This window comes from Dromiciops gliroides, chromosome 4 (assembly GCF_019393635.1).
Source record: "Dromiciops gliroides isolate mDroGli1 chromosome 4, mDroGli1.pri, whole genome shotgun sequence".
In the NCBI taxonomy this organism is placed as follows: domain Eukaryota; kingdom Metazoa; phylum Chordata; class Mammalia; order Microbiotheria; family Microbiotheriidae; genus Dromiciops; species Dromiciops gliroides.
The window spans coordinates 335,737,563-335,809,651 of record NC_057864.1 but is presented as its reverse complement, the minus strand read 5'-3'; the positions used below and the strand labels follow the sequence as shown (position 1 = coordinate 335,809,651).

At 40.7% G+C, this 72,089-nt stretch overlaps 2 protein-coding genes across 3 annotated transcripts; one reads left to right on the top strand and one right to left on the bottom strand.

Moving 5' to 3' along the window:
• The first annotated feature begins 28,805 nt into the window (after window positions 1-28,805).
• LOC122752595 (splicing factor 3B subunit 5-like) lies at window positions 28,806-29,146 on the top strand. The gene has a single exon (XM_043999428.1). It carries the CDS (start codon window positions 28,806-28,808, stop codon window positions 29,064-29,066), a length of 261 nt encoding a protein of 86 aa, XP_043855363.1. The 3' UTR covers window positions 29,067-29,146.
• Window positions 29,147-34,531: 5,385 nt separating this feature from the next.
• PRDM1 (PR/SET domain 1) lies at window positions 34,532-57,254 on the bottom strand. Of its 2 annotated transcripts, XM_043963698.1 has the most exons (7): window positions 57,213-57,254; window positions 55,258-55,506; window positions 47,450-47,569; window positions 43,666-43,918; window positions 36,985-38,096; window positions 35,843-35,971; window positions 34,532-35,107 (listed from the first exon to the last, which is right to left on the bottom strand). In XM_043963698.1, exons 1-7 carry the CDS (start codon window positions 57,252-57,254, stop codon window positions 34,532-34,534), a joined length of 2,481 nt encoding a protein of 826 aa, XP_043819633.1. The 2 variants fall into 2 exon arrangements, with proteins under 2 accessions (XP_043819633.1, XP_043819634.1); XM_043963699.1 differs by lacking the exons at window positions 47,450-47,569; window positions 55,258-55,506; window positions 57,213-57,254 and adding an exon at window positions 44,156-44,164.
• Between the last annotated feature and the right edge of the window lie 14,835 nt (window positions 57,255-72,089).

Below are 72,089 nucleotides of genomic sequence, written 5' to 3'. Positions count from 1 at the left end.
ACCTTTGTAATTTTATGTATTTTATTTTATGCACTTAAATATTTTCTTCTTAGAAGGGTTCCATAAGTTTTACCAGACTGGATAAGGAGTCCATGACACAGAAAAAGTTAAGAACCCTTTGTTTAAGTCAAAGAAGACTGGATATCAGGGCAGCTAGGTGGCACAGTGGATAAAGCACCAGCCCTGGATTCAGGAGGACCTGAGTTCAAATCTGGCCTCAGACACTTGACACTTACTATCTGTGTGACCCTGGGCAAGTCACTTAACCCCCATTGCCCCGCAAAAAAAAAAAAAAAAAGAAGAAGAAGACTGGATGTCAGCTAGCCAGATGGTATATACCAAGATTGTCCAATCCACTCTCTACCCTAATATATAGCAGATTATTAATAGGTCTTTGGTTGATGGATGCCCTGACTGATCTCCCTGACTGATAACTACCTTCTTTCTGAGACCCTACAGAGTATTTTGTTCTGTAACCCCCTCCTTCCTGGTGCACTTATTCTTGAATCCTAGTAGCTATCTGTATTTGAGTTTTAACCCTCTACTAGTCTGTAATCTCCTTGAAGGTAGGCATTGTGTTTTATTTAAACTTTGTATCTCCCAGAGTGCTTAAGCACAGTGTTTTGCACTCAGGAGACATGTTGCAGTCAACATATTTACATTTCCCCAAGTTGTTAGGCAGCACCTTGGAAGTCTTCCCCTGGGTGAAACTCACTTGGGATGTCATCACCAAGAATTTTCGGGTCAGGAAGAATTGCTAGGTCAATAACATTTCACTCTTTCCCCCCAGCATGACCCCTGGTAATCTTGTCCTGATGTAGAAAATCACACATAGCCTCTGATCTTGTCTATCTCAAACAGACCCTGGCCTGGCTGTGTTTCAAGGTGCAGCTGCAGCCTGTAATCTCTGCTTTCCGACCTTGTCTGTCTCAGACAGGCTCTGGCCTTGAGGTACCCCAGCTGCAATTCTAAGCCTCTCTTAACCCTCCCTTAATGGTACCACAGCTGCAACGATAAGCCTCCCCTAACCACTAGGCACCACTACGCATCCTTTGTTGGGTGAATAACTGACCTCATCTTCGTTTGATAAACTTGGCACCATACCACGCCTACTCTTTTTGTATATAACCAGGTGGGCTACAATACTCACTGCCCATTGATGGAGGATTGAAACCCTCTTTGGGCCCGCACATAATAAACTCTCTCTCTCTCTACCTCAAGTACCTGGCTGAGTATTTTCTGTGTCAATTGTGCTGTAACATTCCCATGGTCTCTTTGAAGAATCACAATATTGTCACCTAATTTCCACAAAACTGGCCAACAAGAATGTGCTATTGAATAGGGATCAGCAAACTCTGCCTGTGGGACAAATAGGACCAGCCTCCAGTTTTATTATGGCCCTGCTCTTTGAAAGGCTTTTACATTTTTAAATACAATAGAACTTTACCTACAAAACTAAAAACCATTCTTAGCTCTTGGGCAGCACTTAAATAGTCTGGGCTGGAGTCAGCCTGGCTGTATTGTGTAGACAGACCTATTTTAAAGCTGCCCAAGATGTACCTACATACCTATATTGTTGTTGTTTATTCTATTAGTCATGTCTGACTCTTCATGATCCCATTTGGGTTTTGTTTTTTTTTTTTGGCAGAGATACTGGAGTAGTTTGCCATTTCCTTCTCCAGCTCATTTTGCAAATTGAGGAAACTGAGGCAAATAGGGCTAAATGACTTGCCCAGGGTCACACAGCCAGTAAGTATCTGAGGCCAGATTTGAACTCAGGTCCTCTTGACTCCGGTTTACACTCTATGGTGCATTCTATCCACTGCACCACCAGCTGCCCATTTATCTATCTATATACTATATACAAAACAAATCCCAACTTTCTTCATGAATCACGTGCTCAAAACCTGTTCAATCCAATCCACGTTTATTAATCACACGCTGTCAGGCACTATGGTAGGCACTGGAGAGAGACTTAATGATATAGTTCCTGCTCTGCTCTCTAAGGAGCTTACATTCTGCTGCTCTGGAATTCCATGGAAGGATAGGTCAGAATCAAACTAGGATTCTATGTAGGACTTTTGTACTAATGATAGGGGTTATCTAGTACAATCCATTTCAGATGGGGAAACTGAAGTAACTTTCGGTCATGCAGTTAGTAACTGGCAGAGATTTGAACTGAGGTCCTGACTCCGAATCTAGTGCTTTCTCCATTATACCAAAGTTATGGGTTCTATTAGTATCAAGTAGGCACCATGAAGGTAGCAATTATGTCTTACCTGCTTCTGAACCTAACATAGTAGTACTCTGCCTACAAGCGCTCAATTAATGGGTTTGTATTTTTTAATGAATGGAATTCAGCCCAGGAAAATACAAGTAACCCCTAGAAAAAGGGTGTGCACTGCTAAATGGTGCAGTGAATAGAGCACTGGGCTTGGAATTAGGAAGATTCATCCTCGGCGAATTCAAATCTGGCCTTAGATATTTACTAGCTATGTGATCCTGAGAAAGTCACAGAACTCTGTTTGCCTCAATTTCCTCATCTGTAAAATCAGCTGGATGAAGGACAGCTAGGTGGTGCACTGGTGAGCACCAGCCCTAGATTCAGGAGGACCTGAGTTCAAATCTGGCCTCAGACACTTGACACTTACTAGCTGTGTGACCCTGGACAAGTCACTTAACCCTCATTGCCCTGCAAAAAGCAAAACAAAACAAAAACAAAAATGAGCTGGAGAAGAAAATGGCAAACCACTCCAGTATCTTTGCCAAGAAAACCCCCAAATTGGGTCATGAAGTTGGACATGACTAAACAACAAAAGAAGAAGGGTATCATTTCAGACATATTGTGATACGATAGAAAAGGCTTTCCGAGAAGGTCTGGGTTTGACCTTCCTGCCTCTGTCACTGACTATCTGTGTGACTTTAGGCAAGTCAGTTGATTATCCTGGGTCACTGCTTTCTCATCTACATCTCATTGTACTCAATGACCTCTTTGGTCCCTTCCAGTTCTAAATCTATGATTCTAAGATCATAATTTTCCTTAAAATACATCATAATAGAATAATAGGAAAATTGTATAATACTCATGAATTCCCCCAGTGTGGTTGTGGCTCTGTTTGTAATGAAACTAGAAAGGTCAACTAGTTCACTAAATCCTTTACCTTTGCACCTTCCTTTACAGATTCATCTAGAGAATCAATCTCATTTTAAAAGGCCCTCTGAGAAGAAAATTCCACATCCTCTTTCGGTAAGTCAATCTTTTGCAAAATTAGATTAAATTGCCCAGAATTAAGCATATGATATTGACCTAGTTTCATGGAGAAGAGTAAAGGAATTGAAATGTTTTGTCCTCATCAAGTCTGGTCAGAAATCATCTAAAATCAGATATTGAGGCTATCTGTCCCAAAATAGAATATTTAAGTATCACTTATAGACTGTCCCACTGCATTATTCTGGAAGGTAAGTAAACAGCTTCCTCAAGATACATCCATCACTATGGAAGATGAGTTAAGTCCTCTTACCACTAAAAATTGACTTCATAAATGTCATGACCTACCCACAAAGTGGTGTCCCAGTGGCCTAGTAGAATTATGGCTTCTTTCTAAGTGGCAGACAGACAGATAGAAAGAAATTTCTGCAAATTCCACCTCATTCAACACAGTAGAAGGACAGATCCAGTAGAAGCAGATTCCTTGAGGACAAGGATTGTTCAATTTTTGTCCTTATATCCTAGCCTGGTATCCAATTCTGTTGTCTTTGATGAGTAATTTCAGTCCTGACTGACTCTCTTGACCCCATTTGGGATTTTCTTGGTAAAGATACTGGAGTTGTTTGCCATTTTCTTCTCTAGCTCCTTTTACAGATGAGAAAACTGAGGCAAAAAGGCTTAAATAACTTGCCCAGGATCAAACTGCTAGTAAGTGTCTGAGGCTGGATTTGAAATTAAGTCTTCCTAACTCCAGGCCTGAGTTACCTATATGCCCTGTGGTACGTAACAGAACTAAATAAATGCTTGTTGAATTGAATTGAATTGAGTTGTTATAAGGATCAAAAGAAATTACATAAAACCTTTTCTAAGTCTCAAATCACTTTACAAATTGAGATATTATTTATTATTATTATTATTATTATTTATTTTAAGAAGGAAAAGGAAGAAGAGGGAGGAGACAGGGAAGAGGTGGAGAAGCAGCTCTTAAGATGAGTACTGAGAGTAATGTAGTTCTGTAACATCTCAGGGAAAAAAGAGAGACCAAGTTGATGACTTTAATTGTCCCCACACAGCTGTCATCACTGATACATGAAGAGAATGTCCTTTTGTTCATAAACAAGGAGGGTGTTGTTATCATGATGCCTAATGAACACTCATTAGAACCAGGTAGTCTGAAATGCTCTGTCTGATTGGCTGATCTCAAAACAATTATGTCGACATCTGATTGCTTAAAGGTGATCTTGTTGCTTACTTTCGCAACTTAACGCCCCTTAAAAAAAAAAAAAAAGACTAAATTGCCACGCAAATGGGCTTTTCATTCATTTTAATGAAAAAAAAAAATACCGAATCCTATGACAAAAGATAGCAACTTTCCTTTGCCTCTGAATTAGAAATAGCTTGGGTCTGCCATAGGACCATAGATCTTGAACTGAAAGCCTCCTTGAAAGACATCTGATCCGGGGCAGCTAGGTGGCGCAGTGGATAGAGCACCAGCCCTGGATTCAGGAGGACCTGAGTTCAAATCCGGCCTCGGACACTTAACACTTACTAGCTGTGTGACCCTGGGCAAGTCATTTAACCCCAATTGCCTCACCAAAAAAAAAAAAAAAAGGGAAAGAAAGAAAGACATCTGATCCAACCTCCTTTCAGAGTATGAAACTGAGTTTCAAGGAGGTTAAGGGATATGCCCAAGGTCACACAGATACTAAAGGTCAGAGGTGGGATCTGAACCCATTTTCTCCACATCCAGAGGTTGTGGTAGGTATTCTTTCCACTGCAGAACACTGCTTTGAGTCTGTGGAGGATAGGAACAAGAACATGTACAAAGATCTCCCTTCAAGCTTCCTAAATTTCCCTGTATACTCCACCCCCATAACTTTATATCTATTTGATATTATTCAATACTTATATGCATACGTTATCTCCTTCAGTGGAATATAAGCTTCTTGAGGGCAGGTACTGTTTCATTTTCATCTTTGAATCTCTAGCACTTAGCACAGAGCCTAACACATAGTAGGTGGTTTAAGCTTTACTTTCCTGTTCACCAAGAAATCTAGCCCCTTCCCCAAATACCCAGCTTGGAAGGCAAGATATGATTCTAATCTGCCTGCATAGTATTAACTGGGAACAACACTGCAGATAATTGATCCTTGAAATCCAAGAATAGAACTTAATTAGCTCAGATGTAATTTGGCCAGGATCTGGAGGTTGACACCCCTGAGCTTATGAAAAGTGCCCTGGAATGCGTAATAAGTGGTCTACATTTTCAAGTCGTACCTCATCCCAAAGTGATAACACTCTCTACCCTAATAGCGCCACCCTTAGCCTTCCGTGCAACATGCCAAATCACCCTCTGGGGCAGGGTGCTGAATGCTGACTCAACAGTACCACCTCCCAAAGTCCTGACCCAGCCCTTTCAGGCTTTCCCTCCAAGCCTGGACCCCACCTTATTTATCTTTGGAAAGCTGACTTAAGCACCACTTGGAATGATAGGATGCGTATGGGGCCACTATCTCCAGGTAGTAAATAAATGTTCAATTTCTTTTCATGTCAACACATTTTAATAAAATCTATTGTTTCATCATAGAATTTTAGAGATGGATTTTAGAAATCATCTAATCCAGGTGGATGGTCTTGTATTTCCGATAAGGAAACAGAGGTGATATCATAAGCTGTGTCAGAGCTGGGGTGTGGTCTTAGAATGAGAGCTATAGAATTGGGAAGAAACCCTGCTTTTGTTCAGGCAATTTTCAGTCGCGCCCAACTCTTCGTGACCCCATTCAGGAGTTTCTTGGCAAAGATACTGGAATGGCTTGCCATTTCCTTCTCCAGCTCATTTTACAGATGAGAAAACTGAGGCTAATAGTTAAGTGACTTGCCCAGGATCACACAGCTAGTGTCTGAGGCTTGATTTGAACTTAGAAAGAGGGATCTTCCTGACTCTAGGCCTAGCACTTTATTTTATTTTATTTTATTTTTTTAGTGAGGCAATTGGGGTTAAGTGACTTGCCCAGGGTCACACAGCTAGAAAGTGTTAAGTGTCTGAGGCCGGATTTGAACTCAGGTCCTCCTGAATCCAGGGCCGGTGCTCTATCCACTGCGCCACCTAGTTGCCCCGGCCTAGCACTTTATTCACTGTGCCACCTATTAGACTCTCACATTTTATAATTGAGAAAACTGGGGGATGGGGGTTTGCTGACTTTGGCTAAAGTCATATAAATAGTGAGTAGTAAAGCCATAATTTGAACCCCAGTTCTCTGACTTCAAATCTAGCAGCAAATCCTGGTCTCCTGATTTTGAGATGAATCTTTCTTTTAATGTCTTGTTTTGAGTTTCTATATCTCATCCTATAGAATTCTTTTGATTCTAATGAAGAAAAAAAATAGGTCATACAAAACCGATTGACAAAGCAACTGTGTCTGACAGTTTATGCAGCATTCCACACCCATAATCCACCACCTCTCTATCAATGAAAGGGCAGTGTATTTCATCATTAGGCCTCTGGAACCCAGGGAGGCCATTGTACTGAATCTGGGAATTGCTATCTTTTGTTATTATTTTCATTTACCTTATTGTGGTTATTGTTTTGCTTTATTTACTTCATTGCATCAGCTCATGCAAGTCTTCCAATGTTTCTCTAAATTTTTTATAGTCATCAGTTCTTATAGCCCAAGAATATCCTATTTGTAATAATGATAATGGCTTTAAGGTTTGTATAGTGCTGACCTACCTTTTCATTTGATCCTTATAAGAAGTCTGTGAGGTAGATGCTGTTATTCTCATTTTACAGATGAGGGAATTGAGACTCAGAAAGGTGAAATGGATCTCAAAAGGAAGACACTTTCTTGAAGGGGCACATGAAAAGCCCTCTTGCTTAAAGGTAGGATTTGAACCGAGTCTGGAAGCAAGCAAGAATCAGAGAGAAAAGAAGGGAGGACATTCCAAAGACAAGGGACACCCAATATAGAGGCATCAAGTTAGGATGGGGAGAATCTTCAAAATCACAGTAGCTTTTCATTTGTTCAGTCATTCCCTAACTGCTAGGTATCTACTTGTTTACAGTTCTTTGCTACCCCCAAAGAAGTGTTACTGTGAATATTTTGGCCCTTGTAGGACTTTTTTTTCTTTATTGAAGACTATAGAGTTTTGTTCCAATCATAGGACCATTGTGCCTAAGTTTTTGTGTGCTCTTTCCCCCACACTAAATTACCCTCTTCTTTGATTATACAAAATATGTGGTTCATGATAGTTTTTTTTTGCCTCTGTGTTGTTTTCTTTTAAAATATCTGTTGTTGTTTTTCTTTTTTTTTGCAGGGCAATGGGGGTTAAGTGACTTGCCCAGGGTCACACAGCTAGTAAGTGTCAAGTGTCTGAGGTCTGGATTTGAACTCAGGTACTCCTGAATCCAGGGCCGGTGCTTTATCCACTGCGCTACCTAGCCGCCCCTGTTGTTTTTCTTTTAATTTGGAAGTATGATGTGGGTCTTCTTGGGATGGTGATGAGAAAACCAGGACAGTGTGATATACTGTAGTTATGTATACATATTATACATAATCTACAATGTCAAATAATTGGAGATAGGTCCATAGAAAGAAAGATAGATGCAAAACTTCATCTTGACCTAGAGATTCATGCCTTTGTTGTATCAACATAGAAGTTTTAGAGCTGGTCTTTCAAAATCATCTCATCCAATTAGATGATGTTATATTACAGATAAGAAAAGTGAGGTGATATCACAAGCTGTGTCAGAGCCAGGGTCTTAGTATTGCTTAAAATTACTACTTTGGTCTTATGATCATAGTATTAGACCTATAGAATTAGGAAGAGACCCTAGAAAATCTTGTGTGTATGTGTGTGTGTGTGGCAATTGGGGTTAAGTGACTTGCCCAGGGTCACACAGCTAGTAATTGTTAAGTGTCTGAGGCCGGATTTGAACTCAGGTCCTCCTGAATCCAGGGCCGGTGCTCTATCTACACCACCTAGCTGCCCCTGACCCTAGAAAATCTTGACTGAAGATTCATGCTCCAGAAAACCACTATGTATTGCAGGAAATTGTTTTCCAATCTAGATTATAGTTGAGCCTTCATACTTCTAGTTTTAGCCCAAGGAGTCAGAAACTGAGCACCATGAACTCTCTCTCCAGTTCCTGACAAGTAACCATTATTGAGAGGCAAAGCAAGGATAATTGTTGTATGTGTAATGATAATTATATATAAAACAGAGCCAATAACATTAGCACTTTAATATAGCACTTGAAGGTTTGCAAAGCACTTTCTTCACAAAAGCCCAGTCAAGGTGGCAATCAATCATTCTTTTTTTTTTTTTTTTGCAGGGCAATGAGGGTTAAGTGACTTGACCAGGGTCACACAACTAGTAAGTGTCAAGTGTCTGAGGCTAGATTTGAACTCAAGTGCTCCTTATCCACTGTGCCACCTAGCTGCCCCTGCAATCAATCATTCTTATTCCCATTTTACAGATGAGGAAACAGGGTCACATAGCTAGCTAGTTAAATGTCAGAGTCCATCACTAGCCAATGTTGGCAGTAAAGAAGAACAATGACTAAACTGGGTTTGTTATAAAGAGTATTCCTCTTCAGGTATGGGAGTTACAAGATAGTCTCTATGTCCCTTCCAACACTGAATTTCTAATATTCTGTAAATCATTAATTATTGTCTCATTTATTCTTCTTCTTTTTTTTTTTTTTTGCAGGGCAATGGGGGTTAAGTGACTTGCCCAGGGTCACACAGCTAGTAAGTGTCAAGTGTCTGAGGCCTGATTTGAACTCAGGTCCTCCTGAATCCAGGGCCGGTGCTTTATCCACTGCGCCACCTAGCCGCCCCCATTTATTCTTCTTTTAACAAAGAAAACTGCTTGTTAATAAGGGCATGATTCTACTTTAATTGCTACAATAGTAAGGATTGTATTTCCAGGGGAAAAAATTATGTCACATAGAAAGTGGCACAGTGAATAGAGTGCAAGGTCTGGAGTCAGTAAGACTCATCTTCGAAGTTCAAATGTGACCTCTGACACTAGCTGTGTGACCCTGGGCAAGTCACTTCACCCTGTTTGCCTCAGTTCCTCATTTGTAAAATGAGCTGGAGAAGGAAATGGCAAACCACTCCAGGATCTTTGCCAAGAAAACTCTAAATGGGGTCATGAAGAGTCAGACACAACTGAAAAAACAACTGAACAAGAACCGAATCCTTGGGCAAGTTAGTATCCTTCTCTGGGTCTATTCCCTCATCTGTAAAATAAGGGGGTTTCAGTAGGACATGACTGAAAAACAACCCAACAATAAGAGACATTCTACTATCTACTTTCTTACTACACTTGATAGGTCTGTAGATGCTATAGAAATGAGTCAGATATACCCTTTTCCCTACTAACAGATGGTGGAACCCAATGACAGTTGGGAGATGTTACCCTTATTTTGTCAATATTACTGGGTTGAAGATATTGGAGAAAAAGATAAAATCTGCTTGAATGATTAAATCTAACTACTATACAAGCAGCAGGGAAGATGGAGCAATAGTGACAGTATAACTAGTTCAGAGCCATTCACTCTGTGGGCTCTCTATATTTAAGTATTAATTTTTTTTGGAAGATGTGAACACCAAAGCATCTAGGTACAGCAGATAGAACACTGGACTTGGAATCGGAAAGACTGACACTTACTAGCTGTGTGACTCTGGACAAGTTACTTCACCTCTTTGCCTCAGTTTCCTCAACTGTAAAATGGATATAATAATAATAGCGCCTACTTCCAAGGGCTGTTGTGAGAATCAAATGAGACAATATTTCAGAAGTGCTTTGCAAATCCTAAAGTGCTATATAAATGCTAGCTATTACTATTTGTGAAGATGACATCCAGTGAGCTCGTTTTCTTTTGTTACTGGGTTAAAGAAAGCGGTGCACCCCCAAACCCATTATAGCAGAGAGAAATGAGTACATACTCACCAAAGGAATTTCCTGGATTGATGGCTTTCTGGCATCCCAGTTGTGATCTGTATGAGGGTAATGAGGGTATTTTTTTTTCCTTTTTTTAGTGAGGCAATTGGGGTTAAGTGACTTGGCCAAGGTCACACAGCTAGTAAGTGTCAAGTGTCTGAGGCTGAGGCTGGATTTGAACTCGTCTTCCTGAATCCAGGGCCTGTGCTCTATCCACTGTGCCACCTAGCTGCCCCATGAGGGTATTTCTTTCTTTCTTTCTTTCTTTTTTTTTTTTTTTTTGCGGGGCAATGGGGTTTAAGTGACTTGCTCAGGGTCACACATCTAGTAAGTGTCAAGTGTCTGAGACTGGATTTGAACTCAGCTACTCCTGAATCCAGGGCTGGTGCTTTATCCACTATGCCACTGTTAAGGGCTAAAATTCTAGCTAGTCTGTCTAAAATATCTAATGAGTGGTCGCCAATCAATTATAAGCTTTAGCAAGAGTTAGACTTTTAAGCATTTATTAAGGAGAATAAGAATTTGCTAAAGAGAAAAGAAAGGCCTAGATTCCTATCTATTAAAGGGAGAGCACATTTCTAGCTCTGCTCTCCACCAGAGTCCAAAGGAAAGAGCGTGAGACCGAGCGCCAGTCTCTTCCTTCCTCCTCCCACTAGCCCGCGTCACTTCCTGACGCCAAAGAAAAGACTCCTGGTCTTGCCCTCAAAGACCTTCGCTTCATGGGTGGAACTCTTCTACAGTAAGTCTCCAGCAGGTGGCGTCATTCCAATCGTTACACCACCTAGCTGCCCCCCCCCTCCCCCCATGAGGGTATTTCTAATAGAGATTCCTAAGACTTTTCAGGGCAGCTAGGTAGTATTGTGGCTAGAATGGTGGGCCTGGAGTCAGGAAGACCAGAGTTCAAATTTGGCCTCTGACACTTTTTAGCTGTGTAACCCTAGGCAAGTCATTTAATCCTGTTTGCCTCAGTTCTATAAAAGGAGCTGGAGACATGAAATAGCAAACCACTCCAGTATCTTTGCCAAGAAAACCACAAATGGGCTCTTGAAGAATAGAACACAATTGAAATAACTAAAAAACAAGAAGCCATCTCCAGGTATTTATGTTTTGTTTTGTTTTGTTTGTTTTTCAACAAAAAGTAATGAAGTTCTTGCTTCTATGGTTATGTCATGGTGAGCATATGGACAAAATGAACTCACAACATCTTCATCGAGCCCTATACATGTATTACATAATAAAATGGATGTTCCAAAAATTAATTAAAATATGTATCCCCCAATACATTATAACAGTGACCAAAGCCTTAAAAATTAGGTCGGGGGAGAACAGGCTTTTGTAGTTCCTACCAATATAGAAAATCTTTGGATACAGTCCAAGGGAGAGAATTCTGGATTGAAGTTTGAGCAACTTCATTTAAATCCTAGTATTGCTGTGTGATCTTGGACAAGTCCCTATCCTTATTTTTGGTCTCAATCCTTCTTCTGTAAAATAAAGGGATTGAATTAGATGACCTCTAAGGTCTCTTCCGGTTCTAAATCCTCAATGCAAGCTGCTTCTACTCCCTTCCCCTTTTTTCCTTCCCCTCCACCATGACAGATTCTTATTCCTTGTTTCTTTTCTTGACCCCCTTTTCCCTGATCCACCCACCCTCCAAGGTTGGAGTTTGTTTTGCTTATGACCAATTCCTCCCAATATCTCACCTCCCTCTTAGTCTCTCCTCTCCTTTCTCCCAGTTTCCTCCTGTTTCCTCATTGAGATGAATGTATTTCCCTACCAAACTCAATGTGTATTTATGTGTTAGCGTGTGTATGTTTAACCCAGTGATCCTAATGGACTGCATATTAAGCTTCTAAGAACTAGTCTAAGTGTTCAGAGACTTATTTATCATTAAAGGGTTGGCTACCAGGCCATGAATTTTTTTTTCTTTGCCCAAAGCATTTCATGAAGATTATCTATTAAAGCACAGATGGACATATTAATGTCAGTGAAATGAGTCCCCACCTTGATGTCATCATCAATCCTTATGATATTGTAATATACACATAATGTGTTATGCCCCAGTACTCCAATAGACTTGTGCTCTTATAAATGCAAACATTCCTTCCAACAATTAAAATCCTACCCATCCCTGCCTGCCCATCTCCAGTGATTCCTGTATTCATCCTCTCCTGAATCATCCATAAACGGGAGGGGGGAAATCGAGGGTCTACCCAATATGCTGAGGATCTGTATGTATCAAAGTAGGACACAAGACCGCTATCTGATACCTCTCTGTCATGCTATATTATTGGTCTCTCTCTCTGTCCAGTCATATATCTTTATTATGCTACCTTCTATGCTATTTTCATCATTAATCTACTACTGTTTATTCTCTACTGTACCATTTTTTCCCTCCACTGTCCTTTGGATGGTCCATAATTTTGTTTCCTAAGAGACCTATGGTATCCCATGATTTGTAGTCATAAAGCATCACTAGAAAATTATGAATGTTAAAATTATTGTGCATTTCAAGGCAAAAGTCCCCACTTAGGTAATTTTTTTTTTTTACTTTCTATTTGCTCTACTGTAAGAAAGGCTCTTAAACTTAATAGTATAGAGAAAAAATGGACTCATGACTCATGAATCATGTGTTCATTTACTTTCGGTCTTCGTTATCTCATGAAGGAAATAACCCAAGGAAAAGGGGGAAAAATCAAGTCAAAAGTGGAAGGTAGAAGAAAGTTATCTGAATGTGATTTCATTGATGTAGGAGAACCTTAGGTGAGAAAATCATTACCAAAACAGAACAGAAATTTCTCTGTACTGTCTGGTCTAGAGAATAGCTTGGGGACACTTGTCCAGGGTCACAGCCAATATATTATAACCAAGGAAGGATTTGAACCCTGTTCTTCCTCTCTCTTAGGCTAGTCCTTTATTCACTACTCCATAGAGCCTTTCAAGTAGCCATATAGGGGCAGCTAGGTGGCGGAGTGGATAGAGCACTAGCCCTGGAGTCAGGAGGACCTGAGTTCAAACCTGGCCTCAGACACTTGACACTTACTAGCTGTGTGACCCTGGGCAAGTCACTTAACCCTCATTGCCCCACAAAAAAAAAAAAATCAAGTAGCCATATAGTTCAAAAGAAAGTATTGGGGCAGCTAGGTGGCAGTGGTTAAAGCACTGGCCCTGGATTCAGGAGGACCTGAGTTCAAATCCGCCCTCAGATACTTAACTAGCTGTGTGACCCTAGGCAAGTCACTTAACCCCAGTTGCCTCACCAAAAACAAAACAAAACAAAAAAAACCTCCAAAACAAAAGAAAGTGTTATTGGTGCCTTTGGTTTTCAACAATCATTTATGGGATTAGTGCTACCCTTCCCCTCCTCAGCAGTTGTGGGGAGGGAGAGCCAGCATGAAGCCTTCCCTTGTAGCAAAGAACAAGAGTTAAATGGAAACAATCCAAACAATAGCTGGACCTGACAGTTTGCCACCACATCCCCGACCTGTCTTTTGTCTTTTGAGAGTAGGGAGGTATCCCAGTTCACTATCTGTTTGCTGGAACCAAGATGGGTCAATATAATTTCTTAAAGTTTGCCTTGATATTAGTGTGATTTTAAAATATATGCTATTGTAGATATGTATATATTTTCTTCTGATTCTGCCTTAACAAGTCTTTCTAGCTAGCTTTTACAAATTTGTTTTGTCCACAAAGAAGTCAAATGACAGAGAAAAACTGTCGAGGCAGCGTGGCATAGTAGATAGAACGCTGGACCTGGAGTCAGGAGAGCTGAGTTGAAATCTTGTCCCATCATTGATGGACACTTTACTAGTTGACACCCTGAACAAATCATTTCTTTCCTTTAAGTCTCAATTGCCTCATCTTGTAAAATGTATATAATACTAGCACCTACCTCACAGGGTTATTGTGAAGATTCTATAATATATGTTAAATGATTTTTGTACTTTAATGTGCCATACATTCCATATTTACATTTTATTTATTTCAATTAAAATCTATTTTCTGTCTTTCCACCTCTCCCTCCACCATTGGGGGCTAGGGGAAGATCCGGAGAGAAAAACAAGTCCCTTGTAACAAATGAGTTCAGTAAAGCCAATTAAATTCCTTCAGTGGTCATGTCCAAAAAATACATTCTGCTCTGAATCCATCACCTTTCTATCAGGAGGTGAATAGCATGGTTCTGAAAGGCCTTAGCTTAAAAGGCCAAGGTCTCCCACTGCATCCTGGACCATCTCCAGTTGTCCCAATATATATTTTGCCACTGGACACAGATGGCTCTGGATGAGAAAGGGAAGCTGGTGACTTTGCACAGCCCTCCCTCACTTAAATCCAATTCATTCCAAGTCATGACATTACTTCCCTGTTGTCATGATTCTCTTTCAGAACAAAGGAAAGACAACAGCATGGTTCATCACTGGTTTTCTGGAATCATGATGGTCATTGTGTTGATCAGAGTTTTCAGATCTTTCAAAGTTATTTGTTTCTGAGAACTCTGATCAATAAAATGACCAGGGCTCCAGAGGATCAGTGATGAACTATGGTACTTAAAGAAGTGACAGACTCAGGGTACTAAATATTTTTTGGACATAGCCAATGCGGGAATTAATTTTGTTTAACTATCCACATTTGTTACAAGGGTTTTGTTTTCCTTTTCTTTTTCTTTTCAATGGAGAGGGAAGTGGCAAGGGTAAAATAGAGTTTTGTTAATTAGTAAATTTAATTTTTATCAATTTTAGTTTAAAAAAAATTTAAGTCTTTACAATGTTGTTATTGGATAAATTGTTCCTGGTTCTGTGAAAATATTTTAAATTCTCACATGTGTTTTAAAGGGTCTGCGACAAGGCTGACCTGTTCATATATTTGATTTCCCTGCCTCCTGCTGTGAGAGGCCTAGAGAAAGACTGGATCCTAACAGTCTGGAAACTCTGTTCTCACTGGGAGAAAATGGGCCCCACTGAAAAACAAGCCAGCCTCACCTGGGGACTTGAAGAATGCCAATGTCATTTACAGAGTGACACAGTCATGCTATAATTGACCAGACACATTCCAGAGTTCACGGTTGTTGTGTAACAGCAATACATCCAAGGGTGGCTGAAGGCACGAGGCAAAACACACCCTAAGTGTGCGGTTGATGCATAGGGAGCCACACCCCTAGGAATGTCTGATTGCTCAAATGTTCCCGGCCCTCTCTCTCTCTCTTTAGCCTGACAGTGCCGTGCAGGGGAACAGGCCCAACTGGAGGGTTAACTCTATTTTAGGGGATGACAAATTTATTGAGCTGATTGGGTGAGAGTGCTCATCCTTCCTCCTCCCACTGCTCTGTTTTCAAGGATAAACTGCAGGGAGTATTTGCTCAGGATTGATTTGAATGAGGAAGTGCTTACTAAGGACTAAATGAGACTTTGATTGGGGTCTGAGGAAAATCTGCTAACCCAATTGCCCATTTACTCATCATGTTCTTAAAGACATGAGGGAGTCCGAGAGGACATTCCATTGAGAGGGAGGAGGAGACAAGATGGCGACTGTAAATTATATGTCCCATGGCCTAGGAGGCTTGTAAACAGCTCGGGAGTTGAGTGTTATTTTCATTCCTGACTGGTTTGGTGGTGCAAATAACAACTCCATAAACTACTGAAGCCCAGCTGAAATGGTGATGACATAGATTGACCAAGGTGCTCCATGACCAACTTATGAATATTCAGGATTGGATGAATTTGAACTGCTTTCCATCTGGTAGTAGGCAGAGTTTGGTCGGTGCCTGAACTTTGAGCAGTTTAAAGCTGGTATGGAAATCTAATTTTGTAGCCTGAACGAAACAAAAGCCACTCACTCTGAGTGACACAAGGAAGTGACAGTCCAGTAGCCTACCTATTGTAAAACTGCCCAAACCAGACAAGCCATGCTCTTCTCACTGGGTTCCTTTTCCTTTCACTCTGTGGTAGAGTATACATCCTACACAGCTTGGGTATAAGCTAGGTGATTCCCAAACTAAAACAGGTCAGAGGGTCATGCTTCTTAATAAGAGTAAGTAACTCCTGGATATAGTTTAAAGTTCACAAAGTACTTTTTTGTGAAACAGCTCTGTGAGGTAAGGAGTTGAAAGAACTTTAGAAGTGGAGGTAAGAGAAACCAAGGTTCACATCTGGCCTCTTAACCTTGCTGGGGGCACGACCACAGACAAGTCACTCTATTGATCCTCCATTTCCTGATCTTGACTTAGGCACTTGAGATACCATCTAGTCCAAACCCCTTCACCTTGCAGATGAAGTACCTGAGGCCCAGAGAGGTTAAATTGAATTGTTCAAGGTCACATAGGTAAGTAAGTAGCAGAGTGGGGGTGGCAACTCAGGTACCAATTTTCTAACCATTATAACATACAACCATACTATCTCTCTGTAAAATCTGAAGCATGATGCCTGGGATTCTTATGCTATAGGATTGTCAGGAGGCTCAGTAAAAATAATGTATTGAAACATTTTGCATACTTCCACGCACAGAATGCAGTTATGATGTCAATTATGATCATTATGCCCATTTTACAGATGAGGAAACCAAGTGAGACTCAGAGTGGTGAGATGACTTGTCTATCTTTGCACAAAGCCCAGTATTCAAACAAGCGTCTACTATGTTCTAGGTGTTGTGGATGTGAATACAAAATGAGATTTTCCTTTACCCTTAAGTAGTGTATAGTCTATACAACCCAATTTTCTTGCTTCTGAGTCCAGAGTTCTTCCCACCACTTCTGAGACATCATTGGGCATGTTGATGTTATTATTCTTTTGTTTAAGTCCTTACCTAGTCCTCATTCTTAAGAATGACCATGCATGTAGGAAGCTACCATAAAAGCAAGCTTGGTTGATTCGGGGTCATGATGTTTGGCTTTTAAAGCCCTTCAAAGCCTGGTTCCAACCTTATTATATATTAGTCCTCATTCCACATTCTACCATCCAGCCAAACTGGTCTTCTTGATGTCGCTCACACATGACGTGCCATTTTCCATTTTAGTGCCTTTCCACTGGCTATCCTCCATAGCCGGACTGCCCTCCCTCTTCACTTTCACCTCTCAAAATTCCCCTTCAAAATTCTGTTCAAGGCCACAAAACCCTTTGCCCAGATCGTTAAATTTTCAGTGTGAACATTTAAATCTCAGAAATCAGCAAACACTACAAATCAGGGCTTGATTTATTGCTTGATTCATTATCTAGACTTAAGAAAGTGATGGAGAAAATGTCAATCGTGAAGATTAAACTTAAAAGTGGGACATATATACATTTTTAATAACTCGGGGTGGGGGGGAAAGAGGCAATCAGGGTTAAGTGGCTTGTCCAGGGACACACAAGTAGTGAGTGTCTGAGGCCAGATTTGAACTCAGGTCCTCCTGACTCCAGGGCCAGTACTCTATCCAGTGAGCCACCTAGCTGCTCTTGTATATACATTTTTTAGAGAGTTGGTTTTTATTTATTAGCATACCCCTGCCTCCTTCTCCTCTACCCAATTTTACCTTGAACTTATTTTGTATGTATTTTCTTATGTACAGGTCACCTCCATAGAATGTAAGCTTTTCATTTTTGTCTTTGTAACCTTAGCACCTAATATGGTGCCTGGCACATAGTAGGCCCTTAGTAAATGCTTGTGAGTTGATTGATGGATGGTGCTAAAAGACTAGGAAAGTTGGGAGGGGGCCAAGCCAGAGTAACAGTTTTTATAAACTTGCAGGTCACAAGTGTCCATACCCTATAACCTCCCCTCCCTTTATCTCCCAACACCACTCCTGCCCACCCCAACTTCAGGGTGGAAGGGGACTTTCCCTCTGTAACCACCAGGGTCTATGGTGGTGAACAAATATGATGACAAAAAGAGCTGTGTGGTTTTTGCTCTATTAGAAGCACAGGAAAAAAAAACAAAACCTCTCAGGCAGTCTGTAGAAGGAGAAGAAAAGGTCAGCAGGGAAAGAAGAGATCTGCACAGGCCCAATATGGAGGCAGAGTGGTCAATTGGGCCTCTGTTCCCCACCAAGGCCAGCGCACTCCTGAAATCTGGCTTACCTCTTTGGAGAGACCCAAATTGCCAGTGACCCCTGAGTGGAGACCTGAGTCAAGGATCAAAGTCTTTGAAGGGAAGTGGGAGGAGATGAGATGATTCAGTATCTCTCTAAAGAGATAATCCCCCTTTCCTGAAAGCTCCCTTTATAGCAGATCATTTTCAAACTCTCATTTCTCTGCTTTAACCACTAGCCTGAATTTGAAAGCAGCATTTCTAGGCCAATAGCCATTATTTTTCAGCTCTCCAGCTTGGTTTTCTGAGGAGGCCCGGTCTCTGAAGAGCATATAATTCTCCAGGCTACAGATGAACAATAATATATTATGCTATTATGTTAACGTTGGGATTAGGGGTTGAAACAGCTGTAACCGATCTAGGACAGGCCTGAAATGGTGTGCTTTGGGGAATATAATTTTGGGTCTGGAACCCACATGTAGGTCGGAACCAGAGAGGACAAAAACCACCAATTTGAGGCAACCAGACTATAAATCTTCTAGGGTTTCTGTGGGTTGCAAAATCCTTATAACAGGTGGGAATATTGAAAGGCTTCAGATGATCCTTGGGGGTGGGGGGAAGGATCTCATGCCTATTGGGACTGCATGGTTTATAGAGAGAAAAAGGATACAACAGCCTGTAGTTCTTCCAATTCATTCCCTACCTACCAGGTATACAGATGAATAATAGATAGAAAAGCACACCTGCTAAACTTTAGGAGAAACTTAATCTATTTTCTATGCCCTCACGTCAGACCCATGCATCTTTTACATCTCCTTTCTATTCCCCCCGCTTCCCCTATACACACTCCCTTTGCTGGGAATATATACCCTGTGTGATTGAAAGCTAGATGAACTCTAAAGGCTCTAAAGAATCTCCAAAATAGGATCAAGGAGCAATCAGACAGTTTTGCAATTGGCTAGTGTTACAGGTGGTGAGGTAGATAGAGTTGCTGGGCCTGGAGTCAGGAAGACTAATCTTCATGGGTTCAAACACATACTAGTTATGTGATCCTGGGCAAGTCACTTAACTCTGTTTACCTCAGTTTTCTCATCTGTAAAATGAGATGGAGTAGGAAATGGCAAGCCACTGCAGTGTTTTTGCCAAGAAAACCCCAAATGGGGTCATGAAGAGTCAGACACAACTGAAAAAAACCTCACAACCGAACAACAAAAAAGTCTATCTAAGGGTGGTGACATACTCCAGGCATAGAATAATGAAACTTCTGCAAACTGCTGCATGGTTTGGATGTTCCCTGTGCCTTGGTTTACCATTTTGGATAGTTATTAAAATGAATAGAATATTCCCTGAGGGCCAAACAATGACCTAAGGGAAAGACCCCTGAAGATCAACCCCCAGCACTCTGTTCTCATCATAGAGTTTCCCCTTGTGCTGATTCAGAGCCTGGTGACCAACCCTTTCAGGTGTGTTGCAAAATTCCCGAACAAAGATACATTTGAAATGAACTCAGCTGAAGGTAAAGAGTGGCAGGTGTGACTTCAAAGTTGGACAGATTCTAGCAAACAGCATTATATACTGTCACCCGTAGTTCTCTAAGGCTACATGTTCCCTCATCTCCATGCTGAAATGTCTGCAGAACTAGTTAAAAAGGAAAGACTTCTGACAAGGGAAAGGATGTTAATTTAATGCTCTATAAAATTTTGCAGTTTTGGCAAGTCTGCCTTAAATAAAAACAACATAAATGATTCCTTAGGGTCCTGCCCAAATTCAGCAATAGGACTATTGTCTGACTTGCTATGCTAGAGATTTCAGAATCAGGTAGCTTGGATTCTGTTCCCCAGTTCCAATGCTGACCCGTTGGGTGACTTTGGATATGCTATTTAACCTCTATATCTTGATTTGCCTATGTCTAAAATGGGTATGTTGCAAGTTGGAAAGAAAATTTCTTCAGGAAAAAAACAACCCTAGAATCAAAATGCTAGCAAGTTCTATCTGTCACATGGCAAAACTAAAACAGAAGAGAAAAGATTGGGGTAGAGGGAAGAATACTTTACCATCAAACTATCCCCACCAGCAACAGACCAAACACTTACTTTGGCCTCAACAGCCCATACCAAGGTCTGTTTGGATCTTTGAGGAAAACCTTAGCAGTTATTGGCCAGACTCCATTACAGAATGGCCTACCTGATCTAGGCAAAAGCTCATGGACCATTTTTACTAGTTCTTTCATTGTACAGGCACTCCTTGGTTATCTGTGGATTATCAACAAACTCTTAGATTATCCACTTTGGGGATTGTCTCTGTCAAATATTTTCTTTAGCCATCTGGCATGTTTCAGGGCCACCTGTCCCTCCTGAGCCATCCATACCAGCCAGTTTGTGCTCAAAAACCCCAAGCTCATTTTAATATTATTATAAATAAAAAGATAATTAGGAAGGTAAAGCTGAACCCCGCCCAAGCCCCTATAAAATAATACTTATTCTAATCCCAGCTCACATTTGTATAGTGTTTTCTGTTGTATAACCTTTTGAGGTATATAGTACCAGCATTGTTATCCAAATAGAACATAAGCTTTCTGAGGGTAGAGACTATTTCATTTTTGTCTCTATGGAGCTTGCACTTAAAATGGTGTTTAGCCCATAGTAGGTGCTTATTAAATGCTCATTGAACTAATGAATGAATGAATGACTTCCTGTTTTACACATGAAGAAAGCTAGACGCAGAAACATTAAGTGACTTGCTCTCTTTGATAGCAAACATTACTCAAGTCTCAAATTCTAGGCTTTGAACAACAAGGTCAATGCACTCCTTATTATACTACACCTTCTCTCAATATAATCCATTCTAAAGCTAAGTGAAAATTGATTTTAGATTAATTAACCCAATACCATTCTTCTAGGGGTCCAGAGAATTGAGAGACAATGACACTGAGTAACAATGTAATATAAGAGAAAGGCCATTGAGAGTGAAGTTAGGAGAGGCCTAGGCTTGAGGAGATATGAGGAGTATGAATGCAGTAGAAAGAGTTACACCATTGTGGCCTTGGGAAGGTCACTTCTTATCTTGTCCTCATCTGTAAAAATGGGGCTACTGAACTGATGCCTTCCCCCATAAAATTCCTGTGTATTTATTTTATATATGCTCTTGTAATCTATGTTAATTCCCCCAACAGAATGGAATCTCCTTGAGGGCAGGCAGTGTTTCATTTTGCCTTTGTATCTTGAAGGTTGGCACATAGTAGGTGCTTAATTCTTTTGATAACTTTTGATGACCACTAAGGTTCCTTCCAATTCCAAATCTATGATCCTATAAATCCCACCTTCAACCCTTACTAATTGTTTGACCATGGACTTACCATCTTTAAGTCTTATTTTTTGTAAGATGGGGAGAAAAATATGTCTATCAGAGATGAAGGTTATGGTATTTGAAATCTAGGGAACCAGGTGAGCAAAGATTCCGAGTTTGGTCTGAGTCTTGGCAGATAGTCCAGTTTGGCTGAAGTATAGAGCATGGGAGGAAGAGAAGTGTGAGATAAAGGGGCACTAAATCATGAAGGATCTTGGAATGCCAGGGTAAGGTGTACGGATTTTATTCAGGGGGCAACTGGAGGTCATTAAAATGTTTTAAGCGCTGAGTGTTATAATCAGATAGGTCTGTGCATAAGGAAAATTAACTAGACAGCTATGAACTATGAAAGGAATGGATTGGAATGGGGAAAGAGTAGAGGCTGGAAGACTAATTGAAGGGCCATTACAGTTGTCCAGATGGGTGGAGGCAGCAGGATATTCATATAGGATGTGATAGATGAAAATTTTTGCAGAGGTAGTAGCATCAATAGAAACTTGGTTCCGGGTTGGATATGGGGATGGAAAGGGAGAGAGAGACAGAGACAGAGAGAGACAGACAGACAGATAGACACAGACACAGACAGAAAGACAAAGACTGACAGAGACAGAGAGAGAAACACCAAGATATTAAATATAAGGTGACTGGGTGAATGGTGATACCAAGAATGATTTTAGTGAGATGAGAAAGACAGTGATTTTGGGGAGAAAGACAAGCTTGGTTTGAGACACATTGAGTTTGAGGTGCTCTTGGAATCTCCTAATGGAGTTGCAAATCCGGAATCGCATTGGTTTTTTTTTTTTAATTTTTTATTTTTTTGAGGCAACGGGGGTTAAGTGACTTGCCCAGGGTCACACAGCTAGTAAGTGTCAAGTGTCTGAGGCTGGATTTGAATTCAGGTCCTCCTGAATCCAGGGCCGGTGCTCAATCCACTGCGCCACCTAGTTGCCCCCAAAGATTTTCTTTTTTTTTCTTTTTTTTTTTAGTGAGGCAATTGGGGTTAAGCGACTTGCCCAGGGTCGCACAGCTAGTAAGTATTAAGTGTCTGAGGCCGAATTTGAACTCAGGTACTCCTGAATCCAGGGCTGGTGTTCTATCCACTGTGCCATCTAGCTGCCCCCAGAATTGCATCGTTTATGAGAAACATCCCCCATTCATCCTCTCCTTGTGTCTATAGAGCTCCATAAATCACTTCTGGGTACTGGGGGCAGGAAAACCATACAGGTGGGACCAATCTGCTTTCCTCAGTGTTCTCAGTACTTCCTCAGACTTGCAAAGGAGTATGGGGAGGGAGTGCTACTGCTATTGTCATTTGACTAACTGGTTCTGAGACCAAACTTAGACATCAGTAGAGTCTCCTTTTTGGCAACTCTGAGCCCAAGTGGCCTACATGGGTAGGGAGTACAAAAAAGCCAATGGCAGTGGTCTTCCTGTGGAAAATACCAAATGACTTTAAAGACAGAGAGAGAAACAGAGAGACAGAGACAGAGACAGAGAGACAGACAGAGACAGAGACAGAGAGACATAAAGAGAGACAGAGGCAGAGACACAGAGAGAGAGAGAGATAGAAACAGAGACAGACACACAGAGAGACAGAGAGACAGATGCTACACACAAGGAAACCAGGGTCATTCCAAGGTGCTTGACATAGTCTTTGGGGGTAAAATCACAAAAGCTACCATTTGTATGTATAGGTTTTTAAGCACTTTGTGTATATTACCTCTTTTGATCCTCACCTAATAAGGCCACCTAATAAGCTCTGGCTATTATCCCCCTTTTGTAGATAAGGAAACTGAGTGAGACCCCTTGTCCAGGGTCATACAACTGGTGAGTGTGAATCAAGATTCAAACACAGGCTTTCTTGACTCTAAGGCTAGCTACATCCACAATTAAGCATCTATTATGCACCAGGAAGCTAGTTGGCACAGTGGATAGAGCACCAGTCCAGGAAAACTTATCTTCTTGAGTTCCAATCTGGTCTCATACATCTACTGGCTGTGTGACCCTGGGCAAGTCACTTAACCTGGTTTGCCTCAGTTCCCTTATTTGTCGAATGAGTTGGAGAAGAAAATGGCAAACCACTCCAGTGTCTTTTCCAAGAAAACCCCAAATGGCGTCACAAAGAGTCAGACTGGACTGAAACGAGTGAACAACAAACTAATGCATCAACCACCATGCTAGATAGCTGACAGGAGGAAGAGAATAGGCCCAACCTACCCCCCAAGCTTCTCTCTTTCTCCGTCTCTCTGCCTCTTTTTCTTTATCTCTTGCCCTCTTTCTGTCTCATCTTTCTGTCTCTGCCTCTCTACAGGAAAGCTCTGAAGGCGTACCATCCTCCTCCTCTCCCTCCTCACATCCTCCTGCTCACTCTGCTGTGTGTGTGTGTGTGTGTGTGTTCCTGTACTCTCTCCTCTGAAGGAATTTCACCTGAACTGTGCTGTCAGCAGGAAGGGTAGATGACAAGAATCGTGTTTTTTCAGGGTTCTGAGCAGGAACATGGCCCACATGTCTCTCTGATGGAGGGTAATCACAGTGAAACTCAGCACTAAAGTAGAAAACAGTGGCCGCCCACAGGAACTGCAGTGTGTGCACCCACTGCCACAATGTAGGTTAGTTAGCAGAGCTGCCTCAAGGAAGCAGCCTTGGGCTTCCATGAGCTCGTGACTCAGTCATGACTGGAAATGGGATCGCTTTTTCACTCACTGTTTTTAACCGTTTATTCATAAAGCAATTTTTCACTTTTCATTTATTTTCACATCTCCTCATGGTCTTCTGCTTTGCCTCCACCTTACCTTACCCTCACTCAACTGTTCAATTTTTCTCAATCCTTTTTGTAAACTTCAACTTTTAGATGGTCAAAGCCTTCCTCCCTTGGTTAACCGAAAAGTTTTTTTGTAGCATCTTCTGTAATGAGTCTCAATTCTAAAGTCATTCTTCTCCTTTCACTACCAATCTATTTCTATCCCTACTCCTTTTCTTTTCCTTTCTTTTTTGAGGGTGGGAGGAACAGCAATTTAATTCTCTTGAATTCACTCAAAAGCTAACATATCTTACCTTTGCTAAAAATTAAACAAATAAATAAGTGAATGAATGAATAAATAAATAAATAAATAGCTAGATAAATAAACATCTCCCTCCTCCCATGCAACAGAGAGGCAGGGTGATATTGGGGCAGAACACTAATTACATTCTCATTCAAGGGCATGTAATATCGTCATCCGTAAAGTTGCTATCTGTAAGGGGCTAAAATTCTAGCTAGACCGTCTAAAAATCTAATGAGTGGTTGCCATAAATTATAAACTTTAGAAGGAGTTTAGACTTTTAAATATTTATTAAGGAGCATAAGGATTTGGTGAGGAGAGAGAAAGAGGCCAAGATTCCTTCATCTATCTGTCTCAGGGAGCCAGCATCTCAGCTCCACTCAAACTGAGGTCCTGGGTGAAAAGAGAGCCCCTTCACCCCTTCCTCCTCCCAGAAGCCTCCTGAAAAACCAGAAACAGGGCCGTCCACACACACAGCTCCAAGCTAATTGGCTGATAACTGATTGACAGAACTAACAGGTGGCTCTATAGCTACAAGCCGGCCAGCTTTGGGACGCTAATGCCACATGGCTTGTCCTCACATGGCTTCTCCTCATGGCGGAGCTTCCCTACAGTATCTCTCCAGCAGGGGCAGCATTCCAATTCTCATAGGCACAAACATTAATAAAAACATCATTGACTCAAAATGTAATAGATCCTACTTTTGTCATATATATATATATATATATATATATACACACATACATACACACATATTAGATATTTTATATCTATTTGTCTGTTTATCCAACTATCAGTCAGTCAGTCTGTCTGTCTGTATATATACATCTCCCTCCTCCCACACAGGAGAAGTGGGGAACTACTGAGACAGAACGCGGTACACATTTTCAGCCAAGGACAAAAACATTAACTGATTGTAATTAAGCAAAAACCTTGCCTGATGATCTTTGTCACCAGAAAGGTTCAATCTGGAGGGGGCTAGGAAATGACTGTAAAATAACTATTTTTTAAAAATCAATAAAAAATTTAAAACCCACCACAATAACAGACTTTTTCATTGTTCTCTTCCTCATAACAGGCAGCTGGACCCACTACTACTGGGGAATTCACCTTTTTCCTTTCAGGTGAGAACATTAATTAAAGAGAAGGGCTTCTAGTTTTCAAAAAAATGATGAGGGTCCCTATGTTGTAATTCTCTTTATCCTGAAGAAGTTACAATGGTCCTACCTACGTGTGGCTGGCCCTTCCTAGGCACTGGAACTAACTTCTGCTCCTTGTATCTCTAAGGCAAGAAAACCAAAAGTACTTATAACTATAATACAGGCCTCTGGGAAACAGAAACCAAAGAAAATAAAAAAGAATCATAGAAACATGGAGTGTTGGAAATGGCAGAAACTCTTAAAGAACATGATCTCATGCTTTTCTTTTACAGGTCTCCAAGGTAGCTGAGGCCCAGAAAAATTAAAGTGTCTTTATCCATAGTCATAAAGATTCTTTGCGGCAGATCCAGGACTAGATTGAGGGAATCCTGACCCTTTTTCTGGCATCTCCTCCATGTAAGAGAAAGCTAGAAAATTTCTCAATAGACTCAAATCTCACTTGGGTATTTCTTTTAAGTTCTTGGCCAAGTTGATCATGGAAGGGTAGAACAGAGTGATAATTCTAAGGTAAGGTCTAATACAGGTCTTTTTTTTCTGTTCTCAGAATCTTTGTCAGTCTGGGGAAGCCTATGAATCCTTTCTCAGAACAATGTTTTTAAATGCATAAAATAAAATACATAATACATGTTAGTATACAATTGTCAGAATATTTTTTTAAAAGTTAACAGACAGGGGCAGCTAGGTGGTGCAGTGGATAAAGCACCGGCCCTGGATTCAGGAATAACACTTGGCACTTACTAGCTGTGTGACCCTGGGCAAGTCACTTAATCCCCATTGTCCCAAAAAAAGCCCAAACAAACAAAAAGTTAACAGATATCCGCCCCCCCCCCTTCCCCGAGGCTAAGAATTCCTTCCCTAATGCATTTTAGCTGGTGGGAATTCCATCAATCTCCTTGTTAGCCAAGGCTGCTCCTCCCCTCTTCCTGCTTCTCTACTTGGGGCTGGTTCTCAGTATCCTACACATAAGAGCTGCCCCTCTTGAGCTCCTACCACATGACTTCTTAACACGGTTGGCACTGTATGGGGAAGCCCCAGCTTTCAAGGTCTCCTAGGACCAGAAGTTCAGACCATTTGTTTCAACAAAATAACAATAAATGAGACAGGATGGGATCAAGGGGTGCTCCCTAATGTGCTGGACTGGAAAGACTCCCATGGAGGTAGGCATGAGTCCTCTTGCCCTGTGAGGAGAAGCATGCTCTGATTCAGCAGATGGGAGGGCAGGCATTGGGGTTACCCTGATCATGGTTATTATATATATATACATACATATACATTCATACATACATATATACACACATATATACATATATAGAGTTGTCTCTTGACTATAAATTAAATACCAGACCACATGAGGCCCACTGGAAGGTAAATGGCCTCAGCATTTTACACTAAAAATCTTACAAGTTTCTGGCTCCTAGGTTATTTGAAAGACTAATGATTAGGATTAATCCCACATTAGTGATCTAGAAGAGGCCTAAAGCTAGTTGACCCTATGATGCCAAGCAAGGTATTTCAGGATCTGAATCCTCTTCTAGAGCTCCAGAAAAGGCTAAACTACAGCATGGGTACTAATTCCTTTTGTTTTTGTTGTTTTGGAGGTAATCAGGGTTAAGTGACTTGCCCAGGGTCACACAGCTAGTAAGAGTCTGAGATGGGATTTGAGCTCAGGGCCCTTGCTCTATCCACTGTGTCACCTAGCTGCCCCTATTCTTTTTATTTTTAACTAAACTCCCTTCTGCTATAGTTTAATCTCATTTCCTTTGTTTTTTGCCCTTATTGACAACCAATGGTGAATAGCTGATCTCCATGTTCTGGATAATGACTTCTAGCCAACCAAACCAAAACCAAAACCAAAACCAAAACCCAACCCAAACCCAACCAATACCTGCTAACTTTAGTCCAGTAAGATTGGAACTTAGCGTGTTCATTGTCTTTTCCTGTGTTTTATGAAACATTGTCTAAGACCCACAAAGTATTCTTGGGATATAACTCTTTATGGCAGGCCGAGGCTTTGCCAAGAAAGGAGGTATGATTTATGGTGGCAACTCTTATCCAAAGGGTTTGGGGGGGAATTTTTGTTGTTGTTGAATTTTTTTTTTTTTGGTGAGGGATTTCAAAAGTGATTGTAGCAATGGTTCTGCAGAATAGAGGGACAGGCAGTGCACCATTTGGCACATTTATGACAATAGGGCTCTGGTTTTCTTAACTCCACAGTTACATATTGGCAGGATTTCAAATTCTTGGGACAGATGTTTAAGTAAATTTAAAGAAGACAGTGAAACACTTTTAAAACACCAGATAGTATAGGGTCACAATATGAAAAAAAGTCATTCTTTCCTTCACTTGCAAGTATCAAGTTAACTTGAAAGCCAGAAGAGCGATATAGAAAGGGTCGGTCCTGTATTTAGGTCAGAGAACCCAGGTTCAAATTCTAGCTCTATTTACTGTTAAGTGGCACAGTAGGTAGAGCAGGGGGCCTGGAGTAAGGAAGACTCAGCTTCAGCAGTTCAAAACTGGCCTCAGATGCTTACTAGCTGTGTGACCCTGGGCAAGTCACCTAGCCCTGTTTGCCTCAGTTTCCTCATCTGTCAAATGAGCTGGAGAAGGACATGGCAAACCATTCCCGTGTCTTTGCCAAGAAAACCCCAAATGAGGTCATGAAGAGTCAGACACAACTGAAAAAAACAACTGAACAACAACTGAGTCCTTGGGCAAGTTAGTTTCTTTCTCTGGATCTGTTTCCTCATCTGTAAAATGAGGGGCTTGGACTCCATGACTTTGAAGGTCCCTCTCAGACCTAAACGTAGACTCCTATTGATCCCAAGGTAGGAAAGGATAGCACAAGGCCCCTTTTGAACACAGAAAAGGACCACATAGCAAGCATGAAATTAGATTTTTTTTTCCCTTTGGTAGTAAAATAACAATCTGTTACATGGTTTCCAAAGGAATAATGGAGGTTTAAGTGGTCTTTTTCCCAGATGGGGAAATAAGCATTTATTAAATGCCTACTATGGATGAAGATACAACAAGAGCTCTCTGCCAGGGGAACGCTACAGGTGTGACGGCTGCCACCTGGACTAAAGAAGCAGCGCAGGGCGAGTCCTCGGCACCATGACGGACCACTACACCATCCACAGCCAGCTGGAGCACCTTCAGTCCAAGTACATCGGCACGGGCCACGCCAACACCACCAAGTGGGAGCGGCTGGTGAACCAGCACCGTGACTCGTACTGCTCCTACATGGGTCACTTCGACCTCCTCAACTACTTCGCCATCGCGGAGAACGAGAGCAAAGGGCGCGTGCGCTTCAACCTGATAGAGAAGAGGCTGCAGCCCTGCGGGCCCCCGGCCGACAAGCCCGAGGAGAACTGAACCCCCGGCGCCCTCCGACCATGCCCCCGACGCAGACGTCCGCCTGAAGGCCACGCCGTCCTGCCGCCCCCACGATGCCTCAACCGGGCCGCTCTGCCTGTTAAGAAGGGCCACGACACTGTGACTGTGGGGTGACCTCAGCGCTGACTAGTGCCCGGGCAGCGACTCTGGAGAGGGAGTTAACTTGGAAACGTGTTGGGATTTTGGCGTTTGTTTTTTCTCTCCTCATAAAGTTAACAATCTTCTGAGGAAAAAAAAAAAAGAAGATACAACAAGAGGCAAAAGAAGGAATATCTGCTCTCCAAGACCTCAGAGTGTAATGGGGAAGACAATATGAAAAACCACTATATAAAATAAGATAGGATAAATTGGAGATAACTTGGATGGAAGGCACTGGAATTGAGATGGAATCAAGAAAGGCTTCTTGGAAGAAGATGTAATTTAAGCTAGCACTCAAAGGAAGACAGAGGAGCCAGAAGGCGGAAGAATATCCCAGGCATGGTGAACTGCCAGTGAAAATGCTTAGAATTAGGAGATGGAATGTGTTCTGTGAGGAGCAGCAAGAAGTCCGGTGTCACTAGATCACAGAGTGTGTGGGGGAAGGGAAGTAAGATAGAACATAAGAAGACTGGAAAGGTAGGAAGGTGCCCGCCTGTGAAGGCCTTTGAATGCCAAATAGAGAATTTCGTATTTGATTCTGGAGGTGAAAGGAAGCCGCTGGAGTTTATTGGATGGGCTTGTTTGTGAGACGTGGTCAGATCCACACTTTCCAAAGGTTAATTTGACAGGGGAGTGGAAAATGGACTGGAGTGGAAAAAAGGCTTGAGGCCAGGAGATCAACCAGCAAGCCATTCCAGGCCTGAGAGGATGAGGGTCTGCACAGTTAGAGGAAGAATATGAGGGGTGTTGAGAAGATAAAATTGACAAGAAATTGGATATGGGAGGGGTGAGAAAGAAAAGTTGTGAGGCCTGATGGGGGAGTATGGTGGTCCCCTTGACAGTAATAGGGAAGTTCAGAAGGGAGGAGGGTTTGGGGTGGGGGGGAAAGTTCAGCTTTGGACACAGTGAAGTTTAAGATGTCTATAGGGCATCTAGTTTGAGATAACTGATAGACAGTTGGAGATACAAGTCTGGAGATTAGGAGAGAGTTTTGGGGCTGGATAAGTGAGAATCACCAGCATACAGCTGATTAAAACAATGAGAGCTGATGAGGTGACCTCATCATAGAGGGAGAAGACAAAGACAAGCTATTTATACACAGGTTTGAGATTTTTAAATTGTTGTCTTTTTAAGGTCCATAATCCCAAGGGCACAATTCGCTCTAATTCCAGGAGCAAGGCAATGCTCTCAGATGTTCACTTTCCCCTAACTCCAATGGGACATGTTTATCTTGTGGACGCCTATGTTTGACCTCGCCTATCCACAGCTGACCGAATCCTAGGCAGAGTTGAGACTTGCCTGTGTAATGTCATGTCTAGAGGTCAAAGGCTACCCTCCATGCCCACACTGACTAAGGTCCTCCCTCCACGATGACTTTCCTCCCACCTACTAATTGATATTTGAAATTCCTTTAATAGACCATGTCTCCCATTCCAAAATTAGAAATGACCCAAAATGGGGAGAATAAAAGTTGCTTGGCACATTCACTAAAATGACTGATGATATCAGACTTTGAGAGTTAGAAGGAACCTTAGAAATCATCTAGTGTAAATGGCTTTGCAGCCAAAGATCTTTAGCTTGGAATCAGGTTTTTCTAGGAGGGGAAAAAGCTCTGGCATCCAGAGGTTGTACAAGAAGACAGGTCAGGTTTAGGGACAAGACTCTCTCCATTTCAGAGTCCTGTCTACTGCATAATCCAAGGAGGTCAGATACAGGGAAAGGTTCTATGTACTTTAAAAATGCAGTTACAGGAGTACTTTTTTGGTGGCAGCAAAAAAGGAAACAAAGTGGATGTCCACTGGATTAAACAGTGGTCTATGAATGTAATAGATGATATAATTAATAGCCTCTGAAGAATTCAGAGAAACTTGAGAAGACATTCATGTTATGTGAGAATACAATAATGTAAAGGAAAACAACACTGAAAGTAATGTTCTGATAGCTGGTCAATTCAGAGACCAGTCTTGAATCTGGTCTTTCTCTTCTGGGCAGAGGTGAGGAAATGCTAAGGTATATCTCTCTCCCTCCCTCCCCCCAAGCATGAAGTATATGTAGTGAGACATGGTAGATGTTTTGTTTACTTCATTGTGGTAAGGTGGAGTTCTATAATGTTGGGGGTAGAGGATTGGGAAGTGACAAAAAAAAAATCAGTAAAATTTTTAAAGTCAGTCCTCTTTGTGTGTATACAAGGCCACTACTGAGACAGCTGAAGACATGGCAGCAATCAGTAAAGCATGAACATTTATATTTAATTTACATTTTGACAATTTGTACATAAATAACAATGTAAACCAGTTCGTAAACATAAGATAGTTTGTTGTTCTAGCAAAGTAAAAAGCCGATTAACTTTGGTCAGTTTTTCCTTTGAGAAAAGCAAAACCACTTTTGATTTTTTGCTACATTCACATGTGAGAGGCCTAAATAGGGGAAGGTCAGGAGAACTATGGACAGTAAATTCAAAATTTTTAAAGCTGCAGTATATAAATCTTTGAAAAACTTGAACACAAAAGCACTAAAAGCCAAAAAAAAAAAAAAAAGAGCAGAGGGAAAAGGGGTTGAGGGATAAGAAAAGTGTGTCCAGTGTCCGAGTAGTGATGCTTTGGTTTATCTACGTTTAAGTACTGTTTAACCACATTGCTACGAGTAAATTGGTCAGCCTTGCTATTCCTAGATGAAGAAATTACATGTAAAATTGGTCCTACATATTCTTCATTCACATGCTTCCCTGGGTTATCTTGAGTTCTTTTTTCCTAGTTACCAATTGATTAGCCATTTTTATTTCTATCATAAAATCCTGCAAGTTATACAATGGTCTGATCAGAGACCTGCAAGTAATAGGGACATAAAGACAACGTAGACCAAGTAGTAAATGGAGATTTGCTTCTGATGCTGGGTGTGACCACATAACTCAAATGTGGCACAATGAAATAAAACTCTATCAGGCTGTCTCTGTCCCTGACACTCAAAGATAATTTATTCTACTCATATCCACTGGTCTTTGGGGTGTTGCCATATATAGGGTGGGATTTTCCCCTTTTCTGTCAAAGTTTTGGGGTCTTCCCTTTTTAGACCTTATAACCTACAGAAAAAAAGGAGCATACACATATGCATAGTAAGAGATTCTTTAAAATGCCCAACACAGCATCATCATCCTGGGTTTGAGGTCATCAGGTATGATGCAAAGTTTCTTGAAAAGGTTTGATTTTCATATTTTTATGAAAATTAGGTTCTATTACATGGTTTGGCTCACAATGTAAGTGACATAAATATATATACACATATAGTATAGCGGCATAAATAAAATGTATAAATACACACCATTCTCTGCTACACCTTGAATGCAAACATGAGATCTTTGGGCTTAGCAAATGGAGAAAAAAATAACACTCATGCGCCTGGAGGAGAGAGGGGAAAAGAAGTAATCCAATAGTCCCCTGTCATAATTGTCTTCAACTGGCCTACCACTCAGGTGTCATCAGTGGCACTGGTGTAGAGTGGGAGGAATGGTATCCTCTCCCTTCCCTGAATTGGGGCTCCATTAGTATGAAATTACCAGAACATGGCCCCCTTAGTAGTTACGGTTTAATGTCTATGTTGTTTCCCTAACTAGGTGTTAAGTTCCTTGAAGACATGTACTTTCTCCATCTTCTATATATTCACTACAGTGCCTTGAACATAAGAGGAATACAATATGTACTTAATTGATCCTATATTCATGGCTCTCTCCCTGCCCTTCCACCCTCACCCCACCCAAGTCCTTCAATATGAGTTTTCAATTTCAAGGATAGAGGGAATATTTTTTTAAAAAAGTAACAACACATTCTAAGTTTTCTGTGCACACTCGGTTTCTTCTCTAAAGTAGCAAAGCATTAGATAAAACAGCATTTCCTGCACTACTGGACACACTCAATGAGGTAATTGTTGTTGAATAACTTTGCAATGCCCTTTTCATCTTCAATTAAATTAACCACAAAATGTACAAATGCAAATACTGAGGAAAATCTGAGTCTTACAGAAAACAAAACAAAATTGATGTGCTGGAACAGGAATGTTCATCACCCACTTCCACCCAGAGACAACAAGAAAATACCCATTTTTGGAGTTTTTTTGGTTGTTTGTTTGCTTTAGTTTTTCAAAATGCGGCCTGAGCCTTTGTACCCCAAAAGTCCTTTCTGGGAAAGCACTGTTTTTATGCAATTCTGATATCTAGAAATTAAAACATAAATATCATACACACTAAATACCCCAAACTACAACCGAAAAACTAACACACAAAAACTACTTGTGCTTTTAAACATGGCATTTTTATCATCTTCATATTTTCGGCTACTACACTAGGATGGCAAAATTATATGGCAGTTTGTGATGGATCTTTAGTGACTTTGGGGTTTTGTATTGCTTTTAGAAAAAAAATTTAAAAAATAAAAAACAAAACAAACTCAACCAAACAACCACCATCCCTGCTCATTGGTATAAAAGTCAGGTTGGCACAGCCTTCCTATCATGTTCACCTTTCTGGGTAGAGCTGTAGGGAGGGGAAAAAAATGTCTGGACTACCTACAGAGAGGCAGGTACAGGATTCCTTTCCGTATTGCCACTATCCAAATTATTATTGGGTAATTCTGCACATCTACCCCTAAGTTACACAATGTTGTTCAAAGTAAATGATCTCAAGTATGATTCAACATATCCACCTTTGGCAATACAAAACCTCATTTTCAAACCTTTAGTATATAGACATATTGACTGAAGTAATGTATCTGTTTTTTCAATTTTAACTTCATCTTAATTTAGACAGATGTGCAGAAATTATCTACAAAGAATGGCCACAAGACAAAAAAATAAACATTTATACTCAAATTACAATGATTTTTCCAGTCATTGTAAACATTTTCTAATTATTGCTTTTAGAATGATAAGTTGCATAATAAATTATAAAGTACTATCATTGAAAAATAATTATAGATAGCAGATTGTCTTAGTAATGGAAAAGCTAGGCAAACATACTTACAAACATATTCAAAACACACAAATATATATATATATGTATGTATATATAATACGTATACATATAATAGTCTTTTTTTTAAACCCTGAGATTATAATAACTTCAGAGTTCCTTCTTTGAACTGGAAGAAAGTGTAAGGGAACTCATCTGTGATGTCAGGAAAGCTCTGCGGAGTTGGGATCAACGTATAAACAATTTGCCACAGGCATCCTGAGTCGCCAAGTCATAAATTAAAATTATTTCTACATATATGTATATATACACATATATAAATCACTTCTTTCATTTCCTGAAAGTCTTAAGGATCCATTGGTTCAACTGTTTCTTGTTTGACCTTTACAGGTAACAGAGGTAGTGGGTGACTGTGAGGCAACTTCATAAGGGATGGGTCTGATGACTCGTAAAAGTTACACCCTGAGGAGATGAGTCCATTTCCCATGTTTCTTTGCAAAGACATTTTCAGGTTGGCTCCTTCCATCTCTCTTCTAAGCAAAGTCAGGATCTCCTTCTCCACCACAGAGGTCATATCAGTGGAATCCTCTGTGTCTTCCAGTCGGTCGGCATTGTCACTGATGTCAAACTTTTCTATTTCTTCATTGATTCGGGTCAGGTCCTCCATGGACAGGCCAGAAGTTGGATCTAGGGGGCAATACCCATTTAGGTGAACCTTGAGACTACAGAGGTGGATGTAGCTCTTGTGGCACTGAGTACACTTGTGTGGCCTCTCCCGGGTGTGTAGGCGCTTGTGGAGTTTCAGGTGCACAAACTGGGTGAACTTGGCTGGGCACAATTTACACTGGTATGGTTTCTCTCCAGAGTGGAGTCGCAGGTGGGTCTTGAGATTGCTGGTGCTGCTGAATCGCTTGTGACAAACCTACATTTGGGGACAGCCGGGAGAGGAGACAGAAATGTTTTTAATCAGAATGTTTTAATCAGAAGATTAAAAACAACAAATGGGGGGGGGGAGAGCAGCTACGTGGCGCAGTGGATAAAGCACCGACCCTGGAGTCAGGAGTACCTAAGTTCAGATCTGACCTCAGATGCTTGACACTTTTTTTTTTTTCCTTCAGGGCAATGAGGGTTAAGTGACTTGCCCAGGGTCACAAAGCTAATAAGTGTCAAGTGTCTGAGGCTGGATCTGAATGCAGGTCCTCCTGAATCCAGGGCTGGTGCTTTATTCACTGTGCCACCTAGCTGCCCCCAGATGCTTGACACTTACTAGCTGTGTGACCCTGGGCAAGTCACTTAACCCTCATTGCCTCACTTAAAAAAAAAAAAGCTACAAATGGGAGGGGTTAAGCTCAAAGACAACCTGCAACAACTTGGGAGGTGAGATGCAACTTAAGGGCCATTAAGCAAACAGGGCTGTGTGGGCACAACCACAGGAGGTGGTGGCTCATTTCCCGTGTCCCTCTTCCACCCACTGGACACTATATCTGCCTGTTTGCTTTCAGATTATAGGACATGGCTGTGGCACATAGCAGCAATCAGTGTTTAAGAGGAACTATGTATTTTGGCTTTAAGCGACAGACTCTACCTGGCATGTGAGGAACTGGTTGGACAGATTTCCAACCGGTTTGAAAATGTTCCCCAGGAGGAGTTTACCCACCTGACATTCATGAGGCTTTTCTCCAGTGTGGACCAGGTAGTGTTTCTGCAGGTGGGCGAGCTGAGTGAAACCCTTATTGCAAGTCTGACATTTGAACGGTCGCTCTCCGCTGTGCACTCTGAGATGGACCTAAGAACAAAGAGCAAACCATCACTTCAGTTTCAAACCAACATTAGGATAGTGCTACTTCTTTGTAATACGGTTATTTTAGAAATTGTTCCGTTGATTCCACTCACTTTATTTGGCACCAATTTATACAGGCTTTCCCAGTGAGCTCTGAAAGTGCTTATTTCTTATAGTCAAATAATCTTCCTTTACATCCATATACCATATACTTTGTTTAGACATTCCCCAATGTGTGTGTACCCCCTCTTTAGTTTCTAGTTTGGGTGACTATGAAAAGAACTACTAACAAATATTTCTGTACAATATGGGTCCTTTATACCTTTCTTTGAAGTCTTTGGAGTACAGAGAACTAGAGGTGGTATGGCAGAGTCAAAGGGTAGGCACAGTTTAGTGACTTTCAAGACCAGGATGTCTTTGAGCCTTTTGGTTGGAGACATTTAAGATACAAATTTCTAGAGAAAACATATGAAGTAGATTCTTTTCCCTATTCTGAAAAGCTAAGTTACGCTTGTTGAATCTTAATAACAACAGCAACAGTAATTCCTATTTATATGATGCTACATAATTCATGAAGTACCATCTTCACAACAACAACATGCGGTAGGTGGTAGTACAAGTATTATCCCCATTGTGAAAATTTTAAAACTGAGGCCTATAAGGGTGGAGTGGACTTGACCCACGGTTACCCAGCTGTATGTGGCAGGACCATGACTAAAATTCTGGTCATAGAACTCTTTTCACACACTTGCAAAAACATGAGCTTTTATAAAAAGATAGGGAGGGACAGCTAGGTGGTGCAGTGTAGAGCACCCGGCCCTGGAGTCAGGAGGACCTGAGTTCAAATCCGGCCCCAGACATTTGACACTTACTGCTGTGTGACCCTGGGCAAGTCACTTAACCCCAATTGCCTCACCAAAAAAAAAAAAAAGATAGGGAAATACAAAAATATACATGAGCATGCATGTATGTATACATGTGTGCCCACATATGTCAATCATTTGACTTTTAGTACCTACCTTCAGGTTTGAGAGTTGCCCAAAAGTCTTGGAACAAACGTTACACTCATACTTAATCTTCCCATTCTGTTTCTTCAGTGGATATGGAAGTGTTTTGTAACCAGTCATATTTCTCTTACTTTTAATGAGATTCATGGCTTCTTCACTGCTGTTGGTTGCCAACATCGCTGAGGTAGCTTTAGGTTGTATCATGTGTTCAGATGTGGCAGCTGTTCCAGCAGTTGGGGACCCACTTGTTGGGCTACATGGCTTGTCCTTCATGCTGGTGGCTGCGCTGGTGATAGAAAAGGCACTGTGGGGTGCAGGTACGAGAACATCTCTGGGGTGCTCTGGTTGTAGCGCTCTCCGGGATCCTTCAGAGGGTAATGAATTTGGAAGAGTAGCTGAGTTGAACATGGTATGAGGCAAGCTGCCCCCTCCACTGAGTATGTTACCATAGACTGGATATAACCTTGGGAAGAGATTGAAGTTGTTGATACCATTTATATTGTTCATAGTACTCAGGCTATTACAGCCCACACCATATGGAGGTAAAAGTAACTTGGGATAATGAGCATTATAAGAGGGGAAGAAAGCTGGAGAAAGATGACTAGGTGGTATGTAGCTAGGGTAAGACCCCAATCCTTCTGTGCCATAGTGTGTATTCAAGTAAGGGTAAGATTCTCGATGTTCTTGAGAAATGGGAGCCAAAGGCGAAACCGTGTCCCCCAGGCTACCATGAGGGCTGGAGCTTTTCAAGCTTTGGTCTGGGCTGCTTATTGCTGAGGGGCTAGGAGTGGTGGATGATGGGATGGGGGAGTGAGTAATGTAAGTTGGTCTCTCCATCCTGTAAGTCAGAGAAGCTTTCAACAAGTCTTCTGCATTGGGAACCCGGATTGGGTAGATAACCCGAGGGCATATAGGCCTTTCTGGGCTGCAGTTTTTCCTCAAGTCGTCCATGTCTCTTTCTGGAGTGATGGGCGAAATGTTAGCATGGAAGAAGCTTTTTCCTTTTGAATGGCTGGAATCATTTTTCAGGATTTCTTTCACACTATGCTCTCTCTTTGGGACACTTTTGGGGCAAAGTTCATTTTTCTCAGTGCTTTGTTGCTTTGGACTGATGTGTGTTTGAGCTGAAATAAAGAAGAATACGGTTACTTAAAGAGAAGGTGAGAAAATGGCACACCATTGCTTACAAGGAGAGAACTTCCCTGTTTTGGGACCTTTTTTGTGGCTCACAGCTTGTGTGAGAAAATGGAGTCAAAGGACAAAGGGATGACCCATAAACTGAGGATGAATGATCTAGAGCCTCATTCAGGGTCTGGCTATCCCCTCTGCAGATGGCTCCAGGCAAACCATTAAAAACCTGCTTTATCTCACTTCTTTCCCCTTCCAAATGGGGAAAGAGAGAATACTTACCTATCATAAGAGGGTTCTTGTTTGGATTATTTTGTTTCCATTGGTAAAGAAGGTAGAATGTGAAAAGTGCTATTCAAGCAAAAGATCAAACTTGCCAGAACAGATAGCTTCTATTAAAGTGGGGTGGGAAAATACCATGAGGTGTCAGAAGCTAATAAAATCGTCATACTGATGGTTCACAGTTCACCTAAAGGAAATCAGCATGCACAATGAGCTAGATTGGTCAGATTAAGACTGTTTTGAGTCGAATCAGTTATTAATTTTCACATTGATTGGGGTTTTTTATATGAATTTGATTAAACTCAGTTATAAATGCCTATGTGTAGGTGAATTAGTAAACTAAAGGGAAAAAACAGTCAATACCCCCCTCAAACCACTCGTTCACAATAGAAAAATTTAGCCATATTTTGCCCAGTAAAACTTGGCTCCCAAAAATGTTGTCCCCTGGAATCATAAGGCGTGACAGATTAACCTTTGCCAAACCACAACATGTGCTCCACCAGCCAGTTCAATTACTGACAGTCCCAAAGAAAACATAAGCAGCTCGGATGAAAGCCTTTTTTTTTCCTAAGAGAAGGTATTCTATACCAGTAAACATGGCATTACTCAGTAAATACACTATTTAAGAACATGAACAACAAGGAAGAACAATTACAAAATACCCAACTCTTGCATAGGACAACCTAGACAAAGTAGAGGTCAAGGCAAAGAAAACTCAATTTATGGGACTCAGTCTAACCCAACTTGTATCAGACCCAAAATACTAAAAATCTGAATTTGGAAACCTTTCGATTGAGCTACAGGTAGTTGATGACCACTGGCAACACTAGACTACCATCTACACAGCAGCTACCACGTGGAAAGATATAACCGGGAACCAAGACAACAGAATGACCTTTGGGAGTAATATACTTCAGTCTAATTTTTCAGAGTTTAAAAGTAGACTTTGATGACAACTGGTTGGGTACCACCATTTTCCAAACAATCTTTAAAAGGAGAAGCTTTCAAAAGTGTAACTAAAGAAACATTTGGGAAAATACTTTTAAAAAAGCATCTGCTTCATTTTTCTGAGGAAAAAACAGGCAACGTCATACTTGACAATCTAGTAGGTCCAGAAATTAATGATAGATAGAATGCTAGAGACTTTACTTTCTAAATCAGTACACTCCAGGCCACCAGGCTTAAGAAAAATTCTCTTCCATCTTAAGAATCTCAGAGAATGTTATCTCAACCAGCTATTATCAGTTGCTCCTTACTGAGCAGGCAGCCCAGAATAAACAGGGAGAGGGACACTTATCAGGAAAGGTGCTGATCAGTGGGGATTGATAGAAAGTCTGCGGAGGGACAAGGGTTTCTGAAGCCACTAGACCAAAATAAATATCACCTTATCAGACCAATATCGGTCTTTCAGTGGAGCCTGGGAGGCAGGAAGTTCAAATTGTCACTTTTGTTTTTTAAAGCTAAAATGGTAGAGGAAGAAAGAGACAGCAAACCTGGAAAACTGATAGGGGAGCCTCCTCACAGCTAAGGAAAGGAATTTAACTAAGACGAAATGGAATGCTTGGTGGGAAGAATCCTTAGAGAAGGCTACACCTCACTTCCCCTCCTCATTCACCACGGCTCCCTACAATGAACAAAATGAAGGTACAGGTATAACAGTCAGCCATCTTCACTTGAGAGAGCAAATTTAATCACCATGCATCTCTCCAGTGAATCTTCTTTCAAGAAGCCCTTCTTGATAACTTCAGTATGGGAAAAACTACATCAAGATGTCAGATGAAATCTGTCCACAGTACTTCCCCAGCTTTCATGGCACTCCTTCTTCTCTTATATGCTTAATTGTGACCCTACTGTGTACACATCATTACTAAATTAATAAGCTAAAACAATGCCAGTTTCATGATCATTAAAGCAGGTGGAAGAATTATGTATTTTTTCCAACCCTTGAAAGAAAATCAGATCCCAATACTGAGTAAATTTCAAGCAATGGAAATATTTTCTCTTATGAAGTATCATTTTCTGCTATTTCTACTCCATGGAGCACACAACAGATGCCTAATTAGATTTTTCCTTCTTAGCAAAAAAGAAGGACCCCACCCAAATCCTGATAGTTCAAAAAGTTGATATGTAAGACTGGAATACTTTTTTACTTCCCTGGTTTCCAAACCCCAAAGTTACTCATATTTATCACCATCAGAACTTTAGAAATCCATGCTTTGGAAAAGCTGCTTCAAGCAAATACAAGAGCCTAAATAGAATGTTCTAAGGGAGAATTTTTTAAAAGTACATTTTCTGTATTTATACATAGTAAATTATCCTTTGGCACCTGCTGAGTAATCAGTAGTTCTGTTTTTTCTAATTCTTCCACTCAGTAACAACTTAACATTAAAAAAGAAAAGAATTAAGAAAAAAAAAAGATGTTTTGTTCTTAAATCTTAAATGGCTGTAGGCGGACAGAGTCATTTCAAGAGTAAAATGCTCCTGAAGGCCTTCAATGGGTTAATTATGCCGATTCACATTTTCAGTCTATAATAAGAGCCTCTAAGGTTAAAGGCAAGAGAACCTAGAAGTTCTACAGAAGGTAAAATAAAGCATGTTTTCAACTGAAACTGAGAAAGCAAACTAACATTTATAAGTCTATAATTTGGTCATCTATTTTCTAGATGGGTCTATGCCTCCTCTTTGTGTGTGTGTGTGCCAAATAACTTTTTCCCCCTTGGGGAAATTGGGGAGAGGAGGAGGGACATAAATTAATCTATATTCTGATTCACATTTAAAACCATGTTTTCTCTTCTAAAAGGAAAAGAAAAAAGCATCCAATCACTTAAGATTTAAACATTTTTGTTGTTATCCTATAAAATCTCTTTTTTCTACCCTATCTCTATTAATTAAACCATCATTACCATTCACTAATATCATGTGAGCCCCCAATGGGAGCCTGGCACAGACTTACATTGTGCTTTAAGTGTGGAAACTGCACACAGCTCACTACTCAGAGGCATAATCTACTTATTAGGCCTGATGAAATAGTGGAAATTTTCCTGATCAACATTCTCAATCACCAACCACCACACCTAAGACAACTGATTTCACAACAGGCAATAAGAACCCTTTGCTGAGGGTGACTAGTTGTTATAACCCCAAAACTGCTAAACAAAAGCTGCCCTGAAACTTAATGGAAAGTAATACTTGAAAATGTTATTTTATTATTTTATAGGAGGACTTAGAAAAAAAAAGAATCTACTTAAATAAAAGGTCCTATCTGAGAGGCAATAATGGCCTTTTAAACAAAATAAGGGATTCTGATACGAGAATCTGAAAATGCTATGGATATCTTGACAATCTTAGGACCCAAGAGGAAATAATTTTACTTTAGGGGAAGACTCTTCCACTTGGCAAAGTAGAAAAGAAAAGCAGATAAAAGAACCAATGACTTAAGAAGAGAGGCCTAGTGGGTTATTTTTGTTGTTGTTGTTTTTGGTGAGGCAATTGGGGTTAAGTGACTTGCCCAGGGTCACACAGCTAGTAAGTGTCAAGTGTCTGAGGCCAGATTTGAACTCAGGTCCTCCTGAATCCAGGGCTAGTGCTCTATTCACTGTGCCACCTAGCTGCCCCTGGGTTATTTTTTAAAAGTTATTAGATGCTCTGACATAAACAATGATTACAAGTTCCAGGAATACCACTGCTATTTCCATCCAAATCATTTGAAATGGGCTCACTCTTGCCCACTGAAATAAGAGGATGCTGAGTTGTATGGGGGGAAATGCTTACAAAGTTCAAGGAGTTATATACAACACTGGCAAGGAGTAAGAGATTAATTCTGGAGAATTGCTGGAAGGACAAGCAGAATGAAATAACTCCTCAGGGCTTCAATGTTGAGAACTGAATTATTCTGATCAATCTATTCTAGCCTACCTGGGTGGGGGGCTGGGGGGGGGGTCACAGAAGACCAATCTAAAGGAATAGGATGATACTTGGAAGTAACATGGTTTTAAGCTCTTGTATTCCAAAGATCAGCCTACTTTTATGGTTCTCAAGAATCGACACACTCACACCCTGGTCAGAAACTTCATTTCTGAAGCAACAGAGAGTTAAGTAATTCATCTCTAATGAGGATCAGCTTCTAGAATTAGCTAAGTTTTTGCATGAGTCCCTGGACCAAGAATGCGATTTCATAGAACACATAAGAGACGGAAGGTATCTTAGAAGTGATCTAGACTAGCCCCCTATATTAACTGAGGAAACTGAGGCCCTGCAAGGTGAAATTAGACAGACCCAAGGTCACACAGCTAAGCCAGGATTTTATCTAGATCCACCTTCTGACTTGAAAACCACATCATGTTTAAGTTTTGTTGACATTTCTCATTAAAAGAAAATTAACAGTTGAGTCCAAATGACTCAAGGATATGATATATCTTTGAATTAACTGGCTCTGTCTGGTATAGGGAGCAAAATGACAAATATTTTGCTATTTTAAAACGGCAGGTTTCTGTGGGGTTTTAATAACAGAACAAAAGGTTAGAATGTTCTGACTTATTGGAAGTTTACCTAAAAATGGCCCAAATCACTTATATGAACAAGACCTTTTGTAGCCAGTAGTGGGAGGAGGGGGTTACCAGGTCTGGGCCAGATAATTTTACCTAAATAAAAAAGTGAAAGCCTGACTGAGGAACTGAGAATTTGTTAGATAAAGTGATAATGCAGCTACTGTCAAACAGATCATTAGATTTTACCATAAGGAAGGAAGTTAGATATGAAATCTTCAGAACATCCACTTAGAATAGTCTTTCAAAAGACTGCTAATGGCTTATTGTTTTTTCTAGAAAAAGTCCTGGATGCCATAGAGTATTTATTCTTATGCTATCTCTTGGCTGAGGGTGGTTTAGTAGTTGGCAGTCAACTTGGTATAATGAGACCCATTTCTACCCAGCCAAAATAGGCAACAGTAACTGATTTGTTCAATGGTTTCAGGCCTGTTGTACTAGCCATACTTTTTTTTTTCAAGTGCTGCCAATTCTAAGCTACTTTTCTCCCTACAGCTTTATAAATTCAGTTCTCAAAAAGCAGCGCTTACATTTTTTTTAAGTGCCCCTTGGATGGGCAAATGGCACTTGAAAAGTGGAAAGGAGAAAGAAGGAAGCAATTCCTTTTTCTAGTCCAAACCACCTACCCTGGCAAAACAGTTGATACAGCCATATAATTAACCACCATATTATCAGATTGTATGGACAGAATAGACATTACTAGCATTCTTTTTTTTTTTTTAAATTATAATCCACTTACTGAGGTTCATCTTCATCAGCTCTCCGGAGGAAGGATAGTGGAGTCTTTCTGCAAAGTCCCGACAATACCACACAAGAAGTTCCTGGTTGGCAGGGATTGGCTTAATAGTGTAGAAATAGATGTTCATTCCATTCTGACACGCAGCCAAATTCTGCTCCTGAACGGAGTGAGCAGGGTTCACATAACGCATCCAGTTGCTTTTTTCCTCATTAAAGCCATCGATGAAGTGGTGAAGCTCCCCATTAGAATAGATCTGGAGGAAAACAGAAGACAGCACCATTGAAAAATAAAATTCCTGAACGGACAGAGGCTTATTTTACTCTCCCTTCCTCCAGCACAACACAAGAATGGAGAGGAGGTAAAGAGATTGATGTGAGCTTCCCCTTCCCCGACTCTCTTGTTACCGAGTTAAAATCAGAGCATTCTAGATTTAACAGAAATAGAGGAGTTACCAGTGAGAGGTGGCATTTCTCTCTCTCTTTCTCATTACCTTTTCCATTTTCGGTTAATTTGTAATGCTGAGGAAAAAAACAAGACGGAAACACAGAGTTTCATGGAAGGAAGGGGCTGCCTCCACTCTGAAGAGATGACCTCAGAGTGCTTTTAAAAGCATTAGAATGGCCAGTGGGTAATACTACTAACTCCAGTTCTGATTGTGTGCTGACTTTGAGTCACGGAGGTATAAGAGCAGGCTGTGTCAAACCCAAGCCTCAGCTTTTTCTATGGGCCTCTCTCTTTACTTGCAGTTTCCAACCACCCCCGCCCAGAGGCTTAAACTATGCAAACATCCTCCACCCCCCCAGAAGTCCTAAAGTAACACTTGCTCATATGAATACTTGGAACCTTGCCTTTTTTTGTGGAAACACTGGGTGGGGCAAAGGTGAACTTCACCTGCCATAACAAAATGAAGACCTGGACAGAGGCCAATATTTGACAGTCTGCTACTGAGAAGTCACTTTTCCTCTCAGTGGACGTGTTGGGACTCGTACTTCTTTGAGACAAAAAGAAAAAAGGGGGGGGGTGGGAGGGAGAAAGAAAGGAAGCCCTATTACTTTGATAAGGGGTAGTATAAATCACCATACACTTCTCCCCATCAGCTGAAGAAGAAAAAAAAAATGCGGTTTGTTGAAGGAAAAGTAGGATGAAAAAATGAAAAGCCTTTCCCAGAGTCAGTCAGGGTGGTTAATCCGTGTATTGTGATTCGCCAAAGAGTAGAGGGTTAGGAGTAAGAAAGGAAGTTCCAAGCAGCCCGCTTGCCTAGGTCAGCCAGGCAAATCTTCTCCCTAAATCTCTCATCTTTCCACAGAAACATTCCTATCAGAGATGCCCCTTCCCTCTCCCAATTCTCTCTAGCAGCCAATACCTGATGATCTGTAGCATGTGGTCTCCAGGAAGCCTCATCCTGTTCATAGTCCAAGAGTATCCATGGGACAAGCAGCAGACTATTGCTTGATTCTTACTCATACACCCTGACTCTAGCTATAAAGCCTTTCTTTATGTCTCTCCAACGCTATCAAAAATAAAAAGGGAACTCTGTCCCTTTAACACGGGCAGTAAACACCAGAATCACTTTCTTTTAAGAGTAACTTCCTGTAAATTGTGAAGGGGGAAATACATGTGGCTTCATCAAAGAAGCTTGTGAGAGATTTTGCGGTGTGTTTTGTTATGAGAAAATGGAACAGGGCTGGGTGAATTCTGCTATCAAGAGGAGTCTTCAAGTTTGTTTACTCTGATGTGCAAACTTCCAGGAACATGGGGTTCCATTGCTCTGCACTCTTTGCTTCGGACGGAAGTTGCTTTCTAAAGCTCAGGGCGATGCACCTTCCAGTCAGCTTTCCCCAATTTACTGTACCCTCATTTAAAAAGGGAGATGACGATGCCATGAAGTCACAGGCTCACACCCACAAAAATAGAAAATAAAAGCAAACGCGAAAATGAATGCCTTTCCCTATCTCGTCTTTCCATATATTATCATGAAGATTAAAAATGTGCTGACTCACAGTACGGTTACAAGAAATAATGTCACTCTGTGGTTTACTCAACTCGAACATCCCTTCTCCTCTCTGACTATGTAATTTGCATGGAACTTTTTTTCTTCATACAGCAGATGTTCCTATCCCTGCCAGCCAAAGCAGGACGGTTTTTATAACATGTGGGAAATGATCTCCAACAATTTCCTTTTCATGTGCAAGACCGATTGAAATCCTTAGTTAGAAAGAACATTTTTGGGGGACGATGGAAGCTTATTGACTAAGGGAATTTTCAGAGAGATGCAAGAAGGTACTGCTGTTGCCTTTTTCAAGGTAGCTTTGCACACAATAAGGCTCATACATCGCATGGTCTTAATTGAAGACTTAGTCACTCTCCAGGAAATTATACACCTCCATGGCTTGCTTTTAACTGAAGAGGGACTTACTGGCAATAAACTCAAATGAACCCACCCACTTTTTTCTAGGAAAAGCCTGTAGCAAATATATACATACACACACACAAGTGTATGTATGTTTAAATAAACTTTGAGTAATTATTTAGATAATTTTGGATTTAAAAATATAAACACATTGCTTATATTTTGGGAAGACAATTGAAATACCATCTTTTGTTCACAGTGGAAATAGAATTTTAAAAACTGGAAGAAAAACTTAAATGTTAGTGAGAAAAAGAAAAACAAAGGAAAAATAAAAATTTTTACGTGGAGAAAACCTAACCTACTTCTCAAGAACAATGTGAGAGAAGATTTTCTAATTCAGAGGTTCCTTGACACTACATTGTGGTTTATATTAAAGATAGGATGAAAATGAAATGAATTTTCAAAAAACCCTCAAAAACCAGAGCCTGATAAATATCCTGGAGATCAGTAATTAATAACATTACTTATTGGTCACAGTGACTTTTTCCTTATTATGTAAAATGCCTAAGAAAAGATTTCCCTCCTAATCATTACAGCATTCTTTCAAGAAAAAGTTATGATGGGTCGTTCTAAGGGTAAAAAGCTGAAATCACAAAACAAACTGGTTGATTGAGGAAAGGAACTCAATAATTCTGCCACCCCCCCCTTTCAGGGTCCTTAGTATACCCAAACTGCCTTAAAATACCTTTTATCTAAATATTCTAGGTCAGATTTCAAAGTCTTCAGGGACTTGATGGAAATATTCTAAATAATGCATCTGGACATGAGAATGTATGCATTCCAATGAACTTTATGAACTGAAACCCAGATTCTAAATTACAGCATATTCATTTTAAAGAACCACTCCCTCCTTTTTTGGGGGGAGGCCCCAAATTCCTAGTCTTGTTACCTAATGAACACATTTTGTTTTCAAGATTATATAATTCATTGATTTCAGTTTATACAATTTATTAAAGTTTTAGTAAGAATTTAAGAATATTTGAAATTGAAAGACTTAATGACTCATTACTCCCTCCTTGCAGAGAAATGCAAATGAATTTACTCTGGAAGCAAGTAGCAAAACTGTTTCATTCTTTCAGGAAGCTCTTATGAGTTGCAAAAATTCAAGTCAAGTATAGTCCATGTTATCTCCTTTTCCTCCACCTACAGGCCTTCCCCCCCCCCCCAGGACTGAGACACTTACTCAGCTACTTTAACATCTACTCAGAATTCTTATTCTGTGTACCCATGGGAGAATAAAGTTTCATTTGTAGGTGACCAAGTGCACATAAGCACCCAGGCAGAAAGACAGACACACACAAAAGAAGGCAGCCAGCCTTTTTTAGTTTTTCTCTTTTTGACTTAAATTAACATGGAATTTTAATTTTTCCTTACCCGCCAAAAATACTGTCTGTTGGCATTCTTGGGAACTGTATCATTGGTATAGATTTCACCTATCAAGGGTCCAAAACGTGTTCCTTTTGGTATGTATTCTTTGCTTATTACTCCAATAACCTAAGAGAAAGAACATAAGAAAATCCATGACCTATACTTCACAATGACAATCCTATTTCAACCGAATTGGTTTTTCATAAAAGGATAGCACAATGAGGTTAAAAAAAAAATCCCAAACAAATCCTAATAGGGCAGAAATGAACAAGTAGATAATAAGACCAAACTCTATTTGAATAAAGTTGTATTTCCAAAAACTTAAAAGTGATGAAACTTTATTTTCAAATTATTTTCATTTGTTGAATTAGGAGTCTTTGTTCAGTTTGGGGGTGGGAGGAGTTAAGAGTTAAACAGAAAAGATAACTGGTTCTTTCTTAGAATAAGAACTAAATAATTTGAGAATAGATGTTCTCAATCCTTTTTGTTACGGACCTCTTTTGACTATCTGATGAGGCCTATGGACACCACAGAATATCGTTTTTAAATGTACGAAATAGGGGGCGGCTAGGTGGCGCCGTAGATAAAGCACCAGCCCTGGATTCAGGAGTTCCTGAGTTCAAATACGGCCTCAGACACTTGACACTTACTAGCTGTGTGACCCTGGGCAAGTCACTTAACCCCCATGGCCTGCAAAAAAACCCAAACAACCCCTCCAAAAAAACAAATAAATGTACGAAATTTAAATCTATAGTATGATAAAGGAAATCAATTATATTAAAATCCAGTTATAAATGCACACACACACAAACATATTTAGAAGCCGCAGGTTAAGACTCCCTGTTCTATACAGTCAAGATGACACAGAAATAGATTAGACCATTCCAACCTGCTGACATTCCCTTCAGACTCCTTACCCACTAACATTGTGTCATTTTTGAGGAACGAAATATTTAGGCTTGGCAAACAAAATCACGCTTTTCAAAGGGTTAAAACCATAAATTCACAATATTATACTCTACTAATGCCTGATAAAGTACATCATAGCTTCCTGCTCCTTGATGGAGAAACAGCTTTCAAATAATTGTTTTTCTTTAAATGTGCTGCAGAGCAGCCAAACCCCTTCTCTCTATAGAAAAGTGGCAGGAGTCCTCATTAGCAATCATCCTATGTATCTGGCAAGGAGACAACATTTTATGTGCCTTCTGCTCCGCCCCCCCCCCATCCTGAGATAAGGAAATGACTGAAAATCTACTATAGCCCATATTTTTAAAAGGGTAAAGAAACACATTATGCCAGTTCCTCCTTGATGGTAAATTTCTTTTGAGTAGGGTAGAATCACCAACCACAAATCAGGAAGCAATTCATCACTATTCAAAAGAACTCATCTGTGAGTAGTCACTTACAACATTCTGCTGAGTTACCGGTATTTTTCATCTCTCTCCCCTCCCCCACTCCCAACTTTGATTTTCTTCTCTTTTTGGGGGGGGGGGCAGGAAAATTGACTAAATTCTTAACTAGAATTGATTGACAGAGAGGGAAAAAATGTAACAATTCTTTTTAGTCTTCTTTTTTTACATTGCTTCTTGGTGACTTAAATAAAGCTTTCTGTTTGGGCCTGTGAACTAGATATTTCCCTTCATGTGCTAGTCAAATGACACTGAACAATAGAACAAAATTATATGATTCATCTAAAGAACTTACAGGTAGTTCATGAAGAATGGTAAATTTCTGGCTATAGTTACAATTATTCCATGCAATTCCTAGCAATACATTAAGCACTCCCTTCACATGAAAAGGAACCTGAAACTTCTATGGAATCAAACAGCTAAGCCACAGAGTAGACCCACAAACTTTTTTGGCAGATGCTGCATTTTGGTGCCTGCTCACGTCCATTTCATATCAGCAAGTAATCAGGAGCACAATAGTCAATATAAAAGTCAGTGAAGCATTTAAAGGCATCTGGCATGGGGGGGGGTGCAGAAGAGAAAAGTCAGGGGCAGAAAATTTCCTATACTCAACACAAGCTGAAACAAAGCGGTGGGCCAGTTTTATTTTGGGTGCTTTTCTGAATTTCTGGCAGAGCTGAAAAAGGCAGATGTTCATTTCATCCTCCTCTGCCCTCATTTACATCTATCTGACCTTTCAATAAAGGCTCATTATTATTAGTAATCACTGCAACCTAACCGATGGGAAGATATTAGTAAAGTCTTGGGCCCCCCTAGGCCTCAGTTTCCTCACCTGTGGAGTGGGGAAGTTCGACTAGAGATATCTCACTATTTCAGGGCTCTGACATCCTATGATTCTGTCTGTGTACACCTAGTGAAATTCTCACCAGTCTAGAGCATCCTAGAAACAGTCAATTTGAAGCATCCATGTTGGCTCTTAGGATGTAGCATATCTTCTGACACTTCTATTTGACTGATTATAACACAGTATTAAAAAGCCCAAACAGGAACAGCAAATAATGCCATTTGCTGGTCAGCCAATAATTAACAGCTGATTTTTCAACATGTCCATGTTAAAGTAGTAATTTGAAGAGAGGCACTCAACTGGTTCACCAACTTTTGTGTCTGCTGGAGACTATAATTTTAAACAGTCTTGAGAGACAGTGCATGATTACCAACAAGCAACATTACATCGAGGTCAGTGCTTTTCCACCTAGTGGCCATTCAGTCTACCAGAATGAGACGTTTGCTTTTCAGCATTAAAACTCATCTTCTAGCAGTTAAATTCACACTGTATCATGAAAATATCAGATACAGTTTTCTAGTGGGCAAATACATGGTCACAGGATAGAACCTTGATCTGTAAGCATTATTGCCTTTCTTTAATTGGGAAGGTGTCAATCAACAAAATTTACTTAATAACACATTATGTACTAAGTAGGGGACATAGAGAGGTATAAAACCCAATACCTCCTCTCTAGGAGTTGACAATATAGTTGAGAGAGAGAGTAGGCATATCAAAAGCTATTTGCCTCTAAGGCCTATGAAGCTTACCTAAAGATCTCAAAACTACAAGGGAAAATAATTTTTATTATAAGGACCTTAGATTAGATCCATTGTCTTTTTGAAATTTACGTGTGTAATGTGGTATAAGTGCATCTCTATTCCATACAATGGAGTTAAAGAGACCAGAAGGGACAATTTAAATTATGATATAGAATAGAATATTAAGTGGCATATTTAGAACATCACTCCTATCTTCACTAAAGCCTGTTTAAGATACAGTGATGGGGGGGGGGCTTGTTTACATATTAATACAGACCTACTTACATAATAACTTAAGGCTAATTAATTTTATTATCAGCCAGAAAGTTTAAATTTTTCCTCAAACAGGCAGGAAATAACTATCACATTTAGAATTAATATTAAGATGTATTGTCAGATGGATTCCTTCATCCAGCATGAAAGCTACAGCTTTAAAATGAAAGTATGGTGAGGATATTTCCCCGATACTAGCAGATCAATCACTCAACAGATATTTATTAAGCACCTACTTTGTGTCAATCTAAAAACTGGGGACACAGACAAAAGTGAAACAATCACGACAGTTTCTGTAGAGTTATAAGCACAGAGCTATCACCTATAAGATAACAGCACTTCGATGTTTATAAAGCCTGTTATTCATTTTGACCCTTATGAAATAAACATCGGATATTTAAATAGAAAGCCTGGTGATACAATTCTCCTCTGCAACTATAATGATTCGAGATTTACAACTGGTCTGAAAATGGGCATTCCTTAACATTCTTTTCGCTGTCCCAGAACTGGCAGTTGGCACAGGACTTTGTCTCTCGGGTGAATTCCCATGTGCTAAAAAGGCCACTTAGGCTAGTGCTCACCTAACCCAGGAAGGAAACATGATTGGAACTGACCAGGGTCCTAATGAATTACTGCTGGGACAAGGCTGCTGCATGCCTTCTATAAACATATCAGTGAGAAGACAAAAAGCTTCAACACTTTCATGCTTCATCTATCCCTACAGAAGCCCGTCCACAGGATGCTTTATGAGCAGTACCGACCTCCCTACCATTTTGGAAGATCTGTCTCTGTCAGTGGACTGGGTCACAGAGCACATCCTGACACCCATGGCTTCTAGACAAAAAACAGGACTCCTCAGCCTCTTATTTTATAAAAAATAAAGGCAATTTTAAAACTTTGGAGAGGTTGAGCTAGAGGGGGGTGTTTAATGCATATCCATTAGCAATAGAGAGAGAAAGGGAGTTCCCAAAAAGGAACTTTCTCCCTTAAGGGACTATGTAGATTTTTTTTTTAAAGAAAAAAAACCATTTATTTAGAATTTTATGGCTTCTAAAGTGCTTTACACTCATTATCCCACAACACACAAAACCCCACAACAATAGTATTTAAGCAGAGCAGTATTATGCAGGTATATTCATGATGTGGTCAAACTCACCCTAAATCATTAAGATCACAAATTACTAGTTCCCCCTCACCCCCTCCTCCCCATAAAACTGATTCAGTCTATTAAAATTCTGTTTTGGACCTAAGACTGCACTGTGATGATTGGGACTCTATAGATGGATCAAGACCTAAAGTCTGTAATTCATTTGATTTTTTTAAAGGGGTGGAGTGAAAGGAAATGTTTTCAGATGGTTTCCTCCTTAATTATCTTTGTATTAAAGGAAACACAGTAGCAGCCTCCCTGTATCGTCTCCAAAATAAAAGACCATCCCCAAGAACATAGGATTGCATGTTGTGGTGAGATACTTTTTTCAGATGGCTTAAGTTAATAATGGACTTCAGCTAAAATAGGCATATAGCAGACTGATTTTTATCACAGTATTGCTTTAGGACTTTCCAGAATGGGAGCTTCCCCACTTGAGAGAGGAGCACATTCAGAATCTAGGTTTTTAAAAAGACCTAAAATGTCAAAAGTGGCATTTTCATATTTTAAAAAAATGCTCACAAAATGTTGTTTAAAGGGGACAATGGCCAAGTTTCCACAAAAGCGAGAAGACGAATAAAGACTTTAAGCACACGGAGATTAATATATTTTTAAGTGTTTTTTTTAAACTTAACTGTGGAAATAAGAAACAAGAATAGACTCTTTAAAATGCATAATTAGCCTAAATAAAATCTAGAAGCACCAAGGGGCAAGAGCAGAAATGGTTTTTTAAAATGAAAAAGGAGCTGACATTATGTGAATTCATAATAAAGTCATGGAAAAAGAAAAAAAATTCTAGTATGTCAGCAGAATAAAGAATAACATGTAATTTGACATCTACTATTTAAACAAAAACACTTAAAGGACTTTATAAATCAGATTAAAACTATATGCAAAAAAGTTTTTTTTAATTCCTATGGGATAGATGAATAAGTATAAACTGATTCCGGACAGCCTGCACATTGTTAATCACGAATGTTTATTCTTAAAACCTGGTGAATCCCGTCTCCCTTGAAGATTATTGTTCTTTTAACAAAGAATATCATTCTAGGACAAATTCCAGAGTTAGCTTCTAACTAAGTGTGCATATGAAATTTGTATCCTGATTGATTCAGTCAGGACCCCCAAGGCCGATTGTTTCTGTTAAGTATGATTTAGAAGAGGAAAAGGTAAACAACATATGCCTAGGTGGGCTCACTTCTCATGTAACCACCTTTGCAGGGAATTAAAACCTCTCCTAAATCAGTCAAAGTAATAGGTTCTGGGTTGTTTAGGAGAGCCAGCTAAGCTACACCTTATAGTCAAGTAAATAAATAAGATCACACTGAGACCCAAAGTGGCAATCATGATAAAATGCAAAGAATACTGGCCAGTGTTAGGAGACCTGAGTTTTAGTCCTGGTTTGGCCAATGATTAGCTGTGTGTAGCCCTGGTCAAACCACTTAACTCTAAACCTCAGCTTCATGATTTGTAAAATGAAGGTGTTGAAGTGGATGGTCTCCAAGCTATCTTCCAGTTCTACAAGGCTATGGTTCTAAGAATGAAGCAGAATGGTATAAATTCGGCCAGTGGAACATAGGGCACCAATATACTGCATATTGAAAAGGAGAGGGACAAGTAGCTCTCTTGAATACCAGAGTATGGATCAAGATCAAAGTTGTTTGTAAGCTGCCTTTTGAATAAAATGGGGAACTCGGGAGAAAAAAAGAAGGGAGTAGGTTCTAGATCTTCACCCCCCCCCAATCTCCTCACCCAGTAAAGGGATCCATTTCAGTCAAATTGTATATTAGGGGTGGGGGCCAGGGGAATGCACCTCTTAAAACCACAACAAAACTAACATTAAAAAAATCATAAAACACGTCAAGTTAGCCTTTGAGTTATAGAATTATGACAAATAACTCAAGCTGCTCTACTTAGAAAACTGTTTCTATTTAATGGGATGGTGTATCCAGGGCATCTCCAGCAATTTAGTATGGCAGGGTTTATTGTACAAAGGGCAGCATGTCACTAGAGGAACTTAACAAAATGTTAGCAGAACCTCCCCCCCCCTGGCCCCCCCCCCCGTTCAATTCTCCAACACTTCTGCCTCTAGTTTTAGTAAGTCAGACATAGAAGATAGTGCTGGACTTGGAATGCTCAAGATCTGAGTTTGAATCCTATCGTAGATTATTTACTAGCTGTGTAACTCGGGACGAGTCATTTAGCTTTTATTTCCTCATCTGTAAAATGAGGGGGGTAGGCTCGGAGCTCTAAGGTCCTGTTTCTAACTCTGAATCTAGGAACTTTGGAATATAATAAGAATACCTTTTCTTTTAGACAACTTTGTCTCCCAGCTCACAAAGAAAACTCAACTATGAAGCGCACAGCCAGGAAGGAGGCAAAGCTTTCCCCAAAAGGTTGTCAGGTCCTTTAAATGCTACTCTTAGGGGTAAGAGAAAGTGATTTAGCATGGCTGTGATCAATATTCCCAGGAACAAACTCTGTATTCATAAAGCAAAGAAATCCTTTCTCACTACTCTCTTAAGACAGCGAAGTAATTTACACACATGGGGAAGAATAAGCAGAAGGAGGTGAGCAGAAAGGTCAATTTAGCAGCACAGGTAAAACAGAGGCAGCCCTGACTAGGTTACAGAAATAGAGAGGTTTTCCTTCAGATCACACCTGGCTTGGATAGCCACACAAATGGGTGAACAACAATCAAACCTCCCTTTTAAGGGTCTTGGGGCAGCCCCACTTCAGAGGCTGGGGGGGGGGTCACAGGCGTTTGCAAGTCTAACAGGGAGCAAAGGAACTTCAGCAGATAAACAGTGGTTAACTCTTAAGTCATCCTGACAAAGGCCACTTTTCCCACTTTATATACCATCCCTCCAGTTCATAAACACGTCAATGTTTCGGGAATAATTTTAGAAACACAGCTAATAAAGCCAGCTCATTAAAAAGAATAAAGCACTTTAATAACTGTAGGGAGACAAAAGAAAAGAAAAGATTAAGAATGTTTTCCAAGGAAACTTGACTTTTCTTTCCCTCCCCAGAGCTATTATACATCCAAGGCAATTTAATCCAGTGGCTAGAGGCAATGGATACATTGGCTGCAGACAGCAGTTTAAAACCTGGCTCGGGGGTCTAACAACCCCCCCCCCATGCTGTGCATTTACCTATTCTAGGCACAGTACAGTTTGCCAGAAGATTTTAACTGCTAGCTAATTGATATGATGGGGGATGGGGGGGGGGCCAGAAAGAAATTGGTTCAAGAAAAAAAAAAAAGAGAATGCAATGAAATGGATATATTCTTTACAGGTACTTACAAAGGAGTCTCCCAGACTTATGGGGCCTCAATAGAAGTGTATGGGAGATTTGGCTGTCAGGTGCCAATCTTCTTCAGCAAAAAACCAGAGGCTTACCTCTTTGCAGTTCGTTGCATATCTGAAAACCAGATTCCTTGGCAAAGATGCCTCCGCCTGAATGGCAGTTCCTCCATCGGCACCAGAGTCCCAGGGGTGGTCATTCACAATGTATGTGCACTTCTCTTCAAAATCTGCCTCTGTCCACAGAGTCATGTCGGCATCTTCCATGTCCATTTTCATGGTTCCCTCTGCCCCCTCTACCAAGATCGGAAAATGTACGGGGTCGGAGCTACACTGGGTGGCAGCCTGGAAAAGAAGGAAAAAGCCTTTAATCCCCATTGTCCTTGCAGTTTCTGTGGTTTCCTCTGAGACACTGTGACTAATACAGTAGTCTGTGGCACTTGAAAAGCCTATGCAGAAGAGCTGGTACAGTTGAGTAATAGCCAAAAGAGCAGTATAAACGAGATTGCCCGGACTGAATGGAGCAAGGATTTTCAAATGCTAGGCTTAGTTAAAAAAAAAAAAAAAGGGAGGCAGCCTCGCTACGGGGGAAAAAAAATCAAAACAAATCAGCCCAGAAATCCATTTCTGGCTTTACCTCTCAAAAGCACAGAACCCACTTTCTGGGTTCCCAATCTTGGATCCAAGAAAACTCGGGGTCATGGCCACCAGACCACTCAGTGCCTGTGGAAAAGCTGCCTCAGAGAAAAAAAAAGTGTCATAAACAAGGAGAGGAAGAGGAAGGAGCTGCTGTCTGCGTCTGAATGAAGCTAAAAATGGAAAGCGCGTGTTGCAGGAGCGGAACCCAGCCTGCCTTTTCCAAATGGGGAAGACTGAACTTTCCCACCAGCTTCCAAAGCACAAACAACTTTCAAAACAACCTGCCCCCCCCCCATCCTCCCCCTTCTACCTCACTCTCTTTCATCCTCTAGTAAGGAAGACTGCAAAAGGCTGCATCTTGGCCAGCATCCTGGTCACAAATCATTGGAGTGCACTCATTTGGACCAAAGCGGGAGAAGGGAAAATGGGGTTTCTGTGATTTGTTGGCATCTCACGCAATCATGAAAAGGCACAACAAAAATGCAAAATTGTCCAATAGTAAGCTATCCCTGGAGAGAATTCCTTTCAGCCACTTCAGCTACAAATAGTACTTTCTGTTGAAAATATTGACTACTCATTCCATTCGCAGAAGTCCCAAGTGTTTCAACTTACTGTAATGAAAGTTATAGTAAATATAGTAAGCCCTTCCTCAACTAGTGATGTGCTACTTTCCTCAAGCCTGCCTTAACCTCTAGGTTAGTAATAACACTTGCCTTCCAAATAAGAGGCCAGTGGCTTCTCTATCCCCCCCCTCCCAAAAAATTACCCTCTCCCACGCTAGGCTACAAACTAGGTGACAGAGGCAAAAGATGTGTCTTAAAAACTTTACTTAGTTAAAATCATACCCAGTAATTCTAATCAAGGATTTCTGTAGAAGAAAGGAGAATACTCACTTGATTTTCAAAATAAGATAATGTCCCATGGAAGGTGTTAAAAGTAGACTTTATCTTCTTCCACTGATTTTTTTTTTGGGGGGGGGGAGGGAGAACTGATGCATCCAATAAAAGAACCCGGGACATATGTCTCAACCGTGTTCAAAATTTAAACAGACCTGCTTCTCTATGGGTGGCTCCAGCATGTACAGTCATGATGCTAAATAAATATTAACTAATAATAAAGGTTTTAAAATTAAGCCACCACCGAATATTTGCTCTTCTTTGATCTTATGGGGGAGGGGGTGAAGAAAAGAACTGCTACTGAAACTTCAATGAATTGACAATTGAATCCAGAATTGAAAGGGTTAATGATTCATAAGGAGGAGAGAAAAGGTCTTCTAATAAACATGTTTGAAGTCGTGAGTGCACTAAGGCAAAAAGCAGTACTTGTTTGCAACTGCTACTACGTTGGTTAAGCAGGGGAGAAATAAGTTTCAGCACCTTAAGAGAAAAGAAATAGAATAAAAATATTCTTACCAAGGTCGTATCCACAAGTTTTTCCCAACAAAAATCCAACATCTAAGGTAAGTCACACTCATTTCTACACAGTAAACATTTCTTCGTCCTTCCAATTGCCGGCTTAGAGAAAGACTGACTCACACCTCCAGGGTTAACTCCTTTTTCTACGGTCTCTCCGGCACCCCCGCCTGCCTGCCCGCCTGCCTGCCTCTCTCTCTCTCTCTCTCTCTCCTCTTTCTCTCTGTCTCTCTTTCTGTGTCAGACAGGTGCTGCTTTTGCCTCGCCGAAACACTGGAGGGCTGAGTGTTACAGCACGTTCAGTCTGCTTAACCAAACAGACTGAGCATTTACTCAATCAGGGGGGTGGAGCTATCTATACCTGTTAATTCAGTGAAGAGGCCAATCAAACTGAGGCAGCCCCAAAAGAGGGATTTCCCCCTCCCCCTCCAAATAGTTCAGGCTTTATAGGTTTTCCTCTTATTACATGTGAAGTTCACCATTCACTTGGAACTTTCTTACTTCCCCTTGAAACACACTTAACCTCAAAGTGAAAGAGTTGACATTATCTGCTTTTTGCTACAAATTCATTAACTATTCCCTTCTTCCCGCAGAGGCTTAAAAGTACCACAAACACTTCTCTTATTTAAAAACAACAATAAAAAACAAAAAACAAAAAACAAAACTTCGTTAAAACTTCTATTGTTCTGATACGAAAAGTCCAGGTTAGGGAATAAGAACTTTATATTGGGCACACCGAGTTGGGGGTGGTAGGGGTGGGCGGGAGTCCGGGGCAGGGGTGGGGGATGGGTGTCTAATATTTTAGTATATAATGTCCTAGAATTCGGAGACGCAGGTTTCGAGTAATTTCTTGTGAGGCATCTTAAGACTTGTATTTATCTGTATAGGCTTCCAAAGAAGTAGGTAATTAAATGAATTTCCCCTTTAAAAATCTTTTGTGAATAATGAAATGGGAACAAACCAGAGTTCTTTCATATAGAAGTCTCTTGGCTCCCCCCCCCCCCCCCGCCCCTTTCTCTTTTCAGGTCCAAACCGCCAGATTCACGCTCAATATTCAAATAGAATATAAAGCATTCCTAATTTCACCATTAAAGAGGATAATAGATATTACAAATGGCAGAAGTATTGGGATAGTAATTAGTGGGTTCTGAGTTCTTGTCAGTCTTTTTCCTCCTGTTCAAGTCAGTCTGGCTGAAGGAAGGACATCCTGTGATGATGGCATACAATGTCCTGTTTGTTTATTATTAAGAGCAAGGACCTAGCATTCCTGCTCCCCATTACAAAACAGACCAGATGCTTTACTTCCTTCAATGGTCCCATTCCCCCAGCAAGGAATCCTCCAATTCAGAGAAACAATGATGCAAAAGATCCATTAATAGACAGCCACTCGCTCGCAAACACTCTTTAGATCCACGAAAGGCAAGTCTCCGATTTTTCCTGCTGGCTTCAGATACTCAAGATTTATTTATCATTCCTTCCCTCTGCCTCAGGATGCAGTGTCTTTTCTAACATTTTAAAACACACATGTGCGTACACACCCACCCACACGTACACACACACCCAGTCCCAACCTACTGATACCAACTTAGTCATACCATGAAGTGGACATTTGAGTATTTGTTTACAGGAAGATCAAAACAAATTAAAGGAAAAAAAAAACAACCCACAATCACAATTGTGCTTATATATTTCCTTCTTTGAAAAAAAAAAAGACAAAACAAAACTTTTCTATGGTTTTCTCAGCTAAAAAGTGAAGCAAGCTTAACAAGCTTATTAATACATTTTGAGAATGGCATCTGTGTCTAAAGGTCTTGGACAGGCTCTAATCAACACCCACCAGGGGATATTAGTAGAAGCTGAAAGCTGCCCCTAGTGCCCTGGTTTTATCTGCTATAGCATGAAATGCCACAGGGGACGCTGGCTCCTCAGAAGAATCGGGCCCTCCTTTGGGAGATGTGGTAGGGGTGTAAAACTGAATGAGCACTTCCTAAAAGAGATCTCAGAAAGCTCTGAAGATGATAATTAAACCAGAGAAATCCAGCCTCCTTGGGAGGGTTAATTAACTGATGCTGAGTCAGAGCCACATTGGACAGAAAAACAATGTAGTCATACTGGAGGCAGGCCTTCTATTAAAACACAGTCTCACTTTGAGATGCAGATGTTGGGAGAGCTTTTCACTTCCCTCTTAGCATCAAATCTGTTCTTAGGTCACACATGGCTTCCAAGAGCTATTTAAGTCCATCTGATACAGTAAGAGAACAGGAAAATGGTGGGTTTTTTTTTTTAAATATTTGGAGGGTGGTGGGAGGGCTTGGCTGTTTTAAGGCAAATATTTACTTCAATGACTGGAGGATGCCAGTGATTCAACTCACTGTTAATTAATATCAGCCTGCACTCACCTTCAGAGGCGGTGAAAAGGGCTTGAGTCTAGGGAGGACGCACACTTCAAATACCTTTGTAGGGCTTAGTCAGGCAACCCTGAAATTAATTCCAGCTGTTTCAGCTAAGCTGGATAGGGCCATAAGTAGAACTGTAGCCCTTAAGGGGCAGAAATGATAGAGCATGGGAGTACAGGCATATGGGGGACTCCCTGTAGGGTTTGTTTCATCACTGTACAGATAATACCAACCCAACTCAACCATCCTTCTCTGCCTTCTGTAGGATCAAAAGAGCATTGATTTATCACAGGGGGCTGCCTTAGAAAAGAATACAACTACCTCATGGGCTGGGTTGGGGTGGAAGTGACTTGCCCAAGGTCACACAACTAGTATGTGGCAGAGGTGGGATTATGAACCCAAGTCTTTTGACTCTAAATTTTTAGTGGCAAAGTCAGAATTAAATTCCTCCAATGCCCCTGAATAGGATTGTGTGTGTGTGTGTGTGTGTGTGTGTGTGTGTGTGTGTGTAGAAAATAAAAGGCAGTAGGTAGTGACCTCTTGACCCCCTATCCCTTTAGAAAGGAATTCAAAATAGTGTGCCATATTATTGACTAAAATTGGGGAGAAGTTGCTGGCTGGCCCATTATTGCATAGATAGGCCTATCAAAAGTTGTCTTTGTCTGGATTTTTCTGTCTCAAAATGTTCATTTCAAAGTCATCATTTGGTGCATTTTTAGTCATGGCATTTCCCCCCTCCCCTCCTGGTTCACAAAAAAAAAAGTGCACCCAAAACCTCAATTACTTTATTAATCAGCATTTCTCAGGCAGAGCTCTCTTTGTTGTTTCTCAGGTTGGCAGCAAGTCATGAATGGCCCAAACTGCTCTGATCTCAGAAATCCCCATCCATTTTCTTTGATGCTATCACCACAGCTGATGTTACTCAGCCCTAGCTACTGCAACAGTATTTTCAGTCTTCTGGTGGGGACAGGCGAGCATATGCTTGCTCAGAGGAGCCTATGATCAGTGAGTGAGGGTATGGGAAGAGAGGACTGTTGAATTAAGTAGAATTGAGAACCAAATCTGCAGAGCTGGCTCCAACAGGGAAAAAAAAAAAACTTTCCAAAGCAAGTCAAAAGAAGGATGAAATGTGCCCAAGATGAAATGTGGTCTCATTTTCGAATTCAACCTTCCTTTACCAAAACAAGGTCAATGACAGACTAACCACATCAAGAGTAAACCCCCTCCCATCCTCTGCTTTGACCCTCCCCCTCCCCCTCCTCATTTCCCACTTCCTGTAGGTTCGGGCATCTTTATGCTGGTAAACATTTGGGGACCAACTGCAGTCTTTCCTTGGAAAAGAAGGGCACAGGGGCCTTTGAAGCCCTCCCACATGTCTTAAAAGCCAGGCTGAGAACTAAAGGCCCTGGCTCCTAGTGGGACACTTGATTTTTAAAACTCAAACAGCCTTTCTAAATCGAATCGACTCAGCTCAGCTTTCTTCTGCCTGCTTCTCTGCATTTTCCCCCCCTCAAAGCTGACAGGGGAAGCAACTATATGTGCACGAAGGAGAGAATGTATGACACACTCTAGAGCACAATTTGGCATATGTGTCATTGGTATGATTTACGTGCATGAACCAGTTTGGTGATGAGTGAAACAAAGTTTAAAAATAGAACCATGTTTCCCTTCCGGTGACAAGGCTCTCCAACCCAGCCAGATATTTTGGTTTAAGACAACAACAACAGAAAACAAATGAACCAACAAAAACAAGGGCTGAAATTTTGATCCCAAGACTATGATCTCGGAGCCAGCCTTCTTGGATAAAAGGATGGAAATGAATCCTACGGGCAAGTCTCCAAATCAAAAATGACGTGATTTTCAAATGAGATGTCCCCTTCCCTAGAAATAAAGATGGGATGAGAAGCACTGCCCCAAGAGCCTTGCAATATGGGGTATCCCTAAAGTCTTAGTGCAGTTTTAAGCTATATATGACATCAAAAGTATAAACGTATAAATACAAAAACATCATTTGAAATGTTAATTATATGATATCAAACTATGGATTTAAAAATTAAGATTCAACAGAACTACTTCTGTCTTGTGCTATACATCAGTTTAGTCGATTTTAAAATAGGTTACAACTTCCATCTGCAGCAGCTCAGGGATCATCAAAAAATGAGGTTTGGATGCACACACAACAGTTTTGATGAGATCACAAAGAGTCTGATGAATATATAACAAGTGACCAAGGTGGGCCAGCTAAGAGAACCTTCTCTATCGATCCATCTGTCTGAGAAAGCATAATTCACAAACTGTGGTACCAATGACATGGTAATCTGGCATGAAATTAAAATTTACTATTCAAAATGCACAACATAAATAAGCATAAAAGAAATGCAAATAATTAAACTCCCAAGTGATTTTTTGGTAAGTTTTAAAAATTTTATTTCTGAAGTTATTCAAGCTTCAAACTGCACTAAGACTTTTGGGACACCCCATATGTGTAGGTTAGAAGAATGTATTTTTAGCATCAGGGTCATTGTTCCATCACCTTTTATTGGGAGTTTACCTATGTTTTTTTTTCATTCTAGTCTTGGGACACAAGTAGATTGGTATACTGTTATGCAGAGTATACATATACCATAACTCAGCATTTACTTCTAATTTGATATCCTCAGTTAAATGTGTTAAGAATCCATAAAATAACAGGTGTAGATATTCTCACATAAGGAAAACCCTAGATTTTTTTCTTTTTATTTTAGATAAACATGGGTAATCAATAGTTATTTAGATTTAGTTAAAAGTTGAGTGGGGGGAGGAGGGAAATTACACCTCTGGTGGTTAATAGCTACAGAATCTTTTCATTATCTTACCTTGAGAGAGAGCCAGGGTGGTACCATAATGAAAAGTGGAATGGTTTTGGAAGGAGGAGGATCTGGGTTTGAATCCTGTCTCTGACACTTAACTATTCCTGTGACTTCATTCTAGACTCCACATCTAGAAAATGAAGCATTTGGATTAGATGACTTCTAAATCTATGATCTTTTGATTGAGGAAGGGGGCAGCTAGGTGGTGCAGTGGATAAAGCACTGGCCTTGGATTCAGGAGGACCTGAGTTCAAATCTGACCTCAGACACTTGACACTTAACTAGCTGTGTGACCCTGGACAAGTCACTTAACCTCCATTGCCCCTCGCAAGAAAAACAAACAAGCAAAAAAAAAGAAAAAAAGAGAATCTAGGAGGAAGAAAGGAGTGAAATAATGGATTACAAAAATCACTTAAGGTTTAAAGCTACTGAGGCTACAACAAGGGCAAGAAGAGAAAGGAGCCAATGTTGAGAAACCAACTTTCTCTTTATTTAGAGAAAGGAAAGAAAGAGGCCATAGTAAACCTGAACACTGGGCTGAAAGAATGTGGGATTTTCTGGGCTTGTAACCACAACGGGCAATTGCCCAATTTCCAGATGCCCAAATGAGGCTCCAACTGGAAGTCACCAGGCCTTCCTGTCCCCGCCCTCTTCCCTGCCAAATGACAGAATCAAAATCATAGAATTTCTAGAGCCAGAAGAGAAATTATAGTTCGCCTGATCCAACATACTCATTTCACAGGTGAAAAGCCTGAGACCCAGAGAAATTGTTAGCTGCCCACAGTCACACCAGTAATCTATGACCAGGGTAGAACCTGCTTAGATTTTTATGTACCCCAGGGCTATTTTTAGGGGTTGCTCTAAGTACAAATCTGATACTAGGGTAAGATCTTGAGTCACAAAAACTATTTTCATTATTAAAAGTTTTCCTGGGTTTATAAGAAGACAACACCAGTGAGGCATATCAACTGGCAAACACAACCACACATCCCTTAACAGGTAAAAGGATAAAGCATCAATCCATTCTCCCCTTCCCCCAGTGAATAGCAAGTAAGTTACTTTCACTTCCGGCTTTCAAAGGTACAACTGTAGGAAAAAGGGATTCTGGGAGACATGTATTCCCAGTATCCCCACTAACTCCACCCTCCCCATCTCCACCTTCCCTATTAGGAGGTGTTATTTTCTCTTTGAAATGTCTTGTAGTTTTGCATACAAAGGGTACTTCAAGAAGCTTTTAACTTTCTTTTAGTTCAATTCAATACAACATTTATTCAGCACCAAGGATATGCTAAGCTTTTGGAGAGAAAAAGGAGGGGAGACAACAGACCCTGCCCAGGAGGAGTTGATCCCCTAGTAGTAGGTGGGAACTAGAGAAAGATGAATATAAAATGCCATAACCACCCCACCCCTCCAAATCTTCACCAGTACTCCTTTTCCTTTCCCCCCTACTCCAACGCCATGTTTGGAAGTAGGACACTGGAGACCTAGATACTAGTCCTGGTTCTGTCACTCATTAACTATGTGTAGATATAAGCAAGTCATTTCATCTCTTCAGGTTTTAGAATGTCCATATCTACGACATAATAAACAGAGGGCTGGGACTGGGGTCAGGAAGACTTGAGTTTCAGTAGGGCTTCTGACATTTTCTGGGACATCCATGGGCAAAGCACAGAATCCAATCTCCAGAGCTGGAAGGAACCCCCAAAGGCCATCATCTAGAGTAACTTCTTCTTCCTCCTCCTAGGTTACAAAGTAGTGTGACAGGGATTTAAACCCAGGTCCTCAGACTCCAGAACCAGTATTCTTTCCACTGTACCTTCCTTAAGTTCTGTAAGCTTTCTGACCTTCAGTTTACTCACCAAAAAATGGGGATAATGATGTCTGTGAGAGGTAGTATATAGTAAAGGCCTCCAGACCAGGAAGAAATGGATTTTTTGATTATATAATGACTCTGTGATCCTGGGCAAGTCACTTAACTTCTCTGTGCTCCAGGCAATTCTCAAAGATTGTAAATTACACTTGTACTGGCAGGAGTTTCCACATTTGGAAACTCTTCATACCCCATGAAATCACAGGTCCAGTCCATACCAGTACCGGTAGTACTCATCCCAACAGGGTTGAGAGGATCAAATCAAATAATGTATGGTGGGGGCAGCTAGGTGGTGCAGTGGATAAAGCACTGGCCCTGGATTCAGGAGGACCTGAGTTCAAATCCGATCTCAAAAAACACTTGACACTTATTAGCTGTGTGACCCTGGGCAAGTCACTTAACTCTTATTGCCCTGCAAAAAAAAAACACACAACAAAAAACAAAAACAAACAAACAAAAAAGAAACAATGTATGGTAAGCCCTTTGCAGGCTTGAAAATATAAATATTATATTTTGTATTACAAATATAAATATTATTGTCTCATTATGATTATTATTACTCTTTTCACTAGAAGTCAGGAATGGCTTTTGGAAGGAAGAGCTGGCCCATGGGAAAGAGAAAACGAAGGCTGTGGACAGGGGCTTTTCCTAGGTTGGTGTAATTGGGGAGTCGCTAGGTTTTAAGAAGAAAATCTCCAGGGAGGAGCAGCTAGGCGGCCCTGGATTCAGGAGGACCTGAGTTCAGATCTGACCTCAGACATTTGACACTTACTAGCTGTGTGACCCTGGGCAAGTCACTTAACCCTCATTGCCCCACCAAAAAAAAAAAAAATCTTGACATTATAGGGAGATTTGGGTAACTAAACCAGCGATAGATTCAATGGAGAAAATCAAGGGACTTTGAATTGGAAGGAACTTTAGATCATCTAGTCCAAATTCTCATTTTAGGAGAGGGAAGTCAAGGTGCTAATTGGTGATGTGACTTACTTAAAGGCACAGGACTAGTACCCAGGTCTCTTGGAGCCCAATTCCATCTCACTTTCCATCAATCCTTAGATGGAGTTGGAGAAAGGTATATATGGGGAATGAAGAGTTGGAGTGGTTATGCCACTTCATAGACTTTCTCCTGTCCAAATGCACTGTCTGATTAAAAGCTATTTTGGGGTAGGGACTATGTTATCTTCTATCTTTTTCTCTCTGAACACATAGCATATTATTGGAACTTCATAAAAAGCATGGCATATTGAATAAATGAATGATAAAGTATTCATCTAGCGCTTTCTAAGTGCCAAGCACAGGGCTAACAGGGCACGGGGTGGGCACAAAGGAGATGATGGGTAAATGTCTGGCTGACTGAATACAAAGACAAAAGCAAAAAGATCTTACCCTCAAGCCAACAACCAGAAGGGCTCATTAAGCTTTTGGTGATACAAAGAAATGAAAAAAAGACCTCAAGGACAGTACATTCCATCAAAGGTTTTTTATAATACTGCTTGTATGCAAAGCTGTTATTGTTTGTCTTTTGTTTTAGAAGAGGACTAAGACATCAGGAAGTGATGTCATGACTTGCACAGAATTGGATTTAAGGGTGAGAGAGCTCCTCCAGAGCCATCTAGGTCCAGTGGCAAGATGTGTGTGTATACACATATACATATACACATATATACATATCAGGACAACTAGAGATGGCCCCACTGGGGGCAACTAGGGTTAAGTGACTTGGCCAGGGTCACACAGGTAGTAAGTGTCTGAGGTGAAATTTGAACTACCAACTTCAGGGCTAGTGCTGTATCCACTATCCCACCTAGCTACCCCTGCAAAACTGTAGATATTTAAAGAAAAAAGAATAAGGAGGTGGGATAGAGGTGGGTATGGGGAAAGAGGGAAGTGGTGATGAAGTGGATGGAAAGTAGTGAATCCTATCAGTCTATCTCTGGGATGTCTCTCTAACAAGTGTACTCTTCAGTCAGTCTGTCTTCTACATTGCTGCCAAAGTGATTTTTAAAGCACAGATCTGATGAGGTCACTTCCCTGCTCAGTCTGGTGGCTTCCTTTTGCTTCTAGAATCAAACAAACACCTAGAGTTGACTTTTTTTTTTTAGTGAGGCAATTGGGGTTAAGTGACTTGCCCAGGGTCACACAGCTAGTAAGTGTTAAGTGTCTGAGGCCGGACTTGAACTCAGGTACTCCTGACTCTAGGGCCGGTGCTCTATCCACTGCGCCACCTAGCTGCCCCTAGAGTTGACTTTTAAATCCCTTTACACTAAAATAAATAGATAGATAGTAGATAAATAGATAAATAAATAAATAAATAAAAAACCCTGGGGCAGCTAGGTGGTGCAGTGGATTGAGCACCGGCCCTGGAGTCAGGAGTACCTGAGTTCAAGTCCGGCCTCAGACACTTAACACTTACTAGCTGTGTGACCCTGGGCAAGTCACTTAACCCCAATTGCCTCACTAAAAAAAGAAAGAAAGAAAGCCCTTTACAACCTTGTCCAACCTCTATTTTCAGCTCTATTTCCCCCATTCCCAAATTATGCTTGTCAGCCAAAACTGGCCATTTCGTCCCTTACCCAGAAGTACCATCTCCCTTTTCCATGCCTTAGCAATGGCAGCCCCTACACGTCCGAAAGGCATTCCTCTGTCAACTCCTCCCCATAAACTTCCTCTCTTCCTTCAACAGACCTTGAGCACCACCAGATTCTACCCAGAGCCTCTCCCCAGCTGGTGCCCTCCCTCAAAAACTACCTTGTATTTATTCCTTTCATATTTATTCTGTATACACTTATTTAGCCTAATATATGTTTGTCAAAGAACCCAGGCTGGGAAACTCTCACAAGAGTTTGTATGTGTATGTGTACATACACACACACACACACACACACACACACACACACACACAGAGTCTTGTCTTTACAGTTAGAATGTAAGGGATCATTTTCATTTCTTATATTTGTATTTCCAGTGCCTAGCACAGTGCTTGGCACCCAGTGGACACTTCGTAAATGTTTGTTGATTGATTGTGAGGAAGTAGGAAAAAAGAGCCGGATGGAGAATTCGTTGGGGAAAAAAAAATTCCTCTCCTAAAAGTTGTCATTTTCTCTCTCTTTCACTTAGCTGGTGTCTACTTCACAGAACCCAGAAAACCTTTGAAAAATGAAGACAGCGTGGAGACTCTCTGGGCCTCCCTCGAGTGCAGGCTTATCTAGTCTTTATCAAGCAGTCTATTGTTTCCTGAGGGAACTCATTGAGGAAGAGGCAGTGAAGGGTTAATGTTCACTAGGTCCCTCCAGGTCTTCCCCCACCCCCTTCAGGTATAGGCAAGAAAGAGAAAGAGAAGCCAGAGGGAGTGAGTGGAAGAAATCCTGGGCCTACCTTCTCCCAGGCATTTACCCGCAAACCCACCTTTATCGGAGCAGCCCACGAGCTCAGGGGAGACACCCCCCAAAGGAGAGTCCATTAAAGGTATTAGTCTTGGGCAGCAGCCGTGATCTCTTCCCTGACAATAGACAATTCAAGCTGATAAATCTAGGCTACTTGTTGCCCTTCTAATTCCTCCTAATTGTCCCGCTCCTTGTCCTGGCCTCCAGCGTGCAGGGATGAAGCGTGCTCCTTTAATCTCTGAAGCACCTGACCTACTTCCTAGAGATGGCCTTTAGAGAACAGTTTTCTTCCCCATCTGGCCCCCTTTCCCTGCCGAACTTCCCCTGTCCTTGGGGGAGGGGAGGGGAGGGGAGGGAGAGGGGGAGGGGGAGGGGGAGGGGAAGGGAGAGGGAGGGGAAGGCCCCAGCCCAATCAGGGATTCTGGAAGGGCAGACAACGCTGGCCCTAATCTGCAGTTAACAGCTAATCAAGCAGTTTGGCACACCAGTCCTTGATTCCAGGGTCCCTCAGCGGGCATTAGGCTCCACCGGTGGGAGCAGGCCACGTTGACAATTCAATCGCTAGATCCCTCTGAGCTGCCAACTTTGCGCGTGTTCATATGTGCAAAGAGGAGATGCCTCAGTGGTTCAATTTGCAGCTGGCACCGTCTCCCTAATTATGTTGTCACAACCAACTACTTGGAGCAAGAGCAGAGTATTCATGTTCACACAACCGCTGCTAAAAGGATAGAATTCTTACCCAACAGATTGCCCTTTGAATGTCAGTTTAGTGACTTCCTTCTGCCTGCATGACTCCCCATCTAGAGTCCGTCCGTCCACATGCCAACCTCCCCCCAACCCAAGCAAAACTGGCTTTGGTAGCAGGTGAATCCTGTTTCCTGGTTAAATGATTAGGCTGAAAATTTCTGCATCAGTGTCTCTCCCAATCATCATCTTGGCTAGCCGCCCTGCCCTAAAGAGTTGACAATTTGGAGGAATTGTGGTACGATAGAAAGAGCCCTTGTTCCAGGGGTCAGAAAAGCTCTGGGTTCAAATCCTACTTTTGAGATTTATAACTGTCAACAAGTGAAAATTTCCCTGGGTCTCAGTTTCCTCATTTGTAAAATTAGAAAGTTGGGCTAGATGGCTTTGGAGGTTTTATTTCTTAGATCTATGATCATATAAATTGTTCTTCAAAATAATGATCCTGGGAAGGGAAGAGGTTAAAAAGTAACAACATAGAAGTTATCAATATAAAAAACAAACATGAAAAGGGCTGTCAATACAGAATGCTGCATACCCCATCAGACCAATTCTGTATTTTTGGGTTGGTTGATTGGTTGGGGTATATCCAGAAACAACTGGTGATATAAAAACAGAAAGCATCAATAACATTTTAATAAAGAGGTCTCTATCATTTACTCAGTGGCCTCTCTGCTTAACTTACCCTTCCCCATCCTTGAATAAATGGGAACAAATGGCAAAAGGACAGTTAGGAGAATTGAAGATTGGGTTTCTGGCCTCTAAAGGTAGGAGCCATGTTCTCAACCGAGGTCTCACAAATAGGGTCCCAACATCCACTCCTTACTCTTCTTCCCTTTATTCCAGCCCCATTAGCCTCTTAAACCTCAAGGGACCAATAATTTAGCATCTTACTCTTCCCCGAACCCCAAGACCACAAGAGCTTTGTGGACCCTAAGGATGGACATTTTAATACACCTGCCAACAATTACCTGTGACTAGACAACTTCTGCTATGCACTTTCTCTCCTCTTTCAGTAGCTTGTGCCATCATTAGAGGCACCAAAATGACCACAATGCAAATTTATTTAACTTTTGTCTTTGGAACAAAACTGGAAAATGGTACTTTCTGGGTTGTAATGTGGAATTTGGAAAGGACTGAAGGAAAGACCCTTCTTATCATATAAGCCTGCCCCCTCTGAGAGGGACCAGGTGTCTCCTGACACCCATAACAAAATATTGCAGATAATTAATTTTTTGGGGGGGTGATATGGGGGAATAATCATGATGGCTGAACACAAGGAAAAGGTACAATTCTATTCTCTCCTCTCCTCCACTACACACAACAGCCCAAATTACCATAACATCTACTCCTCTAGACAAGTGGTAGATTTTGGAACTGGATCCCCAGAGGGACAAAAATGAAATCGAAAGTTTCAGCAAAAAGTGATTTCACATGGGACAAAAGTGAAACCTCAGCCCAAGAAATACCCCGAGGGGATAAAATAAAAATGAAAGCCTCAGTGTTGGCCACTGGTTGCCTTTAGAGGGGGAAAAAAAGGTAGATATGGTTTAGCTGATGGCAGAAGAAAAGGGACACAACATGGTGAACTAAATAAAAAGTCCCTTCTTCCTACACCCCTTCCCTCCCATCCTCCTGAGGAGCTAGGTCCATTCCACATGAGGATAGCCTGCAGATGAAAGAAAAGTGCTCTCCTTTCCTCTCTTCAAGGAAAGGGCTTCAATTCAGGCTGAGCCTGGAAGAAGAGGGGAACCTTGGTGCCTGGGTCAAAGGAAAGGGTATGTACAACTGAAAGAAAGGACCTTAACTTTTGACTCTAGAGAAAAGGGGGAGTTGGGTGAAAGACCCTCCTCCTCCCTCTCATCTCCCCCATAGGGTGAAAGGACTTCAACTTGGTCTGATTTCCCAGAGAAGGGAAGACCTGGAACTGTGTTCCTAGGGCTTAAGCACCAAAAAAGTCAACAAAAAAAAAGAAAGAAAAGGATTTTTGATACTAGAGATGCTTAAGTCACAGACCCAAAAGAGAAAGATTCAAAAACTTGAATAATCAAAACCTTGGAGAAAAAAAAATTACCAATGAGACCAATAAGAATTCCTAGAAAAAATTATATGAATTTTTAAAAGTTAAAAATGATACGGTAAATGAAATTAAAGTGAGAGGACAGAATTTGAAAAGCACTAACAACTTATAGAAAAGAGAATTGGAAAAGAAATTAATAACTTAACAATTGAAGTATAGGGGGCAGCTAGGTGACGCAGTGGATAAAGCACTGGCCTTGGATTCAGGAGGACCTGAGTTCAAATTCAGCCTCAGACACTTGACACTTAACTAGCTGTGTGACCCTGGGCAAGTCACTTAACCCTCATTGCCCTATAAAAACAAACAAACAAAACCAATAGAAGTATATAAAGACTTACCCTAGGGATAGATGGCCTAAAAAGAAGTTAATGACTCCAGGTAACAACAAGAAATATTGAAACAAAATCAAAAGATTGAAAGATTGAAAAAAATAGAAAGAAAATGTAAGCTATACCATGTTAGAAACAACTGACCTGGAAAATAGATCAAGGAGAGATAACTTAATAATCACTGGACCAAAAAAAACAAAACAAGAAATCATTGGACCACTTGGAATCTATGATCAAAACAAGAACTTGGATATCCATCTTTCACATAAATCATTCAAGACAATTGCCCAAATATTAGAATAATGGGAAATGAAAAAAGAAAAAAAAAGCCACCAACTTAACTTCCAAAAGAAATTCCAATATGAAATAGGAATACCATTGCCAGAATCTAGAGCTTCAAGATTAAAAAAAATACTACAAGAGGTCAGAAAGAAAGAAATAAAATACCAATGGACCAAAGTCAAGATCACCTAAGACTTAGTAGTAACAACTATTATGGAACTGAGGACATGGAATAAGACATTGTAAAGGAGAAAAGATATAGATAGCCCTACAAGCCAGAATGACTTATCTAGCAAAACTGCGTATAATTCTCCACGGGAAAAAATGAATCTTCAATAAAAATAGAGGACTTTCAATATAACTGATGCAAAAAACTTGAAGCTGAGTAGGAATTGTGAATACAAATATGAGAATCAATAGAAAAATGAAATAAAGAATATTATTAAAAACTATTTCGCCCAATTACATGCTAACAAAACTGAAAATTTAAGCCAAATAAATAAATTTACAAAATTATAAAATAGCCAGATGAACAAAATAAAAAAATTAAACAATATGACCTCAGAAAAAGAAACTGAACAAGTCATAAATGAACTTCCAAAGGAGAAAAAAAGACCACAAGGATTTACAAGTGAATTCTATCATTCACAGAACAATTAATTTCAATGACATAAACTGTTTACAAAAATAGTAGAACAAGGGATCCTACAAAATTCCATCTATATGTTCTCTCTCTCTCTCTCTCTCTTTTTTTTGGGGGGAATGAGGGTTAAGTGACTTGCCCAAGGTCACACAGCTAGTAAGTGACTGGCTTTAAACTCAGGTCCTCCTAAATCCAGGGTCAGTGCTTTATCCACTGTGCCATCTAGCTGCCCCCCCAAATATGTTCTTGATACAGAAACAATGAAAATGTAAAACATGAAAACTATTGACCAATATCATTGATG

What these genes read in the sequence shown, in the direction of transcription:
- LOC122752595 (XM_043999428.1), top strand. Translation starts at nt 28,806, where the DNA reads ATGACGGACCACTACACCATCCACAGCCAGCTGGAGCACCTTCAGTCC.
- PRDM1 (XM_043963698.1), bottom strand. Translation starts at nt 57,254, where the DNA reads ATGTTGGATTTTTGTTGGGAAAAACTTGTGGATACGACCTTG. An exon ending in ATGCAACGAACTGCAAAGAG is followed by an intron (nt 47,570 to 55,257) that starts GTAAGCCTCTGG and finishes TCTTTCTCTTAG; the next exon opens with GTTATTGGAGTAATAAGCAA. An exon ending in AAAAGCCTCATGAATGTCAG is followed by an intron (nt 35,108 to 35,842) that starts GTGGGTAAACTC and finishes CCCCAAATGTAG; the next exon opens with GTTTGTCACAAGCGATTCAG.